The sequence below is a fragment of the Camelus ferus genome, chromosome 20 (genome assembly GCF_009834535.1).
Source record: "Camelus ferus isolate YT-003-E chromosome 20, BCGSAC_Cfer_1.0, whole genome shotgun sequence".
Classification (NCBI taxonomy): Eukaryota; Metazoa; Chordata; class Mammalia; order Artiodactyla; family Camelidae; genus Camelus; species Camelus ferus.
The window spans coordinates 672,250-733,197 of record NC_045715.1 but is presented as its reverse complement, the minus strand read 5'-3'; the positions used below and the strand labels follow the sequence as shown (position 1 = coordinate 733,197).

At 53.4% G+C, this 60,948-nt stretch overlaps 1 protein-coding gene across 11 annotated transcripts; it reads right to left on the bottom strand.

Moving 5' to 3' along the window:
• Nucleotides 1–608: 608 nt before the first annotated feature.
• On the bottom strand, nucleotides 609–57,368 carry DUSP22 (dual specificity phosphatase 22). 11 transcript variants are annotated; one of them, XM_032462370.1, is made up of 9 exons: nucleotides 57,204–57,308; nucleotides 47,274–47,307; nucleotides 44,330–44,477; nucleotides 39,786–39,868; nucleotides 21,818–21,867; nucleotides 13,430–13,612; nucleotides 11,390–11,561; nucleotides 10,900–10,972; nucleotides 609–10,182 (listed from the first exon to the last, which is right to left on the bottom strand). In XM_032462370.1, the coding sequence occupies exons 4-9, from the start codon at nucleotides 39,792–39,794 to the stop codon at nucleotides 9,992–9,994; spliced, it is 678 nt and encodes a 225-aa protein (XP_032318261.1). In that variant the 5' UTR covers nucleotides 39,795–39,868; nucleotides 44,330–44,477; nucleotides 47,274–47,307; nucleotides 57,204–57,308; the 3' UTR covers nucleotides 609–9,991. The 11 variants fall into 11 exon arrangements, with proteins under 11 accessions (XP_032318261.1, XP_032318262.1, XP_032318254.1 ...); XM_032462371.1 differs by having other exon boundaries at nucleotides 44,369–44,477; XM_032462363.1 differs by lacking the exon at nucleotides 44,330–44,477 and having other exon boundaries at nucleotides 57,204–57,368.
• Nucleotides 57,369–60,948: the final 3,580 nt, after the last annotated feature.

The following is a 60,948-nucleotide window of genomic DNA, read 5'->3' as shown; positions in this document are numbered from 1 at the left end:
ATCTAAATTAGGTCCCATCACCAAACAGGTGCATTGTGAGTTTGGCAATGGAGGAGGTATGTTCACAGAATTTTTATAAATCTGAGTCTCTGAAAGGCACTAGGAGAGATGGCAGTTTAAAGACATGCTGATGGGAATTCTGTGACAAGGAGAAAGGGGATGCTTCAGCCTCCGTTTACCTCCAGTGAGATGTAGGTTTTCCTACACAAGCCTCTTACCGGAAGGGTCTCACACAGGAGCAGGCAAAGATGCCAGGAAACAAAGCAGCTCTCCCATCCAGGGGTCTCAAAAATGACCACAGCAATCTTCAATTATCTTTGAAGAAAGGACCAGAAAAAAATGAAACGAACGTGTGAAAAGTCAGTTGACTTTTAAATTGTGTCTCTATAGAGAAAATGAAATGGAAATAATTGGCCAAGTCTCAGGAGTCAGTAAATGAGATAAAAACCAAATCAGAATGGCGGCAGGCACTGAGGGACAGGCCACAGGGAGACCAGCAGGCCTCAGGGCCGCGGCATTTCCTAAGGACCTGTGAGCACCGGTCGCACATGGCATGTGTGACACCAGAGTCCTCTGGAATGAAGCAGAAAAGAAACAATGCTGTGAAAGTGGATTTTTTTGTATTTTACATTTATTGACATGCCAATAAATAAATAAGAACAAAAACAAAATAATATCATGGTAAAAAAAAAAAAAAAGGAAAAAGCCATGGACGAATACTTTCAAACTGCAATAAAGTGTATTTGAAAAAATATGCCTCTATGTTGGTCTGTCACACTAATGCATAATTTCTGCAAATTTGTCAGTGATTTTGTCAAAACTGAACTTCTCTTTTTTTGTTTAAGTATAGTCAGTTTACAGTGTTATATCAATTTCTGGTTACAGCATAATGTTTCAGTCACACATATAAACTCGTTTTCATGTTTTTTCATTATAGGTCACTACAAGACATTGAACGTAGCTCCCCGTGCTGTATGAAGAAGCTTGTTGTTTATCTACTTTATGTGTAGTAGTTAGTGTCTGCAAACCTCAAACTCCCAGTTTATCCCTGCCCACTCCTCTTCCCTCTCTGGTCACCGTAAGACTGCTCTCTCTGTCTGAGAGTTTGTTTCTGTTTTGTACGTAAGTTCATTAGTGTCTTCTGTTTTCTTTTTTTAGATTCCACATATGAGTGATATCATGTGGCATTTTTCTTTCTCTTTATGGCTGACTTCACGTAGAACGACGATCTCCAGGTCCATCCATGGTGCTGCAAATGGCGTGACTTCATTCTTTTTCACAGCCGACTAGAAAACTGAACTTCTCTTTATGTCAGACTTGCCAGTCTACCTTCATTCATCATTGATCATAGACCAATTTGGCTTTAATTTTGAAAATTTCCTTTCATGTTAAGCAACATACATACAAATAGGAAAACTATTAAACAGAAGGGTAAGATTGGGAGAGGTTCATAGAAACCCCATTTCTCTTCAGATTCCACAAAGAGCATGTCTGTGCTTCTTTGGGACCAATTCTGGTGGCTCTCAAACGTCTGTGCAGCCAACAACTCGTCAAGGCAAGTAAACGTTCAAGTGGCCGCACGTGGTCACGCAGGAGCCAGGCTGAAGTCGCTGGCGGTCCCCTCCTTGGCTATTCTGAATCTACTCTACAGGCTGGAGGCCAAACTTCCCCACGGGGCTTGTGCGGCAAATCTTCGGAACTTGGAAGAAGAAGAAGACAGAACAAAGAGGGCGGATCCCCTCCCGCCAGCGCTGCTGATAACCGGGAGTTCTCCACATTCGCGTCCGTGGAGGATGCACTGCTAACTAAAGGCTGTGTAATAAAACCCTGCACGTATGAAGCTGGTGTTATTTATCAAAACTCTACAGCAGGCACAGCCTTAGACTCATACAGACCTAGAACTTAGACCTACAGAAGAATTTGGGTGCGGTGTATTTCAACATTGGAACGGTTCAGGGCGGCTGGCTCTTGGTGGTGGTAAAAAGCAGACCGACTTTCAGTTGTGTATCACTGAAAATAATCTTTAATAAATGCTCTGTGGCCAGTGTGTCTCCACATCTCCCGCACAGGGAACGGCGGACCCCTGTGAGGAGAACAGGCCTCCCCCATGTCCTGGGGCTGCACCCGGGGGAAGGGGTATGTCAGGTCTTGAGGGGCACCCAGTGACCCAGCGCCCGGAAGCCCCAGCACTGGGGGGCTCGTCCTGCAGGTGGCATGTTTGTGCAGAAGCACCTCTGCAGGGTCGCACTTCAGCACCTGGTCACCCTGCAGATCCCGTGAGCGCGGTGAGTACCACTGGCCACACTTCTGGGGCGCCCAGCCGCCCCCCAGGGCCCTGTGGCTGGGAGCAGGTAGTCCCTCTGCCCTGTGAGCCTGCTTCCCCTCGCTCACAGGTGTGACCACCAATAACCTTCACGCCCTGACTGTTTCTGCCTCTGAGAACTCGAACCGGCACCACCTGCCACTTCTTCAAGGTGACAATGAAACACGTTGTCAGGCACCTCGCTTGGCAGGTTGTCTTTGGGGGCTCCTGTGGGCTGTCCACCTGGGCTGGGATGCCTGTCCCCCCAACTCTGCCTCCTGCCTGTAGCCCAACCTGCATGGCCTGTCATCGCCAGGCCCGCCCTTGGCTGCCGCTGCACTTCCCTCCTAACGAGTGCACCCATCCTGCCTGCACCTCCGCCCCCCGCCCCACCGCCAACGTGCCGCAAGCTCCCACCTCGGCCCCACCCCCAGCACACTCTCCACCAGGCAGTGGTCTTCTTGGCCTGTGCTGGTGCTTCCATGTGCAGCATCTGGGCACAGAACACTACAGATTGACTGCCTTCTCCCCTCAATTCAACAGTCTCTGAAGACAGGGCTGCCAAGGCTAACTCCTCCGCTCCCTCTGGGCAGCCCTGGGGACCGTGGGGTGACAGGTGCCAGCTCTCCTCCCCTTCACGGACGGGCATGGTTCACAGCATAAGTCAGATGCTGCCTGACCCCGACGGCCGTCCCTTGGAGGGTGTCTTTTCTCTGGAGAGGCCACGGGAAAGTACAGATCAGGGGCACACGGGCAGGCGTGGATGCTTCTAGGTTGCTTTTTAAAGATGAAAGCAGTGAGTCACAGGCCAAGCTCCTGATGGCCTGCTTTTGGCGCAGAGTGTGTAGGAGAACCCAGGCTGCCTCTCAGACCGGCTGCGGCACTGGCGCCGACAGCCAGCTGCTTCTTGGAAGCGGTGGCACTTCCTCCATCCTATCACTGTGTGTCCTGCCCCCCAGTGCTGAGGGTCAGGGCTACCTGTAGGAGGGAGTCACGCTGCTGTGCCCCCCACAGCCCACAGTGTGCAGAACTCCCCGCTGGCCAGCTTTGCATCGGTTTGGGTGGACAGGACAGGACACAGAGTGGGAACTCCTCCCTGATGTGGCCTCCCGCCCTGCCCAAATCCGGCTGGGCCCTGCACCCCAGTCCTCAGCAGGCTCTCTCTGTAACCCTGTCTCCCCGACCTGCCGTCAGCCCCAGGGGTCGCAAGGAGGTCACCGCCTCTGCTCCAATGTCCACTTTGCCTCCCTCACCTCTGTCTTCGATGAGGGTCTCCATTGAGTGATCTGAGCTGAACGACAGCAAATCCCTGAGCTTCTTGCAAAAACCCCACTGGATCTCCTCAATGCATTCATCCACGGGGCATCAAGGGCAGAGCCCCACCGCTTAGGGTGCGGGTTCCAAGCCCCCCGGGCAGGGCCAATTCTGTGTTCCTGCAGAGGCCTCCAGAGCCCTGGGACCCTGTCCACCTCTCCAGGCTAAGTCAGGCCCGCCAGTGGAGGCAGAAGGCAGGCACAGGGGCCACGCTCGGGGCTCCGGCGGAAAGAAGAAACAGCTTTTCCTCGTGCCAGCCTGTGTTCCTCCCTGGCCTCCCCACGAGGCCCCTGACCTTCAGGAGAGAGCCCCAGCATGGCCCCTCCAGGCGTGCTGGCATTTTGAAGGGAGCGGTGGCCTGGTGCGGCTGGGCCAGGCTGCCTGGACTCCAGGCCTCATCGGCCACTTTCCGGCCTGAGACCAGGCAACACTCAAGTTCTCAAGAATTTGGCTTCTTTGTCTGGAAACTGGGGATAACAGTAAAACTTATCCCATGAGTTGTCGAAAGGATGTGGTTTCAAGGAAATGTCACACTCTGAGTGCTCAGTGACGGCTGACCTTCCTGAGGCTGACCGTCTTGTCACCTAGCCGGGGGCAGAAGGGCCTTCCTAGGCCACACGGCGACACCCGGGCAGCCGTGAGGTGGGCTGTGGCAGCAGCACCGAGCTCCCGGGGGGCACCGTCCAGCTCTGCTCACCCCTCTAGGGGGTTTCTTCCACGCCGGTCCGGAGAAGTTCCCCACATGAGTGGGCTGCCTCCTCGGGGACTTCCCCAAGGTATTCCAGAGAACTGGGATCAAAGCACACCGCAGCCAGGCCGCCTGGTCACCTCTGCCCTGACCTGTGCATCAGGACCGGCACCGCCGAGCTCCCGGCGGGCGGGCGATTCGGGAAGGGCGCGGCAGGGCAGAGCCCAGGCCCCTGTGCTGCGCGACCGTGAGTATTGAGGCAGGAGAGAGGCAGCCACCGCTGCAGGCCCCCTGAGATGCACCTGGCCTCTGGAGGTTCACGAGGGCCTCTGCGGACAGGGAGCACTGATCCTGCCTCACACCTCCTTACCACCACATCAGCGTGGCTTCACACAGACTGAGGAGGGCCGACCATCTGGCCCAGTACATGGCGAGGCTCTGCAGACTCCCTTCTGAGGAAGCTCCGCACCCCGTGGCCTCTCGCTGTGAAGGGCACACCCTTTGCAAAGCAGAAGATGACATTTCTCTGGTGCACACATGGAGGCCTTTTGATTTTTATTTTCCAAAAGGCTCCCCACTGGTGCCTTGGGGAAACCCAGAGCCTACTGAGAGGCAGGCCCGCTCACCAGAAAGCACGGTTCCTGTTTGTGCTGGTCTGGCCACGTCTGAGGTGAGCGGACGCTGGGGGGGGGGGGGCACACACATCAGTGTTCCATCACACGTGCCACTTGTCATGCGTGTGCGTCCCAGAGGCTGGGCGCTGAGCCCCCGTGAGCTGTGAGCCTCCCTGGGTCGAGCTGGGCAAATGCCCTTGGCGTGATCAGCATTGTTTCCAAAAACTGTCCCAAATTAGAAGGAATTGTTCACCCCCAGAATCAGTCCCCTCTACCCCTACAGTCTTCCCAAACAGGCCTTGGCATAAAGGATGTGCTCAGGTCCAATCCCATCCCATCTCCCCTACCAAACCTGCCCCCACACATGCAGCCGGACCACCTGGATCAGAACACGGGCGGCCCTGGGCTTCCAGTTACGAGAGCCCTTTAGATACCCTCTCTCACAGCCGAGCCCGAGGCTCCAGGAAAGTGAACTGCCTACTGCTAACTCTTCTGACCCACAATTTGTCCAGAGCCGAAGCAGCCCAGGCTTGCAGGTGTTCAGCCTGGACTGTGACTCTTCCCCCGGCAGACGGCCCCGACCAGCACTGCAGCCTCTAATCCACTGCTGCCCGACGTGGCTGAGGCCACGCTGCAGCCAGAACACTGACTCTGACACTGGCTGAAATAATCACGTCCTGCCGTTGCAGCCACAGTTCTCAAAATCTCACTGGGAGGAAAGCAAGAAAGCAAAGGGTCCGGGTGAAATGCGGCCGGTGTCCCCGGAGTCAAGCATCTGACAGCTGGTGGGCCCGGGGCCTAAGGAGGCCCCAGCAGACCCTCAGAAGGGACAGTGGACATTCTCAAGCCTCCAGCACAAGTCAAAGGCAGTTTTTTTTTCTCCGTTTCTCCTTGTCTCTGGGCCATAAAAAGGAAAGGGAAGAGGAACTTCCCTCTGAAGTCTTGGTGATTTCTTGTTAAGTACGTCTGTAAATACAAGCGTGTTGAAAGCACATTCTTGATAAAATTATTAATAACTCAGAGTCAGGATGGGAGGGGTCATCCAGTGTGGGATCACAGGATGTTGAGTCTCTGTGTGTTCCCCGTTTCCAAGACTAGGTGCTAGTGTGTAGGGCAGCCCGTGGTGACCAGCTCTGCCTTTCCTGGGCTCCCTGGCCACGCCGTCTAAGGAACCTGGGCTCACAGGATTCCTCAAAGGCTAAGGATTTCTCCAAAATAAAGCGAAAAAGCAACAAAAGACAGCTGTGCATGCGCGCGCGCGCGCGCACACACACACACACACACACAGGCACACCAACCACCAGAACTCGCAGGCTGTCTCCGTGCACCAGCAACAGGAAGCAGCCCCAGAAGTCAGGTGTGGGGTTCCCTGCTGAGATAGAAGCTGGAAAGAACCAGCACCTTTTACACAAAAAAGCCACCAGCGGGAACCAGACCCGGCGAAGCCGAAGGTTAACAAAGGTGCTCTGAGAAACGGAGTTAAGTCAGAAGCCGCTGGGCAGGGGCAGGCGGCCTGTGAGGACCAGCACAGGGACGTCAGGAGGGACTGGAGGCTGCAGACATGCCCCAGGTGGCACGCGGCCCACACCTCTCGGGACACCAGGTGTCAGCCCCACGTCCATAGCACAGGGCAGTGTCTCAGGACTGAACATGCTTTCCCTTTTTTTTTCAGCTTTATTGAGACATAACTGACATATAACATTGTGTACGTCACGGTGTACATCTGCTGGTTTCCAAAAATCTTGATAATGAGAGACAGACAGCCTGGTTAGGGGATAAAATCAGTCTTCACAAAGCAAATATTTTATCTTTCCCAATAAATTAAGAAGCTGGACATTTGAATTGAACATTAAGTGTCACAAGTCTGCTTCCTGGAAGTCGGTTATGGGTGTGAGGACAGACCTGAGCACCCTTTGTGCAAAGCAGGGTCCCACCAGGGGTGCACCTGTGGGGGTCTTGGGCCGGCAGCACCCTTCAGTCCCTCCTGGACAGGGAAGAGCCCACACCCTGCCACGGCGGGGGAGACCAGACTTGGGAGAGCCGCACCAGGAGCATCCCTCCTCCCCCAGCCTCCTCAGCCCCTTCCCCTCCACACCACAGTCCCCTTCCAGGCCCCCGTTTGTCACCTGGATGGCCGTGGTCATGGCCTCCTGACCAGCCCCTCATGGACCCCCCACTCCCCTCTGCACACCTGCCACTGTGCCAGTGCGCCCAGCACATTCAGGAGCCCCCTCCGTGTCTGCAGACCGGTTGCTCACAAGGCTCCACGCTCGGGACCAGACCTCTGAGCTGGTCAGCTCCAAGGCAGGTGTGAGGGGTCACCAGTCATCGGACAGCAGCACCAAGTGGACAGTGGACGCCTGGGCCTCTGTCTGTGTCTGCAGCCTTGTCTGCAGCCCCCATCACCGCCCACCCGCACCGGTTCCCGTCACACACAGTGACTGTGCGGCCTCTGCCTGGACTCCCCTCTGCCCATAGTGCCGCCCGCTCAGCACCCGTCTTCAGGCCTCCAATTCAGTACCACCTTCTCTGAGGTGCCTTCCCGAACACGATCTCCCTCCCCCAAACTGGAAAGGTATCTCCCCTCCCCACATGGCACAGAAGCACCTGCCCGGTGCTCACAGCCTGCTCTGCAACTGCCAGTTTTCCTAGCTGCCACCCCCACCAAGCTAGTCTTCTGAGAACCAGGGGTGGGTCTGTGTGTCCTGCCTGAGTCCCACAGCACCTGCTGGGACGAAAGAGCCTTCGTCAAGCGAACCAACAAGGGGCTGGATGACGGAGGCAGGGCAGGCCTCCCTCACGGTGGACCTGGGCTGGGCGGACCGGTGTTCGAAGAAAACCACAGAAGAGGCAGCCTGAGAAAACTGCCCGGAGCCATGGCCCCCTTACCCGACAAGGAGGGCCCTTGGGGCAGGGGGAGTCCACCGTCCCCATCTCCACGAGACCCAGACACCTGGTCTGGTCACAGGAACTGACCACCACCCCACAGTGGCCCAAAACCACCCCCACAGAGAGAGCGGGGGAAACAGGCAAACAGAGGCTCCAGCTTCATGGCCACGCATGCTGCAGTGGTGCTGGCCCTTCCCCAGAGGCCCTGGCGCTGGGGCCTCAAAACCTCTGCGTGCAGAGCCTGGGGCACCCGGCCTCTCCCTCTCACCCTGCCCACTGACTTGGGACCAGGAAACGCAGGTTCAAGCAAAGCATCGCTAACATCTTTAGTTTCTGGTATGTTTCTTGGGCTCTCTGAGCCTCAGGTGAATGAAATACTATCTTCTCTCCGGTCTACACCACTGCGGGGGACGGTCTATGGCCTGCAGAGCACCGGACAGCCACCTGGCGAGGGGCCTGTGCGCCGCCCAGGGGTCTTCCAAGGCTCGCCCTGGGCTGGGCTGCTGCTCAAGTCTGATCTTCACAGGAGGGGACTGGGGGGCATCTCAGGGCTTCCAGGTCCAGCACCTACACCTGGATTACCCATGCTTCACCCAGGCGGGCCTGTTGAGTCAGAACAAGCCTTTTAATGCTCCAAACGGATCTGAACTGTCATCCCACACTGGCCAGGGGCTGCTGGGCACAAGGGGTCCTCTTCACCCAACTCATCGCCCCGCCCCAGCCCCGACTCAGAACACAGGCCAAGCACACACCTCCGCCAATGAGCCCACCCTGTCAGCTCCCTGAGCTCAAGCCAAACCTAGCCTTTAAGTAAAAGCTGGGTTTCCTGCTCCCCTGCTGGACTGAGACGAGAAACGCTGAGAAGCTGACCTCTTCCCACCAGTCAGTGCCCTCAGGTCGAAGCCGAGCACGGAACCGGGAGGGGGCTCTGGACGCCGCATCCCCCGGGAACCCCGCCCGCGGGGATCCACGCTCTCCCGCAGGAAAGCAGATCACCACCCCACCCTCTGGAAAGCAGCGTCCCTGCCGCAGCAGCCCCCAGACGGCCTGGTGGCGTGGGGTCCCCACCCGGCTGAGGAGGAAGGCGGGCGGTGCGGCTCAACGTGAAGGCTGCCTTCACCAGCAGAAACGCGTGCGGGCGCCAAGGCCACACGGGGAACAAAACCGTAAGAAACACAGCCCGGGAGCCAGCTCTCCAGGAGCAGAGGGGGCACGGCAGGCCGCAGGGCTCAGGGCAAACAGGGAGCCGCAGCAGTGGGACCAGGTGAAGACAGGTCTCTCTTGCCAGAGACGGCACATGGCTGGCGACATGTTGTACTGGTTTGAGAGGAAAACAGGCAGGTTCACAAACCACTTCTGGACACTTAAACTCTGGGTTGCTTTTCTTCCTGGCAGCACCAGCCTAAACTCTGTGGCTCTGCAACATTTCAGAAACGCCAGGAACATTACAGTCTTCGGAGAAAGGCCCAGGACTTCAGAATCCCCGAGGCGGCTGTGAAGAAAGAACATTGCTGGCAACAAATGTAAAACGACACTTTAAGACACAGGAATACGTTTAGGGTCCACGCTGGACACACATATTTACGCGTTCAAGCTGATATCCTAGTACTTTTTCTGTTAACATGTTTGCACTCTCTCTCTCTCTCTCTCTTTTTTCGGTTTAAGGAAAAGTCACTTTTGAGGCAAACTGTCTTGGCTGCAGACGGGTAACTCCACGTGCAGGCCTCCCTTCTCCTGGCCCCGAGGAGGTCGCCTATGACACACTTTCTTTTTATTCAGGGACCCTTTTGTGGTGGAATTCGGAGAAACTGGGCTGCAACGTCTGTTTAGGGAGAGGCTGAGTGTGTGTCTTCACCTGCGTGGCTCCTCATGCTGAGACCACCTGAGTCAGCACAGAGGCCTGGACCGCGGGGCTGCTCACCACGCACAGGTCACGCCTGGCTGGTGACTCGGTCTGATGTCAGGTTTACCCACCAGGAGGCACCCCTGCAGCCCAAGTCAGAAACTCTGAGTAGCCCAGTGATGTGATCCTTTGCCCTCTGGCTTCAGAAGCAGTTGTGATGGAACAGTTCCAGCTGCGAGGCAGAACTGACTGGAATAATGAAAACACCTCGAAAACACTTAACGAGGTAGCTGAGAGCAGGTGTCGAATCCACAGCACACACAAAGGGGCCTGATAGGTGCTCAGGGACTTTTAAACGCATATTCAAGCGGAAACCGTGACGGTGCCCAGAACCGTTCCTTCTTCCAGCTCCGAGGTGCGTGCAGACCTCGCAGAGAGGCCCTGGCAGCAAGCGGCAGGCGGCGGGGAGGGGCGCAGCTGGACAGAGGCAGAGGGCGGACGTGGGGCTGCTCCCCATGCGGTGAAAGCACGGCTGGTGCGGAAGGACAACCACCAAGGGGCACTCAGGGTGTGAAAGGCCGAGAAGGGGCTGACTTGGGCGGGAGGGGTCGAGGCCGGGCTCACCACTGCCCCAACCTCCAAGGGTCCCAGAAACATCCTCAGGAGGCAGCCTGGGCCCCTGCCGCCCAGCACCAGCACCCTGGGCTCCAGGGAGGCCGCTGCCCCCCGAGCCCTCCCCACCGTCTGCTCACAGGCACGGGCTGCCCTGGCTAAATGGCTCTCCCAAGGCCAACTCCAAACACCCCCCCCGCCCTGTGGAACCTTGGGAAAAGCAGCGCAGCCAGTCCCACGGTGTGGGGTTTGTGATGGTTCCCGTAACGTGAACATTCAGAGTTCACACTCACACATGCACAGACATGCTCACATATGCATGTGCACACAGGTGTGCACACGCACCCCAGCTCGCCAGGACACGAGGGGCAGCAGCATCCAGGCAGCGCAGAAGCTGGGGGGGGGGGTTCTTGGGAGGGGCCTGATCCACCGGACACCCACTTCCAGTCCTTGGGCCAGGCCAGCAACCAGGGTGCCCAGCAGGACGGCACGGAGGGCGAGCGGGAGTGGCAGGAGCGAGGCTCAGGCTAGGTCTCTGTGGTGTGGCTGCTGTGGGGCAGAGGAGCCAGGGCCTGGAAGCTGCTCCAGCGCCTGGTGCCAGGCGGGGGCTCTGCACGCCCCTGCTCTTTATATTTACCCAGGATGCTTCTGGCTGCTTCTGCGTCCCGCAGAGGGTTCTCTCCATACTCCTCCCTCAGCCACTGCCGGAACTGGAGAAGGTGGAAAAAAAAACCGAGATGCCACAAAGCTGCACCCCAGGACCCCCACCTACTACCTGACGGGCAGGTTCTGCCACTGTAAATGGGAGCATATGCGTGCTGAGGCTGCCAGCCAGGGGCAAGGAGGAAGAATGACTGCTTCTCCCAGGTCTGGGCTTGAGAACATAAAAGCAAGCACACTGAGAAGGTGCTCGACCCAAAGGGAGAGAAACAGATGCCCATGTGAGGCTGAGGAAGGAGGCGAAGGGCAGTGAACAAGAGGCCAGTGGTGGCTGCAGTGGGGATGAGGGCGACCTGCCCCAGATGACCTCTAGGCCTCTCCGACCTCCAGGAGTCTAGCGTGTGCGCAAAGACCGAGGAATCTTCCCAGGGCCGCCGCCGCCGCCGCCGGCCCCCAAGCGTAGTTACCTGGTGGACTTGGTGCTTCTCGAACTCCTGGAGCTGCCTCTGGAAGCCCAGGTTGGGGTTGGCGCAGGACCTCCCTGCACGCACGGTGTGGAGGGCGTCTTCCCAGCCAAAGTCGGTGACTGTCATGATGTACGCGACCACCAGGGTCACACTTCGGGAGACGCCAGCCAGGCTGCAGGGCCGAAAGCCGCAGGGCAAGGGAGGGTCAGTGACTCTGTGGACTTGTTTAGGAGCCCTCCTGTCTTGGATCATGGGTGGACAGCAAGCCAGTACGTTACCAGGAAATCACCCAGACACACACCGGCTTCTCTCTACTTTGGGATGCTAGAATCTCAGGCATTCTTTTTCTGTGTGAGCCTCATTTTTTATTGGTTTTCTACTGGCTCTGGCTCCAGACACTCTGCTTCATGATCCCCTATTTTTCCTGAGCCCCTCTTCAGATGCTCCCCACTCCGCTGGGCAGTACCATCACTAAAGCCCGTCAAGGAAGCACGGGGGTCTGAGAATAAACCCGGTTACAAACTGCAGCCGTCTAGAAGGTGTCACCCTTTAGGTCTGGTTTCTCAGCTACACAAGGGCCAAGCCTACAACTTAGAAGTTCGTTGAGCGTTCTGTGCTCTGCACACCCCTCGGCAGGGCACCGGAGCCGGCAGTCCACGTGCTCTGGGGGGCGGGGGGACGCTCTGCAGGCGGTAACGGGCAGTTTCTCCAGCAGGCTGAGGACGGGGACCGATTTTAAATGCACATGCAAATGAAGGCGGTCACAGAGGGGTTGTGCTGCGTCAGACTTGGAGTGTGCAGCAACGGTTTACGATGGGGAAGTGTAAGCGAGTGTCTCATTTTTAGAAAGGCCTATGTTCAGATTTACACAACTCTACGAAATACGAATTCCTAGAATATCAGGCCTGCACACAGTCAAATATAAATAATAGTAATAGTAAAAATAAAAGAACCGCTCTCAAGTAGCGGTTCTGCCCTCAGGCTTTGTGTCAGAAATATCGAGAGAGCTTGTTTTAAAAAGGCATCCTCTTGGGCTGCACCTGGGGAGATGCTAACGCCAGGCACTGCACCCAGGACCCCTGGAATGGCTCCGACGGCAGCGTGAAGTGCTGTGAAGCAAACGCGAGTGAGTGTCACAAAACCTGCACTTTGTGTTCATTACATGTCCTGCTCTTCCTAAAAGTAAAATGAGGAACCACACTATGCCAAGCAGCCGTCGAACTGCCCAGTGCCCTCTCCCCTGCTGCGGGATGCTGGTCTCAGAACCGACCGTGGCTCTCGTGAGGCTCCTCTGGGCACCACCAAGGGGACCCCCGGCCCCTCGTCCGGGCGGTGGCTGTCCTGGGAGACAGCGCCTGCATCTGCCAAGAGCTCTCCCTGCAGGAGCCGCTCTTTAGGGGAATTCAGAAGAGTGTTGCGCCCTCAGTAAACTCATTCAAGAGCTCGAACCTCATTCAAGAGGCAGCAGCCCTCTGCTCCAGAACGCTGGCTGCTGGTTCCCTGGACCTGTTACCCCTGCGAAGACTAGCTTATGTTACCCTTATTAGCTATGTTATCAGTACAAGCGCTGGTGGTAATAAAATGAGAGCTGACCTGCCCTGGGTGCCTGCTGTGTGCCAGGCAGGTGCAGCTACGTGTGCTGGAACAGCTTTCCCGGCACAACATGTGTGTGCACAGGTGTGTGCACACGGCCCACACAACGCGTAGCTGAATGTAGGCGGACGGCTGCATGTAACTGCTTAATTCTAAGAGTCTAGTCGGTTCTCTTCAAAGTACAAGGCAAACACACACAAAAGCCCCAGTCTGTCAAGGGAGAAGAAATGGTCATTCTGGTGTGACAGGAATGCAATGCTGAACACCCGCCCATGTATGCAATCAAAGCTCCAGAAGGAAACAGTGTGGTGAAAGCCACTGAGGTTCAGAGCTGAGTGTATGTTCCCTGGAAAGGGGGTTTCTGCTGCCCAGTCTGTCCCTGCGGAAACCCAACTGAGAAAATGAAAATCCTGAGTGAAAAGAAAAAAGAATGAGACAGTGACTAACAGCCAGCAGGGTCGGGGGGTGTGTGTCCGCGGTTCGGGGAGATGCAGGAGCCCTTCGCACACGGAGAGGGACTGCTCAGCTGCTGCTGCTGGCCAGAGGTGCACGTACCAGTGTACGAGGCAGCCCTCGCCCCCGAGCCGGCACTCATGGATGAATTTAATACTTTCTCTGAAATGTCTTGTCCTGGGGGAGGAAAAAGAGAGAAGTGACATCTCTCTACTTTACTCAACATACGATGAAAAGAAAAGTCCACCTGAGGTTTCTTGAAAAGGTCTCCAAGCCCCACGGCATCAAACCCTGGTCAGCGCCTGGGCTGGAGCTGCCTCGGCTGTGGGTCCGAGGAGGGCAGCCCCCACCGCTGAGTGCGGCGGGAGTTCTCTGCAAGGAGTTCCCGAGACACACAGCTGCCGCTGACTTGTTGGGGGTGGGCCCCGCCCCAGGGTCCGTCTGGGCCCCTGAACGCTCACTGCACACAGAGACCCCAAACAGCCACCCCGTGAGGGAGGCGCCCACCCAGTGCAGGTTCCCCGAGCCCTAAAGCCAGTCTGCCTGACCATCCAAAAACCTCATCTTCTCCCCAGCCTGCTCCCCCTCGCGGAGGTGGGTCCTGTCTGCTCCTGCCCCAGTGCTGGGAGGTGGGAACTGCAGCTCCGACCCTGCCCGGCCTCACTGGCTGAGTGGCCCCAGGAACCTCACTCAGCCTCCCTTGGCCTCACTTACGAAGCAGGAGTGATGCCTTACAGGCTGAGATGAAGGAACAAAGGCCAACATGCTTTGCAAACTCTGAAGGGCTGCACGAGGACGGCTCTGCGCTCTCTCCTTCTGACCCTGAGCTTTTCAACCATTCACGCCCAGCTGTGTGCGCCAGCCTGTTCCGGACGGGTCGGGGGGTGAAGTACGAACTACAGACTACGTGCTCTTCCAGGTCTCCTGCCTCTGAATGGCTTATAAAGAGCAAAACACCTCAAGCTGACCACGGACCAAGTTCACAACACCTACTGAGGACTGACTGTTTAGCAGGAGCTCTGCTGAACTGCAAGGGATTCAGAGGTGAGTAAAGTGTGGTTCCAGCTGCACTAACCAGGTCTGAGTCTCATGAGGGCAAACGAAGCCAACAAGAGTGGGAGCAGGTGGGGCACAACCAGCTGGGCGGGTGCCTGGCTGGACCAGGGCAGCCGGCACAGAGGACACTGAGTGGCAGCCATCGCCCACAGGCTCCAGGCTCTTGCCTGAAACCTGACTGCCCAGCAGGGCGAGGTGTGCTTCTGCTAACGTTCCCAGGAACAAGCACTCTCAGACGTGAACCCACCGAGTGACTCAGGGCATCGCGACTCTACCCCCAAAGCCCGCTTGGTGTAAAACAGGTGAGGAAAGATTCCTGCTGGAACCCTGAAACCTGAAGACCTCAGAGCAGGGCTGTGAAGCAGAAGCCACGGGGGCCGGGCCGCGAGGCAGGCAGGGGTGCAGGGTGGGCCCCGGGGCCACGCACCGCAGCGGGGGTGAAGGCTGGGGGCTGGGAGCGTCCACCCTGCCTCCCAAGTGACACCAGCCATGGCGCCGGCGGCGAGCTCCCTGGTGACGGACGTGCTGACGCCGGGCAGATGCCTTCCATCACAGCGATGCTGCCTGGGTGGCAGAGCGCCCCGTCCCATCTTCCCTCCCGTCCAGCCACGGGGCAGGCGGTGGGGTGGGGCTCCCGGAAACTTCCCCTTCGTGGTAACTGGAAGGTGACTCCGCCCCAGGTTTCCTGCCAGGGAGGCTGAGGAGTGGGCTCACACCCGTAAGTGTGTCCCCCGCCCTGCGACCACAGGGGGTGGAGGGTGGCGGGATGGGGTTGGAAGGAGGGCTCCCAGGAGCTGCTGCCCAGGCCTGAAGCACCCACGAGGCTTCTTGTAAATCACTCTCTTTATAACTTAAAACACTGTCAGTCAGATATTCTGCTACTTACAGAGGATACAAGCTACGTGGTATCGGGTGCAACAGCTTAACAGACGCTGAGCCACTGGATTGGCCGAGAAGCGGCTCCAGGCTGCCCGCCTGCCATCTGCCTCGTGGTTTATGCAGTGTGGCAGTCGTCTGCCTCCGCATAGAGGCAGACCGTGTAGACCAGACAGGCCAGACGGCCCTATAGGTCCAGGGCCAGTCCGCCCAGAACCCAGGCCCACCCCAACTGCAGGCTAGAAGCTGGCGGGTGCAGCTAGAGGGCACACACCTCTGTCCACTAGGCCGGCCACATTGGGGTACCCAAGAGTTTCCAAGAGGCCCTCCCCATGCCTGCAGCCCATGCTTTTGCCAGAACACCTTCCCAGAAAAGGAAGAGCAAATCCAGAAGTAAATGAACACACTGAGAAGGCCCCACCAGCTGGGCGGACTCACCGTTCGGGGACGTGTCGGTGCTGAGGGGTCTCCAACATTTTGCAAAGATGACAGCTGAGTGCCTTGACTGAAACCTCAGAGTGAGAACAGCGTCTTATGTCTGCCTTTTACACCTGCAGGTCCCGAACCACAAGCACTACGGAACCAGGATCATAAATACGGTGTAGGATGGGGTTCAGGAGTCAGAGTAAGAGACTGGGGGTGGGATGTGGTCAGCAGGGTGACATCCAAGGAACTGACAGCCAAGGAAGCCGGGAAGAGGTGCCCCTGGCCTTTCTGCACCAAGTGTCAAGTCCAGAAAAATCCAGATGACCCCTGTCAGCACAGTGTGGGGACAAGACTGCAGGGCCCCGCCCAGGAGGGCCGATGTCAACGAAGGGGCTGCTCAGAGCCCTGCCACGTACTTAGCTCACGAACATAACTGGCACGAGGCCAGGCCAGGAGGACATTCCTAGAAGTGCCGCTTCCAAGGAAAGCCAGGAGCAGGCGCACTCAGTGCTGCTGGGGTGGGTTATTTCCAGGGAAGCTCATGACATGAGCCTGAGCCCGGTCACCACACTTCCTCCTCCAGGGCGGGAAACACCCAGGGCTCCAGCCCGCATATTGCTCAACTCCTGACTGCGGAGCGCGTCCCACCACCAGCTATTTATTTCAGTGACACCGGTTCCCCATTCCTGAGCTTCGCTCTTCACCTTTACTTAGTTCCGTCGCAGGAGAGCCAGCTGGGCTCGTCCAGAAGCGAGCGCGCCTACACACTTGTGCTGCTGCCGGCAGCCGCAGGGAACTTGTGGGCTGGCGAGAGACGTCCTCAGGGCCCAGCTAACAGCCTGGCCACTGCCACCGTCCCTCCCTCCTCTGTGTCACTGACCAAGCGCCCCTATCCCTCCCTCTCATCCAGAGGCCGAGAGCAGTACCAGCCAGGTTTCCTTGACCTTCAGGAAGGGTGGTGGATAGATCTAGCAACACTGCACTGCACGATGCTCGCTTTTGAGGCTGAACAATTGCTTCTTACTGTGAGATCGCAAGACTTGGAGGCTGTGATCCCCCGTGGGATCTGAGGCAGCGCTGTCCTGCCGAGGAGGACCCTGCTTGTGGGAGACGTGGACGAGCACCTGGGGTGGCAGCTGGGCTGTAGAGACAGCATGAGCCACACGCTCCAGGCTGCTTCTCCCTCCCTGAGCAAAAACCCCTTAAGATTTTTTTTCTCCCAAAAAGCAATGTTTAAAAAGAGGTGAGAGGAGCGTCCTCCCTGGGCCCAGGTGCTAGAGGGCAGGCTCAGGTCAGAGGGCGGCTTCCTCCTGGGTGACCTGCCCCTCTCACCCCACCCAGAGAGAGGCGAGCAGCAAGGAAGCCTCCTCCCCCGGGCAGACTGCGCGTGGCCTTCAGCACGTTTGCGTTCCCTACACGCCGACATCTGGAGAGAAGCTGGGGGGAATGTGAGTGCTGCACTTGCATTTTGCCAGAAAAGGTCACTTTAAAAACAAACAAGCAAACAGTCCTCTCCGCCATCTACTGTAACGCATCTCACAAAGAACAGCCCCACACCAGCAATCATCGGCAACAGCGTCCAAGACTGAAACATATGTTTTTAAGTTGAGTAAGTGAAGTCTCACGGAAAACACAATACACCTTTTCCACATATTTCTGAGGGCTGCCAAGTCCCCAGGGGTCGTGCGTGTGTGCACACACCTGTGCAGCTCCGTCGGGAAGCAAGACCACAGCACTCCAAGGCCCACACAGCTCTGATCTTGCAAAACTGCTTCTTATAATGAAAAGGAGGAAAAATGTGACACAGAGAGAGAGAGAGTAAAGTACAGACACGAGCTACACCAGATGCACAGGCAGGAGGTGCAGCGAGCCAGGAGGCTCTGACGTCTCAGACACAAGCTCTCTGCATCGCTAGTGCCTCTTCCCCACAAAAACCTCAGGAAGCTTAGAACCTGCTTGACTCTCAAGACTTGTCGCAAGGCTCTGCTGTGAAGACGTCGGGCTGCCAGCTCCACAGCACAGGCCAGGCGGCTGGCTCCAGAGGGAACACAAGAAAGGTAGGTGTTTCCTTATGGTGTCCAAATGCGAATGCCAATTTACTAAATATTAAATGAGAATGGATAAAATAGGCCAGCCAATGGGTATCTCCAACCATTCACTCTCAAGACACATTAACAGCCCTTCCTTGAATAGGCGGAAACCAGAATCGAGTTTTTAGACTTTTAGTGTCCGTCATCAACACTCTGACTGCCTCACCTAACACTGCAGAAATCCTGAGAGAGAGATTTTGGACAGGAGAAGTGAGGCTAAAATGACTTGCCTGAGGAAGCACAGAGAGAAAGCAAAACCAAGTATTTCCAAAAGCCTCAGCTCACTCGACCGCCGCACGCCAGCCACTCGGAGGAGGCGTGTGCGTCTGCACAAGTCCTGGGATGTAAACTCTGATGGTGCGAGTCAGGCAGAAGCGCTGGCCCGGGTCTGAGGTTACCGCCACTGTGAGAGCTGGAACTTCCTGGCTTTGCGGAGCAGGGTGGTGGGGGACTGGGCTGAAATTCTAACGTGTTACTGTCGTCTCAAACCAGGTTTCTGCATTCTAATTCCTGGAAGATCAGAGAGGGGGTTTGTGAGGAGTACGGCCAAGACAGAAAGCTGACCTTTCTGGAGCGTCTGCTGGGACTGAAAGCAGTTCATCTCCAAAGGCCACAGGCCTCTTTGTACACATAATTAGCAAGAAGAATTCCTGGTGGCATAGGCCTTTGTGGGGAAAGAGTTAGGATATAAAGCTTTAAATTATATCCAAAGTTGGAAATAATTTTTAAAATCTGTAATGAAGTTTAAAAGAATAAGCAATACAGTTTTATAGAATTAATTCTGTCATTGAACATAGGAACGGCTAGGCACCAGGAAGTCACGGTGGCCGAAGGATTGCTAGTTCTCACTGGGCTACCCGAGCACCGGGAGGGCCCGTCTCCTGACCGTCTGCCTCGGTGGACGACACAGCCGCCGAGGGTGCGTCACCGGCAGGTGGTGAGCAAGGCTGTTCGCGGGGAGGTGGGTCTTAAGAACAGTCGAGTGTTCCGCTGGCCGATGTCGACAGTCACACCACATCGTGGACACCTGCTCACATTAAAAGGTGCACTGTGCTTCCATGAAGCGTCTGAACAGCCAGCAAGAACCCAAAGCTACTGCACAGGCTGCCTCCCAACACACGAAGACACTCAAGTTCCAAGCATAACCTCCCGATCTCCATATTACTTCAGTAAAGCAAGAAGCATTTACAGCATCACGGACATTTATGCAGCCAAAGCCTTACGCATATGTAAGCTTTGGTATTACTAACGGGTCAGAAATAAAAGGTTCCCCAAGAGACACACACGTGCCCGTGAACTCAGCTCCCAACGGCACAGTGCCATTTCTCCTGCCTTTCGATGAGCTGTGGTCTCGATTTCCTTTTCCAGGTGAAGCAGAGGTCTGCTGCTGCACGACTTCACTCCTTCTCCCCGGCACAGCCCACAGCCCCGTCACAGCTGCCCCAGGCTCAGACACTGCGACAACTGCCACTGGACCTGGCGCTCACCCCACACTCTCATCCCGATATAAGGAAAGGGTTACAAAGGCAAACCACACGTCTTAACAAGACCCCTGTACATATTTGGGACAGGAGAGAACTGGTTCGAATCTTAAGAGCTGGTCCTCTGGACCCAGGTTGACAGACGATATGAACTGACCCAGGAGATGTCAGAAGTCAGGCGAGCGGCTACGGCACCGTCCGCCCCACCCCTTCCCCGGGTCATGTCTGCCCAGCAGCTCACTGGGCCTCCAGAGCACCAAACCCATCTTTCCTGTAACTCTCAAGATGCATTAATATACTTTGAGTAAAATATACTCTTATTTTCAAAAGTGCTCAGAGGTCACAGAGAACACTTTCACATACATGATCTCATCTCTGAAAATCCTGAAGGCAGGCATTTTCAGATGAGAGAACTGAAGTTTGGACGGGTTAAAATGACTCGCCCAAGGCAGATGGAGCTGGTTTTGAATCTAAGATTTCTGACTCCGGGTCTGCTGCTCGCTGGCCGCACAGCACAGGACCACTCAGCAGTCAGTCTGCACGTGGTGGGTCAGGACCCTTGTCCTGGACGTCGAGGGGCCTGACTCCAGCAAAGCTGAGAAGTTCTGGGAGCAGCTCGAGCACAATGGCCACCTGCTCTGACCACCAACGCCTAGGAGGTGTTGGTCTGACTCTTCCAAAGAGTCACAATGCCAACCAGCTATTGACAAGTTCAACAGTATATCAGAATCTCGGTTTGAGATAAGAGCAAAGCAACCGCTCTAAAAATAGCCACCAAAACATGGGCAGAAGATTGCTGTGGTCTCGAGAGAAAGGCAGTGGCTTACTTCCTTCCGTGCACACCATGCCCTGCAACCACTTCTGTTTCTTGACACGACTGGTAACCAAGGAAGTGCTCTGACACTTCTCCTTCAGACCTAGGCTACCGCTGTCTTCCTAGGGCCCTACGAAATCTTCCCTTCACCATCCTCGGTCTCACAGATTGGCTTCTGTGACACACGGAGAGGCAGCGTGGGACACAGGCCTTGGGTGGGATGTACCTGCCCGCATCCAGCTCCTCCCCTCTTCCTGGGTCTGACTCTGCACCTCCTGCCTGCTCGCACCCCTTCTCCTCTCCACACAAATCCCTCTGACTGCAGCTGCCCCCCTTTTAAACAGGTGGATGTCTGTTACTGCAATAACAAGTTACTGCATAACCTGTGGTTTCTCTGCTTCCCAGCAGTGAAAAACCAAGGCTGGCTGCTATTCCAGCACTGGACAGGTTTCAGAGGGGCGGGACCCTTGGGATCCAGAGACTACGTGGTCTGCACTTCTCATACGTAGGACTTGTAGGCAGCAGAGCTTAAGAATCATGCCGATGGGTCCTGGGAAGCCTGTGGCCTCCCAACTTCACAAACATCGCAGCTTACAGGTTCCCTGGTGAGATGCAGAAACCAGTGATTCCAGAAGGGTTGTGGTGTCCGACCTGAACTGCACAAGCAGGTGAGCCTGAGAGCGGAGGCTGGGTCACTGGGTGCACAGCACAGCCAGGTTACTGACTTCTTGCCTCTCAGCCTGCACGGCTCGAAACCCAGGCTTCGAGAAAGCTCTCACCCACTCCACGTCATCCTGGGCACTTCTGGACCCGGGGAGTGCGACGTCATAGCTGCAACCTCGGAGGGTCTTCGGGCTCCCTCCCCCCACCCCCAGGCTCGCCCAAGCCTAATCCCACGGGTCTGGGATGACGGGGGTGGGGTCTGGAAACGAGAGCAAGCACGACTCTGGAGGGAGGACAGAGTGAAAGCAGCATCAGAGATGTGCTTGGCCGTGGGGGAGACAGCGCGGGGCTCCTTCAGCCAGAAAACCTAGTCTCTCAAAGAGACACTGGGTGGCCACTAGCCCCTGGAAGCTCTGGGCACTTGAAGTGCAGCTGTCCAAGTGGAAATGGGAAGTACTCAATTATTTTGCTTTTTTAAGTGTAAAAAGCATACCAGATTTTGAAGGCTTAGTATGAATAAAAGGATGTAAAATATCTTTTTTTTTAATATTGAGCACACGCTAAATTGATAGTATTTTGGATATATTGGGTTAAATAAAACATATGATTAAAATTATCATCACCTGTTTCTTTCTAACTTATTCAGTGTGGTTCCTAGGAAATTTAAAATCACACACGTGTGACTTGCATTTGTGGCTCATATTCCATTTCCATGGGACAAGACACGGCAGCTTCTAGGGAGAGGGCGAGCAAGCTGAAGGTCTGGTTTGAGGCACCCTTCACGAGATAAGCCTCCTTTGACGCACACCCGACGGGCAGTGCTGTCTGGGGAAGGACCGGCAAACAGGGAGCACAGACCTCTGTGGGCCTCCCGCCTCCCCGCAGGCATCAAGGTCCCATCGGCTCTGATGCCTTCACAGTCCTTTATTTGCTTTTAATATGCCCAAATAATACAGGGGGGGAAAAAGCAACTTACAGGTTTTGAGATGGTGAATCCGCTGCTGGAATGCACAGGTATTTAACCCCCTGTAGAACGATAAAAAATAAAATAAAACAATGATACTCAGTGAAGAAAAACATTTAAAGGAACTATTTACTCAGGTCAAAATAAAAAGTAAAAAGGAGAAGTTTTCCACTCATCTTTTGTTGCCAAGGAACTGGGGAAAACTCTTTAATTAAGGTTCCTGGTTATTTTCCATGACCATGCACACAAACATTCATACTCTAGTTTGCAAACAGCTTGGAGGTTAGAGTGTATCAAAAAAGCAAAACAATTGAGTACTTCCCATTAAGTGTCCACAAGTTCCAAGACTGTTATCTCAGATGCTTGTTCACAAATTCTACTTTTTAACTCTATTGCATTTAAGATCCTGACTGGTCAGAGAGGAAACGCTGACAGTAGAAACAGTAACATGATGACAGGTTATGGGACAGTCGGAGGGTTGGGGGGGTTACAACGTCACTGATGCGGGACAGGGGCCTCACACACAGGAAACAATGTGATTTATTTTGCTTGCTGTTCAGAAGAGTAAAAGTTTGCATACCAAACTAATACTTTTTTTTTTTAAAGAATGACCCAATTTCAAAAAAAATGATCTTCATATAGTTTGCTGTAAAATCTATAAAAATGTTTATGTAAATTCATACTACAAAAATCATGGTAAGTTTGAGTTTTATTAAAACCTTGGTTGCTTCTTCTTTGGAGGGATTTAAAGTATAGTGCAAAAGGTCTTCCATGTTAAGTAAAAATATAAAATCTAGATAGGTCTCAGTGACCTCTGCAAAAGAATATGGTTTCACTAAGACTTAAATGAACCACTTTTAAAACTTCCTCTCTTGGTAGCCTAACCTAATAGAACCTGGCCACCATGTCATAGATAATTAATGAAGGACACATACCAGAAGCTAGAAAAATAACTGACCTAAGAGAGAAAACGAAGGAGAGAAATGTAGGATCGTGGTACAGACAGCCAAGAGTCCCTCAGCAGTCAAAGTCGAAACAACTTGTCTTGCAGAATTATTTGCAACTTTTCCACAGCAGGTCATTAACGTTCTACTGTCAGGGCAGGTGGTCAGAAACCCCTGTGCAGCATCTGCTTGTGCAGTGTGCTGTGAGGAACGGCGTGGTCCTTCCCCACGACGGAAATCCCACTTTTCAACACAGAAGCTACGTTAAACCAGGTTTCTCAACCTCCTCTGCTGCTGGGTGTAGACTCAGGCCTGGTTTCATCATCTGACACACCTACGAGAGGCGGATTTGAAAACAGGACATGGAAGAGTCAGACAGGTAAAGAGCACCTGTGTGGCAGGTGCAGGTGGCGGACGTGGTGGGAGATCAGGTGGCAGCTGTGTGCTGCGGTCTGGGTGCTGCTCCTGGAGCTTCAGCTGGAAGCCTGTTTCCCCAGCTCCTCCGAGGAGACCACAAGCTCTCAGCTGTCTCTTCACAAAACACCTTCCCGCTGGAGCGGCTCAGAGTGGAATCTGCTGTCCGCATCTAAGACCCAAGCGACACGATTCCCCTTCCTTCCCCACGGAGAGGTCAAAGGAGAGTTTCCTGCTTAATTCACGTGTGTGTATTTTGAGTTTTGGGTCCACCATTACATCCTGCACCACAGGCTCTTCTGAGTCTTGACAAAGATGGGTCCTACTGCCGCTCGCCCGCGCAGGGCCACACAGGCCCAGGTGTGGAGGGCGGCTGCTGGCAGGAGGCCGTGGAGCAGCAGAGCTGCCCACCCAGCCTCACTCCGCCGCCGCTGCCTGCGCTGCCTTGGCCGGCTTCCAGGGACGCTGCTGGGCGCAGAGTCCCAGCTGCCTGAGGTTCCAAAGCACCTCCAAGCCAGGCAGGCTTCAGAGCCCAGGTTTAAAGGGAAAGAAAGCGTAAAAGGAAACAACACTGTGAAAAGCTGTCTCACTCCGTCCGTCCTGTGCCTGGTGTGGACACGTGCTGCCCCTCATGTGTCCATGGGGAAATGACTCAACTGCCTTTCCCATCTACTCGCGAGTGAGAGTCGGCCAGGGATCAGGCCCAGAGGCTTGGGAAACGCCTTCCGCCCACACACGTCCCCCGCTTTCCCTTGCCCCGTCCTTCCAGGGACCGGGAGGGAGGCTCTCGGGTTCCACTCTCCCTTCCACGCGGGCTGTCGGCGAGAGCAGCGCCAGACGACAGGGTGAAAACGCCTGCTCGCGCTGACGGAGCCCACATAACCGAACGCCAGCCCGGCCCGCAGGTCGGGAGGAAGGAAACACAAAGAAATGGAGGACAGCCAGAGGGGCGGCTCTCAGTCCTTACGAGCGTCTCCCAGGAACACAGGCCCCGGCAGGAAGCCCCTGCCTTTGTGGTGCCTGATGCACAGAAGCAAACCGGGAGCAGTGCCCGGGGTGTCCCGGTGTCCATGCCCCCAGGGGGCCAGGAGGGAACTGCCGGCCACGTAGGGTCCTCACCCTCCTGAGCTGTGCTGGCGGCAGCAGCTACAGCTTCCCGTCCGTGAGGCATCTAAGGAAGAGCCGAGGGCCTCGCATCCGCACCTCCGCGGATCCCCTACCCAAAGGCAGGCACAGGAAACGTAACAGAGCAACAGCAAAAACCACCTTCCCTGGAGCGATGCCGGGCAGACAGCAGGCACTCACTAATGTCTGCTGAGTGACGAGAACTAGGTGACATCGACCGACACGAAGGCCACACCAGACAAACACTGCAAAGTGCCCATGCCTCATTCTGGTGACCATAGAACGAGAGAGCTGGGCTGGCAGCCACGCCACGCGAGGCACACGGCACACGGCACGCGTGCTCTGACAGCAGCCTCCCACCTGTCTCCTCCAACGGGACGCAGCCAGGAAGCAGCTCACCAGAGAATGACAATAAGGAACTATGCAAATTCAGTAAAGAAAGGAGTCAAAACTGTCAAAAAGGTTCAGTTGCTCACCACCCAAGAACATCTATTTATCTTAGCTTAGTCATTAACAAACACGAAAATGCTTCCCTCCCGGAGGCCACAGACGGCAGAACATGAGGGACCTGAAAAGGGGCTCCAGACGCCTGCACACTCGTACAGTTCAGCCAGTTACTAATTCAGAAAGCAGCGAGAGGGCCTCAATGCTGCGAGGAGGCCAGACAGGCTTATAGTTGCCCTAGTGTCACAGGGCTGGGCTCTGCCAATGTTCTAGCCTGACGGGGAACGGACTGTTCACCTACTTGGACCCCAACAAGGGCCGTTCACCGCTGGAGTTCGTACAGGCAGAGACGAGGGACAAGGTATGTTTAGCTAAATTATGGAAAGTTTAGCAAAAAAGAAAGAAAGAACATCTCATTAGAGGAAAAAACCCTAGAACAAGCTGAAAACTTCGTAAGCAATAAAAACACCAGCAGTATCTCCACTGCTGTAGAACTTCCTGTGTGGCATTCCTCCTTCATACTCCCTCTAACATGAAAAGTCCCTCAGACTGGTTACCTCCCTTGAACTAAAATTCTCACTAAGTAAATAAAAATTCAGTATTTCCATGATATTTTAGAAAAGTGACTAGTGGAAAAGTCACTAGGAAGCATTTAGGAAGCAATAAATGTCAAGTTACAGATTTTCAGTTTACAGAGCTGGCCCAAGCAGGCGCTGAAGCCCAAAAGCAAGCTCGTCAAGACGGTCGAGATTTCTAGGAGAGGCAAAGGAACGGCGACTGACGGCTTTGGGCTGCCTGACATTCTGCATGGCCTCCCGCGTCCTGTGCTGATGAGCCGGGGACTGGGGGTGGGGAGAGAGGCAGATGCTCACGCAGTAATCACAATGCCAAGTGACGCATCGATGAGTGTGATGTGTGCAGGGAAAACGTCAGGGAAACACAGGAAAGAAGTGAGAGCGGGCCGAGGCCCCCCAGGGGAAGCTCTGCGATGGAGGTCTGTACCAGGTTCTGAAAGAAGCCATCGGCACTTCTTGGCTGAGAAGAAGGTGTATTCCAGAGGTTTTTCTTGAAGAAAGGTTAAAGCTTTCTAAGTGCATGCTCTCAAAAGCTGTAATATTTTTCAGTTTTCTGTTTCAACAAGCATAGCAACCACCAAAAGTACAGTTTCTGCCTTTCTTTGGGCCTGAAACCAGATCACACTCAAATGATGCGACGGCAAGTACTTGAAAAGCAGGGCCAAGATTCTGATTTCAGGACCAGTAAAAGGCTCAAACTCTCGTTTGTTTCAAGTACAATTTCTAAAATTCCGTGCTCTTTTCTTTCTGAAACAGCACAAGTAAGAGTCTTCTGAAGAACTCAGATGACATGCTGCTTTCCAGAGAGAGCCCTTCAGAGTCTGTCTGCTCTCTCCCAGTGCAGCCAGCGAAGACCAGCCAGAAAATCACCCCACCTTCTGCAGGGCAGGAGAGGGAGTCCCCTGGGGGGCCTGAATTGGAAAATGCAAGCAACAGCGACACAGTTAGGAACCCTGGTTTGTCACCTATCCCACTCAGGGCCCGGAGCAACCAAGGTGCGCAGGAGGGCCCCCCGCAGAGACGGCGCTGGTGCTTTGACAAGCACGTCTCGGGGCCCCGGGCCTGTGCTGACCGGGCTCTGCAGCCCCGCACGCCCCTCACTGCCTGACGTCACACGCCCACCCACGGGCTGAGAAAGGACGGCCAGGACCCCGAGAAGAGCTAACGTCACCACATTCCCAACAAACTCGGACTCCAGAAAAGAAACATAAAATTAAAAAAACTAAATTTGAACTGTCTGATCAGAAGCAAGATCAGTTTATACACTAAGAAGAAAAAGTCTTTCCCACTTGAGAAAGTCACTCTCTCCACGACCTCTTTGTCATAAAATAGACATAACATAAAATTTACCATTTTAACCATTTTTAAGTATACAGTTCACTGGCATTAAATATATTTACACTTTCATCTTCGAGAATGGAAACTAGGTCCTCATTAGACACTAACTCCCACCTTCCCCAGCGCCTGGCAACCTCCATTCTACCTTCTGTCCCTGAATTTGACAACTTCCACACTTTCATACAAACCTAAAGGTAGGTAAACTCTGAAAAAATTAGTCTGGCCACACTTTTGAAGGTCACAGACCCAACAGATGGCAATGGCTGACTTGAAACTGCTTTGGGACGAACGTGCCGGCATGACCACCTCACCCCCCGGCAGGAGACCCCCCTGCGCCGCGTCTCACCCCAGAGAAAGCGAGTGAAGGTGTCCAAGTAGTTACGAACGTGGCACACGCACTGTAATTACTGTTTCTCCTCAGTTTAAGAGCTGCCACACAGCCAGTAACATTTCCAAGGGGAAAAAGCACGAAACAGGAGTATGTCCACAGAGAAATCACATCTGGAAAAACGCATGTGTGGCTGTGGACTCAGAACCGGAAATCAGCATGAAACACAAAAGCAGGCAGGTTCAGGGGTGAGGGTCTGCCAGCTCTCTTTCGCACCATAACAAAATCTCCAAGAACGACTGTGAGAAGTCACGGGGGAGAAACACAGCGCTTCGGCTGAGCCACGCAAAACCCGTCAGGTCTGAACTCTAAAGTGCAGATGCATTTTCTTAACGTGCCCATTTGCCGCTGATTCTTCCTGCACCCGCTAAATTTAGGAGACACTGCCACAAATAACAACTTCCAAGAACTCTGCGGTGCTCGATGGGGTGGGGAGGGTGCGACGGTCAGAGTGCAGGGACAAGATTGAGCCCTTGGTTTGATTTTGTGAGAAAAAAATGCAAATGAGAGCCCACTAGCACCTGCTGGCTTCTTTCAGGTTAGTCAAAAAATGACATCCATCTGACTTGTCAGGTCAGCAGGTGGAGAACCCAAATGCTTATTTTGGCTCAAGCTACTTTTGCCAAAGTGGGCACAGTCAGCATGCCGGCCTTCTCGGGCCACGCGGCGGCAGCCAGGCACCACCCGCTCCAGCCCACCGCCCACTCCCCCTCCTTCCATTTCCACTGCCTGGGGGCCGGCTGCGTGCCTGACATGGCTCACAAACACTGGCCGGTTGCAGCGATCTCCCCAAACCAGGCAGTTCCACAGCGCGGCCTGGCGCGCATCTATGCTGCACCACACGTGCCCAGAAACCACCGTCCTGAGGAACCAGCGTAGGTGGGCACCTCAGGAGCACCGCACAGATCCCAGCTCGTGAGAGGTACAAAGGCAGACTTTTATCTGATCGTGCCTCTCGGCTACTGAAACCCGTCCCATCTGCAGAGTAAAGAAGACCCTCTCTGAAGTCCTTCGGCTCCCCTCCCCAGCTCCCCGAGCCCCAGCTGCCCTGGCTGCCTGCGTCTCCCTCAAAGCCCTGCACCCTCCTGCCCAGCCCGCCCCGGGGCGCTCTTCCCCTCTTCAGGAGTCCTCTGGCGACGCCGGCTGCTCCTCTGACTGCCCCACAGACCCGGCACCGGGGCCCCAGCACAGGGGACACAAGTGCTGGTGAACGGCCAGCCTCTCCCGTGGGCCCCAAGGCCTTCCATGCTGCGGGGACCCGTCTTAGTCATCTTTCCTCAGCATCTCAGCACCTCTCTTCAGAGACTAGCGATGAATGGTCGCTACGTGAAGGAAGGGAGACCCACTTCTAGAATCTTGAGTTCCAGCGTGCCCAAGAGCACCGTGCCCAGCCGGCAGAGGCCCCCATGGTTCGGCAGGCCAGGCCGAGCGGTCTTAAACGGCAACACCTCCGCTTGCAGTTCACTCCATGCTCTAAACCGTCTCAGCAGGATGCCATGCTGGTCTCACTAGCAGTGGAAAATTACCACTAAGGTGGAGGTAGGCCAGATGCTCAGAAGTTTTCAGGACTGCCTGAATTGGGGACTCAGTGGCTCCAGGCTTCAGGCCCAGCACAGGCTCCTGGCATGTGCAGCCCAGCTGTGCTCCCTGTCACCTGCCGTGAGACAGAGGTGAACAGACTGAAGCCCCTGTCCACCTGCATGGTGCCTGCAGCCCCTTTCACAGCAGAGTGCTGCCTCGAACCTTTAGGGCCAAGAGCCGAACCTATTCACCACCTGGCCCTTGACAGGTGTGCTGAGCCCTGGTCGGACAGCGACGCTTCACAGTCGGTCTGATGGCCTGGAGCTCGCCAGCACATCACACGTCACGCTTCTCTCCATGTGTCGGAGATGTCTGAGACAGCCTGGGACTGCTGGGCTCCAGACCAGGCCTCGTGCCCAGCTCCCTTCCTCACCCCGAAGAGAGAGGGACGAGGGAATTTCCCTCTTTCACAGGACTTTTTTAAACAAGGAGATTAGATGCGATCTGTGAAACACTGAGCAGCTGGAGGGGCTGATAAAGGGCCAGCGCAGACCAGGCTGCGTGGGCGCCCGGAGGGCCACGCTCCCACCTAGTCTGCCACTCGCCTGGGCCCCGCCCTCACCCTCCGGGCAGGAAGGGGCCGCTCACTTCGTAAATCCAGCTCCCAGCTCCCCTCTCGAAGAGCGCAGCATTGTCTGGCATGATACGGTGGCCCCTTCTGCAGGTTACTGAGCAGGTGAGCCTCAGACTCTCTTGCTTACAGTGGAGTGAGACCCCTGCAGGGCTTGGGCACCTGAGAAGCTCTCTCTGAGCAGCGTGCCCGGTTCCTCAGGACCCGACGCCGCATCCTCCACGCGGGACCAGACCGAACACTGACTCAGAGCTGGACGCTTCTTCCTGGGAAGCTGGCCAGTCCTGCATGGGTGGGATCGGGGTCGGGTCAGGGTCAGGACACACAAAGGCGGGATGTGGTAAAGGCCAGTACGTGAGCCGCACAAGAAGGGCACGAGCTGAGGGCAGCAGGAAAGCGCGGGGGCTGGAGTGGAGGGAGCAGACAGAGGCTGTGAAGGAAGCGTGTCCTCCACGGGCCAGGTGAGTGGCTGGTCAGAGATCGCACCGGATGTGTCTGGCTCATAGGTCACTTATGAACCATGGTCTGGGTGCCAACCCCCATATATGACAGGAGAGGGGCGTTTTCCTCGCTCTGCTCTGCTTGTGGGCTGGTCAGGGTCCCGCGCCTCCCTTGGAGGGGCAACACTTCACCAAGCCCTTCCTCCCCCACAGCTGCTGCTGAACGCAAGCCGAGGGCTATTTTTATTTTGACAGCTGCATCCTCTGGCAAGAGGCACAGAAGGAAGAGCCCATGTGGGGAGGTCAGCGGTCCCTCGCTCTGGGGGGGGTGCCTGGTGGCGCAGTCCCCACGGCACCACTGGGGACGCAGCAGCAGGACCGGCTCCCATCAGAGCTGCCGGGAAGCCCTGGGCTCAGAAGCACCAGGGAGATGACGCAAACCTTTGGGAACGTTGTTCCTGCTCCGCCAGCCAGGGCTCAGGGGCTCTGCCATGCGGTCTGAACTAACAGTCTCTTGGGGCAGATCTGGGAGTGTCTTCCCCTGGAGGCTGTGGGGCTGGTCTCTTGGACAACGGCTTTCACCGAACAGGGAAATTCCAGTCGGACCAGCCCCACCACCACCAGGCCCCGACGAGTACCATTCAGGAGGGCCTCTAACTGCCCTGGTCGGGAACAGTTTCCAAGACCAGAGGGTTCAAGCCAAGGTCTGGGCTCCACTCTGTGTCCGAGATGCTCCGAGTGACCACGCCACGGTGGGGAAGCTGTCCCTCTGCAGCCGTTTAGATGACGAGGGGGCGGCCTCTCCTTCCCCTGCTCTGCATGCACAACCTTCCCTTAACTGGAAAACGTCTAGGAAGCAAACACCACGTCCACAGTTGGCCCTAAGAAGGAGGCTCCCTCTCAGACTCCAGGTGCGTCTGCCTCCTCACCTCTGCCAGGGGCTGCAGCAGCCATGGCCCGGCCCCGACCTTCACCTCCCTCCACTCGATTCCCCCTGGAAGAGAGGGCAGAGCTGGCCGGAGGTGCCCTGCTCAGTCATGAGTGTTGGAACACCTGTGCTGGCCATGGCGAAGACTGAAAGGAGAGAAAGGGGCTCTCAATCCAGACCTGGGGCCGGACACCCACCTCTGCCCCGGCTCACACAGAGATGTCCCAGGGGTCAGACCCGAGGGGGAAGCACCTCCGGGGATGTGGGCCCGACCTCAGCTGTGCCACGGCCCCACCCCCAGCTTGTGAAGTCAGGTTGGGGCGCTCCCTTGCAGGTGTGGCAGGCACGGGGTCCACCTGCAGCGCCTACCAGGTACTGAATTATTAGGAGCACCTAAAAATGGCAAATTTGCAGTAAACCAGGCTACATTTAAATGGCTAAATTTTCTTGTGGCTAAAAACAACAACAGTGCCAGTAGAGTCGTTTAACTCTGCTTTAGGTTTTAACCAACTAACCACCTTTAGCTTCTCATTCAAATTGGCGACTGCAGACTCCAAGGCCATTCACCCAAGGAGCCTGCAACCCCTCCAGTGCCCGTGGGCCAGACACCCGTCACCAGTGGGGTCCCTGCTGGCCTATAGCCACACACTGTGCCGTCCTGACCTGGGACCAGAAACACATCTACTCTTCCTTGTGGTTCCTGCAAACAAGTCTCCTCTTCCCTTTTAAACTCCTCAGCAAAACTGCATCCCCTGCGGAAGCCTTCCCGGTTTGCTCCTATGCCTCTCCCCGCTTCCAGGATCCACAGGACCCAACACACTCATGCACAAGAGCCTCCTCGTTCAGGGCTGATGGCCAGAGGACTGCACGGACCCCGAGCCCCTCCCCTCCAACTCTTCTGCATCCTGCGGTGCCGCTGCAGGACCTCTCTGTGGAAGTGACTCTTCCGATTACAGAAAAAAAAACCCAGTTCAGTCCCTAACAACTTCTGCCCAGGATTACTGCAAGAGCTCCCCAGCAGTCTCCTCGGTGCCCCCTCCCTCACTCCAGCCCATCCCCCAGTCGGCACCCTGGAAAAGGACCCTGAGCGTGTCACCTGGCTGTTCGTGAACCTTTGCTGAGTCTCTGCTTCACACAAGGGCAAGCTCAGACTCCCCGCCTTGGCGAGCGGGGCCTAGTCTTCCCTGAGCCTCCTCGCCCAGCCCGGCTCCCTGCAGACCTGCTCTGCAGAGCCTCACCCGGCGGGGCTCGCCCTGCGCTGTGTACGCCCGGTGCCTCTGACACCCCACGCCCCCTCTTCCGCTCCAGCTGCCCTTCTGTGCCACCACTCCCCAGCAACCCCTGCTATCCTTCAGGGTCACTCCACGGGGCCGACTCCTCGGCAAGGCCTGGCTGACCCCACGGGGCTGGCCACTTTCTCCTGGGCGCCCCCGGGCCTCCCGCCCCGCCACGCATTCACGGCTCTGAACCGCTGCAAGGGTCTCCGTGCCTGCCTCTTCCAGAGCTGGGCTACCTCTTGCTTCTCTTTGTGTTTTGTCCCCAGTCCCTCCTGCAAGGTGGGCACTCAATTACCATCTGCTGAGTCTGAAGGAATAACTCCCAACTTAGCCAAAAGGAGAACTGAAGACGGCACCACCCTCACCCCGCGATGCTGACCACCCTCTTCACTCTACACCCAGCCCCATCCACATGTCCTGCGGCCCAGGGCTTATTTCCCCGTTCCCAACAGCCCGGAAGGGCTGGTCCTACGTGAGACAACCCCCTCCACACACACACACACACACACGCTGCACCAGACATGCCTCCCTGCTCCTCTCCACAGAACCTCCCCGCCCCCGGCCCACGGGCAGGGGGATCCTATCCAAACAGGCATGTGCTTCAGCACTTACGGCACTGTTGTTACAGAGTCAGTGCGCACTGCCCCTCCAGCTGGAGCAGAGGGGCCAGGCCACGTGCCACAAGCTTCTCCCGGGATCTTGGCTTGGAGACCCTGGCAGGTCTTGCCACTGGCTTGCTCCCCGTGGAGGACTGAGAGGGGCCGGACTGGGAAAGCCCGCCCAGGAGCAGCGCTCAGCACGTGTGCGCAGCGCTTCACCACGCGGGGGGGGGGGGGTGTCCGGAGAAGAGGGGCGAGGTGGGGCTCAGCAGGAGATGCTCCAGAACTGGGGCCTGGCTTTGAGGAGAAGCCCAGGAAGGAGAGTGCTCTGGAAAAGTCTTCACCTGCACGGAGAGGCTGGTCGGTAAGCGTGAGGACCAGAGAGACATGCAGGGAGCTCTCGAGGGCCAGGCCACAGGGAGCCTGACACAGGGCTCCTCCACCTAGAGACAAAGAGCGACTGCCTTCTCCTCTGGGCCCAGTGCAGTCCTGGAGGGTCTCAGGCTCTCTGTCCAGCCGTGCTGGAGTCTGGCTTCAGAGCCAGGTGGAGCTGCCGTCTTTGTATTTGACTGCCCACACAGGGAACTCACACGCAGCTGGATTCAAGAAAGAGCAATTACTAGACAGTTTTCGATACCTACCATAATCATTTCTATTTGAGTCATTTCTATTTAAGTCTGGGGTTGGCTTCAAACAAATTTACCTCAACGCATGAAAGCTGCAAGCCTTGGGTACAGTAGGTGCCACTGATACTCGGGTTGCGTCAAAGACTTTACTAGAGAGGTGGAAACAACTGTCAACCCGAAAACTGCTCCAGGTCAAACAATAATTTGTTTTCAAAGGCCCCGGATCTCATGAGCAGTCATGACAGCGTGGACTTTTCTGTAAGGCCAGTGCGGCAACTGAACTCGCCCTCACTGGAAACAGGGGCCAATCCCAGCAGGAGTCCCACCTACCGCTTCAAGCTGCAGCTGGGATCTGTGAACCCCAGAGAAGGATACAAACTCATTCAACGGAAACAGCCCAGCAGAAGTAGAACGTAACTGATACTGAGTATGCGCACAGCTGGAAAGTGTTCAAGGGCTGCCTTCTCCCTCGAAGGTTACGATGACTGACAGAGGTGCTCTGTGCCCACTGACCAGTGGCCGACATCACACGTCCAACATACGTCCACGGGCACCGGACTCATCGCAGCCAAGCCTGAGCACCCAAATGCAACCTGCCCGTCACTTCCACAGACGCCGAGCGCGGCCACCTGCCCGCCCCCTCTCCCTACCTTCTTCATTCAAGAAGATACTATGAAGATGCTCCCACTGTAGAAGATAAATAGAGAAAAAAGTGAAACTCCTCCTTCCCGCCCCCTCCCCGCATCCTCCTCCTCTTCCCCGCTCAGGAGTCTGGCATGGCCCTTTCGGACCCTCACCCTGTGCGTTATGCACTCAGACATGTGCACACAGAGACGCACAGCTGACGTGCGACTTCACAAACACGGGATCACACTGCGGATATCACTCTACAACTCGCTTCTTTTGCTGAGCGATTCTCCTTCTCCTGTGCACACATCTGACCCTTCCTCTTCTTTCTGAACCGCTGCAGGGAATTTCTCAATATGGATGTATCACAACTGACCAGTACCCTTCTGCTGAATGTGTGGGTTGGCTCAATTTTTTGCATTCCAAACACAGCAGCAGTGAACATCCTTGCCCACACTTGTGTGTGTGGGACAATTATCTTCCTTGTGCCAGGGGAAATGTGGCTGAGAGCTCCTGTGACTTAAAGGTCACAGACAGAAGGGGCCCCGGGGTCCTGAGAGCAGAGCACCGGCACGTCTCCAGATGGCAGAAAGGCAGGACCAGGGGTGACATGCCCCAGGTCTGCCTGCAAAGCCTCCAGAGGAGGACACAGGTAAGAAGCGTCTCCCTCTTGAGGCAGGACACAATCCCGGGGCCTTGAAGGTTCTCTCAGCCTCTCGTGATCTGGCTAGAATTTCCCTGAAATCTGAGACCACGTCTCAGCTAACTCTGCCTCCACCTCAAGTGTGCTGCCTTGGCTGCGCAAGTCTTCTTCTAACTGATCACCCACTGTCTGTGTCCTAGGTCATGCTGTCCTCCTTGCAGGACCAAGCTTCTACTGCAGATCAAAGGGCCACTGGGAGATCAAAAGGTCACGTGGTTGCAGTAACTTAGCAGGAGGTAATTCTGAACTAGAGGCCACGTCCACTCTGCAGGGCAGGACCCCTGCACCTTGCTGAAGGGGAGACGCCCAGGGCGGCTGTGCTGCATTAGCCAGACCTCTGGCCTCACAAGTCACTGGTGATCAGTACATCGCTCTTGACGCTGCTTTTCTTTCAGGCCGTGAAGGGAGCCACAAGTGACCCAGGACGTGACTTCTCAGTTGGGAGTGGAGCGGAAATGTTCTGGGCCACGGGGTCAACAGCAGGCTCCCAAAGGGGCCCCGAGAACCAGACCCAGGCTGAGCGCTGGAGACACCAAAGAGCTCCAAAGTGGCGCCTGCCTGCCGTGGCCTGAGACCAGCTCAGGAGCCTGGACAGAGGCAGTGAGGCTGCAGACCATCGAGCAGAGGTCAGACGCCCACTGGATGACCCCCCAGAGTCTGTCACAGAGCACACACAATTCACGACCCAGCAAAGAGCACAAACCACGTGTTACAGAAAAAGGGAAGGAGTCCTGAGGTTGGTGGGTACAGCGAGTGTCCTTGTCAGAAGAAGAGCTGGGCTGAGCTTTGAAGGAGGCTGGACCTGGGTGGGCAAGAGGAGGGAGGAAGACAGAAGTGGACAGAGAAGCACAGTTTCTTAAACTTCAGGCGCTGTTTCACACTTTGGGTTTGGCTTCTCTGACATCTGGGAAGCCAACAAAACTTCTGAGGGTGAGAAATGGGGTGGGTCACCAGATAGACACGCAGCAGTGGACCGAGGTCCTTCCAGGAGCCTCTCGGTCTCAGCAGACCGGACCTGTCCTGGGGTATTCACCGGCATGTCTGTCTGTGCAGACACACAGACAACAGTAAGAACCAGCACCAGGAGCAGCAGACACCTACACATAAAACTAACAAAACTGAACTTGGAGCCTGGATGCCTTAAAAAAGACCTTTAGTGTTTAAGAAAATAGAAACTGAATCAGCAGAATAAATAATGACCTACGAAAACACCCTTTTCTTAAAAATAAAAGCAAAAGCTTAAAAAGTTCTAATGTGAAAGTCACAACTTAAAATGGGGAGAAGACCCAAGCCAGACTCGAGCTCAGACACCTGCCTGCACACACACGATACCCTGATCCGAGTGTATGTGTATCAACTCTTTTCTTCTATTTAATCCTGAAACATAAATCACTTAAAAGTCAAATTCCCTGTGTGGCTGGCCCAGTGAAGGAATGAGAATACTTTTTAAAGCATTTTTGTTAATAGTGAAAAGCAGTTTTGTTTCTTGCAGGTACTCTGGTTAAATGCCCAACAACGGTACACATGAAAAATGAAACAAACTCTGAAATTTTTACATTAGAAAGATAGAGTTCTGTTTATTTTTTCAGGGGAAGGGAGAAATCTTTCGTTGCTCAATATGACTACAAACAACACAGGGTTTCTGATTTGAAAAAGCACCACCTTTGTGACAGGAGTTTTCACCACAGGCTCAAATCTGGAGCAACCAGTAGGCGCCGAAGACACAGATCACAAATGGGGAAACACCTTCAGCAGACTCATGTGATGCCCCCGCCCAGTCCTCACCGTGGCATCAGAGGGAGGAGCTTTTCCCCCTCAAATGTTGTAATTATAGATTTGGGCTAAATTCCTATTTGAAATGCATGCATGTGCAAAGGTTTCTCCCCCAGGCTCTGCCACTTGCTAGCAGGTGATGAGAGGGAACCACCGGGTCTGGCTGTGCCGCCCAGCTGGCTGGGTCCCCAGGGTTCCTGGGGTCACGTGGGGCTGGTGTGACCTCGTGGAGTCGGGGCCCCCCTAAAAGTCAGGTCTTGGTTCTCTGCCACCTCCTCCTGGCTGGAACGGCTCCAACCAGATTTTCCAAATTCCCAGTTATCTCCAAAGACCTGGCACTGCAGATTGTCCAGACCCACCTGGCAGAGGAGGAAGCCCTGTTCCCTGAGTGATTCCTGCCCTGAGCCTAAGCCCTTCTCCCACTGGACTATAATTACTATCAACATGTACAAAATAGCCAGAACAGGTACCTTGTTTACACACTGAGGGCTTCTTCCTGGCAGACACAGGGATGCATTCACTTTAAGGCCAGCACCTGTCCCAGGGCCTGGCCTGTGGGAGGAGCTCAAAAATGAGTGAATCATCAACTCCCTGCCTTCAGATGGGAGAGCTGTCTGGACAGGGGGCTTGACGGTGCAAGGAAGGCATTCACAGCAAATAAATCAAAATAAAAGCATTGCTAATTAAAAGTAAAGATGAGCAAGACCCATGCTGATGATGGCACGGTGGGGCAGGGATTTTGATACACTGTCAGATACAAACGGCACCTTTCCAAAGTGGATGTGCCAACATCTACCGATACTGCTACCAAATCAGAAGCATCAGTCATGCGAGGAAAGGACCAAGGCAGTGAAGCATGCTGGGAAAATCTCTGCCTTGGAAGGGAGATCTAGGTTTCCATCAAAACCAGCTGTGGGATCGTGGGAGTCCCCTCGTGTCTCTGAGGTTCAGCTTCCTGGCCACACAGTGATGGGGGTAGGTGGGTGAACTGCAGGACGCTGTGCAGCTGGGATTTCTACATCAAACAAAGAGCAGCAGGCGTGGAAATGGGGCCAGAGCTCCTCGGGATCTCAGGTGCTAGTTTAGGGCTGACTTGGTGAGTACGAAGGCTCCTATGTTTCTGCAAAGTCCCTAAGACTCTTTATTCTGGAAGATCTAACCCTCAGATACTCTTCTGAAGAGACAGCAGTTGGAGGCTTGGGCCTGTTTCCCTCCACCGACACCTTGCCCCAGGGTTCAGAGGATAAACAGACCTTGTTTCATCCACCAAAGAAGAACCTGTGGTGTCTTGCACAGCAGCAGGGCTCACAGAACTCCCACACGGATGTGACAGGACTGAATCCTTTCAGTTTGAGACAGTAACTGCCTCCCCACTTCCAGCCCAGCCCAGCCCAGCCCAGCCCAGCCCAGTGCTGCCCGGATAAAGCGAGGGGCCAGTCGATAAATGTGCATGGCTTCGAAGATCTCAGAGAGGGAAGGAGGTCCCAGCTCTTTCCTCTCCCATCCCTTAGCCCCCCACCCTTCATGAGGGGCCCCTCATCAGGCTGGTTGCTCAGCCCTGTACATGATCTACCCTCTCACCTTCATCCCAACCCCATTTCCCTCCAAGGACCAGGGCCAGCATAACATGGAGCTGCTGAAAGATAAAATCCATCCATTAATTCCCTACCAACTCCAAACAAATAACTTCCCTGAGTCATCTCAGGCTGACTGAAATTAAGGCTTCTAGAACTGAATTTGAAATTTAAGAGAGACACCTGCCTTTACGCAGCAGGCAGAGGGCTCAACAAAGGTCCGCAGCTACTGGGGCTCTGGTGAGCTCCCTCTGCTCCGATCACTTACGGTGAACGTGCCAGTTCACATAACTTTTCGTGCCTCAGTTTCCTCCGCTCATGTAATCAGAGAAAACCTACTGCTTTAATTTTTAAGTAAGAATATATTCCTGAATTAGTTGTAAAGTTAAAAATAAATTATGAGGGGCAATGTTAAGCTACGTCATGCTACAGAACGGTGGTCTAACCCTTAATATATGTGAGATCACAGGAAAGTACTTATTATTAAGCAAGATAATAATAGCACACAAAGACTGAAGCAGAATGTCGCCAAGTAAATGCAGTCCCTTGGGGAATAAAAAGGGACATGCGGCGCGTCACTGATGGGGGGACATGGTTTGCCCAGAGTCCTGAGGTTTTTACTCAAGCAGTGGCCTCCTTACACTGGGTCACAACTGCATCTGTTTTAGTCTCCAGACCTCGTTGCCCACGTGTAAAACAGCAGGGTGGGACAGACAAGAGCTGGGGCTCTGTCATTCCTGACACCTGAAGGTTTTGTGTAAGGGCCACGCTCCCATGTGACAGGTGCTGCCCTGCGTGGGGCGTAATGTGGTGAGGCAGCCCGGAGGGCGAAGGTGGGAGGACGTCTATGCAATGCTTTAAAATAAAGGAACCTCCAGCCTCACCTTGTGATTCAAGAGGAAGTCAGTCATGACCAGTTTGTGTCTGACTTCTGGTCTAGGCCGTAGCTCGGCTACATGTTAAATACAAACCACTGCTGATGGATGAAAAATGGAGTAGCTATTTTCAAGGGAACTGTTAGGCTCCCAAAAAATGATGTTTTGTTGTTGTTGTTTTCAACAAAATCATGCTGCAGCACAAGTTACAGAACCTTAACAAAAAATCATGAGCTGAAACAACAGAGGGAAGTAGAAGCTCAAAAACCTGGAGGCAGGAGTAGGGTCTGCTCACCCCCGTGGTCCTCTGCGGTTTGATGTCGGTAGAATCACTGTTATCCTGTGTTCTCACTCGCTTTACACTAGCTAAAATGCAGCAGCCCTAATGGTCATGTAAAACAGACAAATTTGAAATAAAAATACATTACCCACTTTTGTATAATATGAATTTAATTGAAAACTGCTTGAACTAGGATTATTGCTTTCAGAACAAGCCACCCCTCCATCTCACACAGCTCACCCTAAAATAGAAAAGCATACACATCACAACCACACTCACATTATTTTCTAAAAAGAGGTAACTTGGGGTCTGTCAAGGCTAATAAACAGAGTCACAGGTTTTGCTCCCAGCCAACAGCTCAAATCATCCATTAGGGTAAAACTGCAGATGTGCTTGGAATCAGTGAACAGGCAGACACACCCTGTTTACTTTAAACCCTAGACACACAAGCTTCTGCACTGACAGTCTCTGCACCAGAGCAACCCTGGAAAACCTCCAGGGACAACTGACCCTCCATTGCCTTTTATTCCCAAATGCAAATGGCAGATAATTGAGCTTAAATGGGAGGGAAAGTCAGGAAATGTGCAGCCTGATTTCTTCTGGATTCTAAAACAGAAGGTAATTTAGAAAGGAATGAAAATGGGTTTTAAGTTGCCATAAAATCCAGAGGGAGACGCAGCCCCAGCTCACCTTTGGCATTTAGCCAGGAAAGCAAGTGAGCAACACAACAGGAGCAGTCAGAACAGGAAGGCGCCCTTCTGCCGAGCCGTGGACCAGGCAAAGGCACGCAGAGCCAGCAGTCCGGGAGCACACTGGCGTTAGCGGAGCACAGCGGCTTCACCCACGCCAAACACACCCAGGAACACAAGCGCAGACACGTGCAGCCGCCCTCCCTCACCTCCAACATCGGCCTGGCGCTGTCGTGCACAGACAAAATGTGTGTCACCTTGTTCCTGCTCAGCTGCTCTGCATCTCTGGCATCTGTCACAGAAGAAAGAAGAGGGCATTTTAATATATTCTGCAAGGGAATTACTCCTAAAGGTTATAGCCAGAAAAAGACACAAAATGACTTGCATATTTCTTTCTTAAAACATCGTAACTGACTATACCAGAATAATCTAGATCTAGGGAATTCAGGGTTGTTGCTTTTACGTATTCTGCAGACAACTAAGTTTATTTCTGACTGGCACATCTTTTGATACAAAGTAGTCATGTATCCAGATGACTAAACATTACAGTCGATTGTTGCTGTTTAAAGGAAGCACAGCTGTGAAATCATTTTGTAGTTGACACTTGTCAAGCTGCAGACCCTTAAGTTAGTCTTTCTTGTGAAACATGTAACAAGAAAGATGTTTAAAATGTTTTTTAAAATTACTTCTTAATGATTACTAATCTAGGTTGAAATTAAATACAAAAACAACTTACTATATAAGATATAGGAACCAGCCAGAGATGATTCAACCCTAATGTCAAACAGCAGGGAACGGGTCCAGCTGCAGATGTGGTTTTTAACATCTAAATTCACTTTATGGCAAAACCAAAAATGGCACATTGTCTGGAAATTCCAAACAAAATGGTCCATAAGTTATCAGTTGGCTATTGAATTATATGCATTTGCAACTAAGGAGACACCAAAATTTCATCCCCTTCCAGTGCTCCTACCTGTAGAAGAAAGACTGAATGAACTGGGAGGCCAAGTCGGAACCCTTCTGCTAACCTACAAAACAGGGGTCTAGCAAAAAACAAGGGGGTAGACTCCCCCTCTGTCCCTGTCCTGGCCTGGGACAAGCTTTTTAAAATGATACAGAGTAAAACGGACTGAAAAAGCAAATGATTAGTTACGATGTTTCTGGAGAATATTAACAACATGGAAAAAGCTCAGGATACAGTAGGAAGCATGGGGCCAGGGGAGCTGGTACCCAACTACAAATACAGTGTAAACTCAATTCATAAAAACGAATGAAGATAAACACACATAGTGGGGAAAACTGCTACGAGGAATTAGCCCAAAGAGTGATAATCTTGAGATGGAATTACAAATGTTTTTAACTGTTTTCTTCTTTATACTTTGTGTGTGTGTATTCAACACAAGCAGTTATGGACATTTAACACGCCCATGAGCTGACTGCCCAGGGTCTCGTTAAAAAGGCAGATTCCTGGGCTCCAACTTGGCCCAAGGTCTGCGGCAGGCTCGGGAGTCTGCACTTCTAACGGGCCTTGATGATCAAGCAGAAACGAAGCATCACTGCTCTAAATACTCTGCAGTAAGCATGTAACCAACACGTTGGAAGTCAGGAAAAAAGTCTTCGAAAGTCATCACCACAACCTAACTTTAGAATATTTTCATCGTCCTATAAATATACTTCTGTAACACAGATTAAGGTAAACAACAACAAACATGTGGTTTGGGAATAAAATTAAACGTTTCTGAATACAATAATCCTTGATGCCACAAATGAGAAAACTGGCTGCTGGGCTCCAAAGAAAACAGAAGCGACTCCTGGAGGTGCTTCTGCTCGGTCCTCCCTCCTACTTCATTGTAGCTCCACCCACATACATGCGGCACTTTGGGGTCACTCTTTCCCACAAGCGCAGGCTCTGCCCACCCACATTTAAGTGCATAAATGCTCAGCTAGAGCTACCGCAGGATGACGTTCATTCTTCAGGCTGACAAGTGATGGATGCACGGCTGCCTGCAGCCACGGGCACCGTGGTAACGAGTGTGAATGCTGCTGAAAAACTGGCCGTGGGCTCATCAGCTGGCCCACAGGCATGTGCATAAGCCTGGAGTTTCATGCCAGCTCTCCCGGAAATCTCAGGAGAACTTAGTCCTTTGTTGCTCAAACTGGGGTCTGCCAGGCAGCAGCATGGCCCCGTGTGGGAGTGAGCTGGAAAGGCAGACTCCCAGGCCCAAGGCAACCCACACGATCAGAATCTGCACTTGAATAAGAGCCCCAGAGGCCTGGGCACACTGCACACACGGAGCCCCAGAGGGCCTCTGGTGACTGACCTTTGACCTGGTGCCAACAGTGCCCCTGCCCCAATGCAGCAGGTTGGTGCCATTTCTAAGCCAGAGCACAACTCACAGCCTCTTGCAATCACAAATGCAACACGTCAGTACTAATAAAACCAGTGGGAAGATTTAGCTTGGAATTCACATGGAAAAAAGTCTAGAGGGAGACACACTGACCACGGTTACCTCGAGGTGTGGACTTTGGGGAAGTTTACACTCTCTCAGCATATTTCTATCATGTTTGGGTTTTTTAACTTTTATTTTATTTTAACTGATGAACCCACATTAGTTTTATAATCAGGAAAAACAAAATTTTGAAAATGCTGTTGACAAAATTCATCATAAATTGCATTAACAAGAAACACAGTCAACCATGTTCTTCCCTATTTCCATCAGCATCTCTCCCAGCCCCAGACTCCTGCCCAGTCTTGATGCCAGCCTGCTTACCCTCACATGGCTTCTGAAGAAGCAAATGTCACCTTCACATAGCAGGAACGCTGAAACAGAAACCGACCCAGCTGACCCTTCTCCTGTGCTGCGGCACGCTCCCCGTCCAGCTCAGAGAAGGTCCCACCCACTGCTGGTAGGACTGGCACCTGAGGTAGCAGGTGCCTTCCTGGAAGAAGCCGTCCTCAAGAGGGCAGAGTGACAGCCACCTGCTTCCTTAGGATCTTACACCGACACAGAAGACGAAAGGGATGACCAGCTGTAAGATGTGGGAAACGCCAGAGTGGCCATGAAAAGTAAGCTGGTCAGGCAGGACTGTCTCTGAGTAAAGTGAACAAAAACATATTGCAGAAAGCACTGAAAACCAGCAACATCAACCAAGCGCTCTAGAGAAACAGGTATTTGGCAGGAAAGAACTCCCTAGGGGGTGCCTTCCGAAACTCTGATTCATGGCCTCTAGAGCACAGCCGTGCAGGACGAGGACAGGAGGGAGGAAGGTCTCTGTTTTAAAGGGAGCCACTGCCTCTGCTCTGGCCATCGACCCCCGGCACTGTTCGGAGTCACTTTTGAACAACTTTCACTCCCAAGCTGAGATCCGCCGAGCGACGAGCAGGAGATTCCAGTCTGTTTTGTAGTTACACTTCCCACTGCAAAGTTAATTCAGCAGCTTCCAGACTTACAGATTATTATTCATTACAGTAACTTCTAGAGTTATAAATTTGCTGCTAGTGGGTTCAACCTTTCAGTAGACACATTTCCAACCTGGGGTGAGGGCCAAAATGGGGCAGTTCCTGCCTGTCCCCTCCTTTACCAAGTTTGGTGCTGCCCTTGAGCAAGTGTTTCTGTGCCTCACTGTTCTCATCTGTAAAGTGGGAGAACGGTCAGATCGTCACCTCGGAGTGTTGCTGGAAGTACTAAATGATAAAAATTGCTTCGAACAGCGCCTGGCTGGCTCATAGTGTGTGTTATTGTTACCGCCATCATTCCTAACACCATCTGGACCAGATTCAGGCCCACGGCTGAGGTACGGGCCTCAGTCTCCACTAACTCGGAATGCTTCCAAAAGCACACTGACTTCAAAGACATCTGAACCGCTGCTCGCAGCCCTGCCGGCTCTCCGAGGCTGAGCTGGCACAGGCCACCACAGGCACACTACACTCACCACCCTGGCCTTGCCTGCGCAACTGGGAACCACGGCCAGTCTCGGGGCAGACACAGGACAAAAGCTCTGAGGCCTCAAGCGTGTGCACACGTGCATCGCCGCACACACAGCGCCCGAGCCGGCTTTCCCTCTTCTGGGATTCCGCGGACATCCTCAAACACAAGGGCTCCCTCTGTCAGCTCACACTCACTTTATAAAATTGAAGTGTGGTTGATTTACAGTGTTGTACTAGTTTCGGGTGTGCAGCATGGCGATTCGGTGTTTTTACAGACTATACTCTCCTTAGAGTTATTACAGAATAGTGGCTGCATCCCCCGTGCTGCACAGTAAGGCCTCGCTGCTTATTCACGTGACACACAGCAGTTGTGTCTCTCAGTCCCACACCCCTGTCTTGTCCCTCCTCCCTTCTCTCTTCCCACTGGTAACTGCTATTTTGTTCTCTATATTGGTCAGTCTGTTTCTGTTTCGTTATATTCACTAGTCTGTTTTACTTTTTTAGATTTCACATATAAATGATAACATAGCAGCATCATTTGCAGTAGCCAAGGTATGGAAGCAACCCGAGTGTCCATCAACATGGACGGATGAAGATGTGGGACACACACACACACACACACACACACACACACACACACACTGAATCAGCCACAAAAAAGAAGGAAATTCTGCCATTTGCAACAATGAGGATGGACCTGGAGGGCATTACGCTCAGTGAAATTAGTCAGACAGAGAACGACATAAGTGCACATCCACTCCTGCAGTGTGTGAGGAAGCGGCCACCCCACCCCCTCCCCGGAAAGAGCTGCCCTTCCACTCCCACCTCCCCTCCTGGCGCCAGGGCAGAGGCAGCTGCAGGCACCTCAGCTGAGGGGCTCTTGTCAAAGACTGGGCTCCAGAAGCTGGGTTTGTCTGTGGGTTTTTCTCTAGGTGGAGAGATCACCAGGTGTTGGGAGACCGTTTGTGATTCACTGCAAAGTTAAAAAGGAAAAAAGGAAGTTGCAGAGCGACATGTAAAGGATCGCCTTGGAAGGAAGAAGGCAGGGAAGGCAGGAGGAAGGAAGAAAGGATGGAGGGAGGGAGGCAGGAGGGAGGAGGGAGGAGACAGGGCAGGAGACCATGGGCTGCGGCGCAGTGCCAGTCCACACTGTGTGAAAATCAAAGATCGCTCAGAATGCCAAACAATTTTTCATTAATTTTTCTTTGTACATGTCTATATTGGTTGCTGTGTTATAATAAGCATGTATTCTTTGTAGTTTAAAAAGAGAAGAAAATGACTAAATGAGACATTGTGGAAGCACACTTTCCTCCCCACTTTCCAGAAGTCAGCACCCTCTTACCTCGGGCTCCCACGCTGACTGAGGCTGACCAGTGCCTGCCACACATCTGTCCCCTTCTCACAACAGCCCAAAGTAGGTACATGGTTCCCATTTCCCGGGGGGGGGGGGAGGCGAGGAGGGCCTGACGCTGGCGGACCCATCGAGTACCAGGCACAAGCTGGTGTGTCAGCCTCATGCGGGCTGGCCTCTCACGTCCAGGCTGTGTCACCATCTGGCTCATGGGCTGCAGGGTGACCGGACTCCAAGGTGGGCCTGCCCCTTGGCTTCTCTCCATCTGCAGGACCCGATCCTCGGACCCTGAATCACAAGAGGACCAGGACGCACACGCACATCAGACTCCCCGCGAAGGGCCCCACGCCTCAGGCACTTCCAGCACGTTGTGGGGTGAGTGAGTTAACTCACAGGCATCTGCACACACACAAGGCCTCCTTCCAGCTTGTCTATGCACTGCACCGTCGTTCTCGTTTTAGAAAACCTTGCACCTCGTGTTTAATGCATGTTCGGTGAATTAACGAGTGAGTAAAACATGACCACATACTAGTGTCAGAAAAACTGAGGCCAACAACTAGACATCAGCTGCCAGAACCAGGAGTGGCCTGCGCGGCTGTGGGCGGGGCTCACCCCTGGGCGGCCTGCGCGGCGGGGGCCCAGGAACTGGGGGCTGCTATCCCACTGTGCACACATTTAGAAAACTGGCACAGATTTTAGCACAAAGAGCCTTCGGTCTCCCTTAGAGTCACGTGAGCGTCCTTCTAGAAGAAAGCGACCTTCTGTGGGTAAAGGTAAAAACTCTGAGAAACTGCTGGCAGAAGTATTGAATCTGATCGGTATTCATTACAATTTGTGGTCTGTAAAATCATTCACCTAGCAATGCTACTTTCAAGAATTCGTCCTAAATCCTGTTTGTTCTCAAACATAAAGACATTCCCCTCTCCTCAGGAAAGCTGCTAATAACTCACTAAACAACCACAAAGGTATTAATGATTCCAGCACAATTCGCCTTGCCTACCGAAAGCACTTGCTGCCTTTTCAGAACTACGAAGCTAATTTAGGAGCTCCAGGACTATTTTTAACATGCTCTAGCAGCAAGTAGCAGCTGGCAGCTCACTGTGCTGGATTCTCTTTGAAGCCAACTAGCTGCCCCAGGAGCCCAAGGGGAAGAAGAGGAAATGGATGTCACGCAGAGAAGCCATAAAGATTGTCTTAACAATTAATTTGAACCTGAACTCACAAGTTTAGGTAACAACCAGAAAACAAACAGGAGGTGTTCTGGCTTGTCTGGCGAGGGAGGCGTTGTGACGCGTTGGGCCTCTCTGACCCGCACGGCAGACGTGCTTCTGCACGTGTCCTGGGCCCCGTCCGCGGGCAAAGCACAAGGGAACCGGGCTCTGACTCGCACTCAAGACACCTCGTGGTGGGACCAGCCCCGTCCTGCAACCTGCACTCTGCTCCGTGGGTCTCTGCTCACTTCTGCAACTAGATTCTTTTGAGACAAATGAGCTAAAAATAAAGTCAATAGCTGACAGCATATCAACAAATACTGAACAAGCTGCAGGGAAATGCATAAGAGGAAAAGGAACACAGGATAAGAATAATCTGCTAGAGACGAGGCTGCCACTTGCTTTCCTCAGGTGCTCAAAAAGTAGGTTTCTGAAATGTATTAATAACTAGAAAACAAAAGTGATAAAAGATGTTAAACAAGTTACATGGCTGCCAAATGTGCCTTTTAGCATCTTCTTTTGATAATAAAGCTCCAGCAAACATGCATAGTTAAAATGGAGGTCAGCGGTCAAGGTGGAACCTGCGGGGCTCCACACCACTCAGCCAGCAGCCACTGGCCAAGGGTCGGGGCCCGAGGGCGAGGCCACAGAAAGGCGCCCAGGCATAAGTGGTGGCCTCACCCAGACCAGACTTCATATGAGCTGAATCTACACCTCGACTCCACCGTGTATGAGAGCCTCAAACTGGTCTGTAAAAAATGAGATCACCACTGGTGGAAGCCACCCACGAGCCCGTCCACAGATGATGGACAAACGCAATGTGGTCTAGACACACAGTGGAGTATCACTCCGCCTTCAACAGGAAGGAAGTCCTGACACCTGCTACAACATGGGTGAACTCTGAGGATATAGTGCTCAGTGAAATAAGCCAGTCACAGACGGACTAATGCTCACACAAGGCCCCTAGGGCAGTCAGACTCTCAGACAGAAAGCAGGGTGGTGGTTTCCAGGGGCTGGGGAGTTAGTGTCCAGTAGAGACAGGGATTCAGGTAGGAAAAATGAAGGAGTTCTGCAGACAGACAGCAGTGACGGCTGCACAATAGTGTGAATGTACTTAATGCCACCGACCTGCACGATGAAAAATGGCTAAAATGGCATATTTTATAGTTTGTGTATTTCACCGCAATAATAAACGAAGAGAACTTACCTTTGAAGTTGCCGATATACAGGCCAGGCAGGATCTAGGGGAGACACAGACCAGACGCGCGTGTTACAGACCTGAGGCTGATGGCATCTGGCACAGAGGCGGGCCCGCACCAACGGTGGGAGCACAGCCCCGGCCTGTGCACAGCACTCCCCCCGCCTGCACCTCCCCAGATGGACAGCTCGGCTGCCAAGGCACCCTTGTCTCCAGGGTTCGCCTGCCCACGGCCACTAGGTAGCTGCTCAGGTAGCCCGTGGGTGGCTGCCTGTTGGTGCCATCAGCTCACACAACGTAAGAGACCAGGGTCCCCACCAGCCTCCACGGACACCACACAGCCTCCCTCACCTCCAGCCCCGAAGTGCTCATTCTATTTATTTACTTATTTTTTACATCTTTTTTGAAGTGCTCATTCTGAGTCCAGCCCCCAAACCAAGTGCCTCTGCCCCTCCTGCCTGCCTATCCCCCAACTGCTCCTCTTCCCACTGCACCCTCCACATCCCCACTTCTGCCACTGAGGCCTCTGCGCACACTGCTGACAGCCAGGCAGCCCCATCCTGGGCTCCCCATCCCCGGGGCCCAGTTCTGACTCACACCCTGGGGAGGCCTGTCCTGAGCCCCCACTTCAGCCCCCACCGCCCTCTGTGCTCCCCTCACAGCGATGTTGTCACGGGCATTACCAGGTGGGGGGCCTGTCCCCTCTGCCAGGCTGGAGACCCCAGGGCTTGGCCTGTGATTACCACTCAGTCAAGAGCTGCTGAATGAAGGAACCAACTGTTCAAGTTAATAAGAATATCTATTTGCTCCAAAACATCTACTTCGTCTAAAGCATGGTTCTCAAACCAGATTATGCATTAGAATCACCAGAATCTGTTAAAAATTCAGATTTCTGGACAACCCCCCCAGCCCCAGGCCCCATATGAAATGATTCCGTACATCTGAGATGAGAACAGGGGACTGTGACTTTCACAAGCACCCTGACTTTGCAAAATACAAAGCTAATTCTTATCCTGCCGATATTTTGTATGGAAATTGAAATCCAAATATGGACACTGCTTTGGAAGCCACCCGCCTGAGGTGATTTCCAGTGCATATGGCATACTGAGCCTGGTGACACTTCACTGCAGCCCCCAGTGCCCTGGGGACACCCCCTCAGCCCCATCTGCGTCTCGCTCCCCAGTGGTGCCCACTTCTGCTAAGAAAGCTGAAAGCAGCAGGTAGTGATGTCCTTCACATGCGTGGACTCCTTGAGCATCTTCCTGACAACCAACTGCCTGCTAAAAACTGATGGCATGTATGCAAGTCCCTGCAGGGGGTCTCCTGGGGCACAGCAGTCCTGGGTCCAGGGTCAGCCTCTGTGTGAGGGGCCATAAAACTGATCGACCAAACTGGGACACTTGTGAGAGTGAAAAGAAGGACTATTAATAATCACTCCAGGACAATCAGCAAAACCCAGAAGTGACCTGGGCATGGGGATGTGTGACCACTCAGGCTGACTCAATACCCAGAGGCACAATTAGCTCTGAGAGGGCCCCAGGGCACTGAGAGGTCAGTTACATCCGTGTCTGAAGTCACAGCACTGACGCTGAGGGTTAGAGTGGACCTAGCAAATGTGAAACAGTATCTTAGAGGGAAAACCAGCACCACCGCCAAGGAGCTGAAACCCTTGACAGGTCTTTCCTGAGACAGAGCCAGTCTTCGGGATTCTCTTGGGAGGAACGGTGGAGGAGACAGTTCGTCATTCCTGCTCTGAAACGTAAGAACAACGCAAGCCCCCCCCCCCCCCCCCCCCCGGAGAAGCTCAGACTGCTGTCCTCCGGCAGCGCCTGCCTGCAGAGCTTTGTCCCGTGGTGTCTCCTGGTCTCCAAGGCCTCTCCTACCTTGATAGGACGTGACATTAGGGGCTCCAGGGCAAAATCACCACTCAGCTCCTTCGGCTGATGGGGACAAGGACTTCCTCCCCGACCGAACTTCGAGCCTTCCCCACCAGGCCTGTCCTTGGCTTGCCAGATTCAGCGAAGAATCCCGCCGAGCCAGCGGTCAAGTATCCACCCTCTCTCGGTATCAGTCCACCTCCTTTTCCTCCACCCTTGGCATCTAATCAAGTTCTATCAGTGACTTTCCATCCACTCCCTGACCTGCTTCTGTTGTACTGGGAGTGGAGTTCCATCTCTCACTTGCAATGGTCTGGAATAAAATCTTCCCTGCCATTTGTAACATGGCAAAATTAACACTGACCACAAAGGCCTTCCAATTCATACAGTCGACAGTTCCAATGGACTACAACATTGTCACAGAGCATGTCTGCTTCCCCAAAGGCACAGAATATATTACAGTGGCTGAATGGTTTACTGAGTCCCTGTCACACACAGGCACCTCCTGGGCACTCAGGACACAGGTGTGACCGAGAGACACGGCCCTGCCAACGTCCTACCTCCCTTGCCCAGGGAATGGGGAGGTGCCTTAACCACTCTGGGGTCCCCAAGGACTTCCAGGAGGCAGTGACACTCAGGGAACCTGGCAGCCAAGAGAAGCGGGCCAGGAGAGAGGGAAGGACAGGCAGGGGAAGCCAGGCCCTAGAAAGACACCAGTATCTCCTGGCGAGACTGTGAAGGAGGTGGAGATGGCAGGTGCACAAAAGACGGGCAGCCGCTGCCAGTGTCCAGGGCTCCAGGTTAAGTGTCACTAAGATGCTCAGGTGTGGGGAGCTGTTAGACAGAAGCAGATGTTTTCATGTGTTTTATTCACTGTATCTTGGAAATATCCTGGTCAAAATAAAGGAATGCCTTCCTGACTGTGCTCACCCCTGAAGGGGACACGGGGGCTGGGAGATCTGGCGAGGACCCCACTCTGCATCTCTGCACTTTTCCGTATTGTGCACATGCATGACTTCAATTTAGCTTTGTTAGAAAGTCAAAGAGGTTATTTGGGGAAAAGATTACGGCCCATTTTGTGTTTCTTCTTTACACTTCTACCATCTCTTCTAAACATGAACAGATACATCTTATATTACTTTTAAATAAAACAAGGGCACGAGATTAGCTCAGCTCTGTCCTCTACTACTCCAGAACCATGACTTTATGATTCCTAAATCCACCCTCCGGGACTCACCCCCAGTGAGGCTTCCACTCCCTGCTCCACTACCTGAAACAGACCCGCACAATCAATTCCTCCTGTCCCCTGGTGGTGTCACCCAGAATGAAACCATGGAGCCCACTCCCTGCAGGGCACCCCTCCGCTCTGCTCCCATCACAGTCTCTGCCCCTCAGCTGTGGGGCCAAGGACCCCCGTCCAGAAGCTCAGTGCACACGGGGGCCGGCACCCCAGCCGCTGAACTCAACTCTGGGTCTATCAGGTTAATTCTCTAAAGTCATATTCTCATTGGGTCATTTTCTAAACCAAAGTGTTTAGTGGCAAACCCCTTCCTAAACAAAAGAAGGCTGAAACGGAAAATGAATGGAGAATCTCAGCATGGCTTCCTACCTCTAGAGGGCCTCCCCCTCTTCTTCCATCTCCAGCCAAGCCAGACAACCTCTATTTCCCCAACATCCTCTTTCACTGCCCCCAATATCCTCTGTGAGCAGGGAGGAGATCCTCAATGCTTGGGGTCCCTCATCCCTTGGGTATGCTCAAGAATTATAAACCTTGTAGCTGACCATTATTCTGTTGGTTTCCTAGCCTCTGAAGCCCTTTCCTGTGTTTCGGGGTCCCCATGCCCCTCTGTGGAGTCATGGTGGGAAGCAGAGCCCAGCCGGTACCACACAAACAGCAATCACCAGGTTCCCACCCTCACTGGCCTGCCGGCTCCGGCAGGGACAGGACGTGGGCCTGAAGTCTCCACGGCTGCTCCAGACTGGGCTCCAGAGACCGCCCAGAGTGCCCTCTCTTGCAGCAGGTGAAGCAGGGCTGAAGGAACACGCAGGGACCACTGGCAGCAGCAGCCCATCCTGGGGCGGCCCCAGAAACGCTCTCACCAGAAGTTCTAGGACGTGCTCCTGGCAGAGCAGCCTGAATCAGGTTCTCCAGCCGTCCTGGTCCACTGACCTATTCTACCTAAAACTCACACTTGGATCCTGTGCTGACAACCAGGAACCCTGATGTAGGCCTTTCAACGCAGAAAAATGCACAAATGCAAATGAACTGCACAGCCCTTCAAGGAAGTCACAGCCTAGCAAAGCCCTACCCACCTGCAGGAGCAGCCGCATTGGCACTCCAGGAGCCGGCTCCTCCTCCTCTGGACACCACTCCTGCTCAGTCAGCACTCACTTCCACTCCTCCACGGGTCCCCAGTTAGTCTGCTCCTCTGGGAATCTGCACTAGTGCCTTTGTTAAGCATCTTAGCACACCCTCTTCGGTGTACGGCAACAGCCTCCTAGAGTTCTCCCTGCCTCCAGACTTATCCTTCCAAAAGAACGCTCAACCTGCCTCCCAGGTGCAAAGCTGATCTTGTGACCTCAGATTAAAATCTTCTTAAGGCTCCAAGTAGCTATCAGAAATTCAACACCTCAGCAAGAGAGACTGGCAAGGATGGAGGCTGCTTTGTCTTGGCCTCTGCCCCAGGCCTCACACTCTCCCCAGCCCTCCTCATGGCCAAGGCGATGATGTGGACATGCAGGCCAGGCCCCCAAATCCAGTACCCAGCTTTTATGGAGAACAGCCCAATTTCCAACTACTGTGAACTAAGTTTAAAAAAAAAAAAAAAAAAAAAAAGAACCTTAAATATTGTGATAAATAAAACACATCTGCAGGCTGACTGACCCACAGACATCTAGTGTATGACCTCTAACCGCTGCCTGAGCCGTATTTGTATGTTTTCTCCAAAATTGAGAGGTTCTCCCTTGGTTGGTGGATACTTAAGTAAATCTTTCTTCAGTGAATGAGGGAACAAACAGACAGTGTGCACCAGGTGCGAGGGGGCCAAGCAAGGAAAAGAGAGTGACGGAGACCCACGGTGGGTGAGGCCTGGGAGATCGGGCTTTGCCCTCTTCCGCTCTGGGAAGGTTCTGTTCGGGGCCAGGGACACCACGCCGATGGCTCTGCGGCTGGAGTTAAAGGGCAGTGACACCCAGATGGGACCCCAGGGAAGAATGCTGGCAAAGACAAGGTCTGAACTTAGTAAAACTGTGAGATGCACATCTTATATGCATTTAAATATTTTAATTATAAAGAGAGGACAGAGTTGTATCACTAAACTTTTAACTCCATTTTTCAGACCAGGAGACCAAGTTACAGTTTCAAGGACTGGAAACAGAAAGCAAATTGCTCAACCCCAGTTCCTGTGGTTTCTTCCGTATGGAATTACAAAGCAAGATTGGGAAGGCTGGAGGCCTGGCCATTGGCAAGAAGAAGTGCATCTTTGTTTTCAAGGAGACTAAAAAGCCCACAAACACTTACACTTCTACACCAGTCAGCCTCATAATTCAAGGTCCAAACTCAAAAAATCTGGCCTGTTGACCTCCCTGATGTTACTGTTGCTGGTAACCCTAAGCACAGAGAAAGAGAACGTGAAATGAAATGAAATGAAATGAAATGAGATAAAATAAAATAAGTTTCCAGCAGGGAGCTGTTTCATGGAGGAGGCCAGGGAAGGGCAGAATGTTCATCTGGGACAGAGTGGCTGGCGGGTGGAGAGTCTGAGCTCAAGCCAGAAGCAAGAACACGGCGGGAGGGAAGCCACCAGGACGCAGTGAGAAGCAAGGATACATCAAGGAAAAAGCGTGCAAATGCAACTTGGGAATGTTCTATGGTTCTAAAAAAGCAAGCAGAGAACTGGTCCTGACCATCTTTGGGCCTTGAAACCACTGCTCCCTCCGCTGAGGACGTTCCTGCCCACCGTCCACCTGGGTGGCTGCTGTGGCCCCAATAGCCAGGCATAGAGATAGGCTCTGAAGACACAGTCACTGAATAAACGGTGACGAAACAGCACACACCACAAAGGAGAATGCTCCGACACTCTGCTGGTCAAAAACGATTCTTGTTTTCTGCAACAAGACTGTCTGGGAGAGATAATGAGGCCGATTCCTTCTGCAGAAACCCTCTGTGATCATCGTAAGTTTTCCCCATGGTGGACGGCCCCTCTTGACGGTGCCCTCACACCCGCACCGCACCCACACTGACCACAGATAAATGGACAAAGTCAAGTCCTTAGCCACAAACAGCACTTGGGCACAAAACAACACTGCTTCTAAGACAGGAGATGTTCTGAGTTTATTTTTTAAACATTTCCCTTAGTACTGCAGGAAGCTATGGAATCTGAGAGCACCACCCAAACAGATGTAAGATAAAATTCCTGATTAAGTAGCAGCACAGGGTCATAGGGTGGAGGATCTTAACTCTTCGCGGGTCAGAGAGGACTTTCTGGGTTTCAAAGCCAGCGGCGAGGGGAGACTTCGGTGGATTCCCTGAAGGTTTACATGTCACAGACTTTCTTAATGCCATCTGGCCATGGACTTAACCACTTTGCATTTATGAAAGGAAGAATCTGAGGATACTCTTGTGTGCACTTAGAGCATTGCCTTAAGCATCTGTTTCTTTAGCATGAAATAAAACTGCACTATTGAGAATGGAAAACGTTCAGGAGGTGGTGTAGAGAAGACAGAAACCACCAGCACGACACCATCTGTCCATCAGCCCCAGAGCCGCAGCTGCACCGCCGAAGTCCTCGGGGGCTCACCTCCAGGAGAGGACACTCCTGCAGGCTGCCCGGGACCAAGCTGGGTGGCAGGGTCTTCCTGTCTTTCACGTTTATTTCCCACTACGAGATCTGGCACAGCGCCTTGACAACAGCAGGTACTCAGTAACCCAATGTGATTAACTGCTGAACGGACAGATGAACGAATGATCTGTCCTGGCATGAACTGGCACTCTAGCTCAAAGACAAGACTTGTACTATCTTCAGGACCCAGAGGAACTGGGTTCTGCCACCTTCTAGCGTCAGGACTTTGGCCATGCTGCATACTCTGTCTGAGTCTCCACCTCCTACCCCGCACAAAGAGTAAGACAGACTGACCCGAGGCTGGGCTTTTGTGAACTGCAGCACATGACACTAGGCTCCAAAAACAATAGATCATGACTGCTGTGTTCTCTTCTCTGTTTCCTAATCATCTCCAATCGGCCAGAATCCAGGAGCCTCTTCCCATCCACTCTCCACGCAGCATGCTGTGTGCACCTGAGACGGACACGGTGTTCTGCCACAGGAGACTGGGACGAACTGATGAGAAGATTCTCCGTGAGGACATAAAACATATTTTTTTAAACTGCTAAATTCAAACCAGGAAGAACAGAATCTGCATTTAGTTCATAAGCTGTCTTTTGCCAAGGATGACCGACTTCTGTGACTGGAAAGAAGTCCTGTCCCGGTCACCTCAGGGCACACACCCTGCAAATGAAGTGTTCATGTTTATCTATAAACGTTCTTAGGAAAGGATTTCTATGGCTAGCACCTTATACTAATTCCACTAACTCTGCAAATCAACCATTCATTCTTTTACAGATGAGGAAACTATGAAGCCTAGTTCCACATCACACACTAATAAATGAACTAATTAAGGCTTTTAATTTCTAGCTTCTAGCAATCTACTCTGCCACTAAATGACCTTGTAACTTTGAGCAATTCTTCAGATCTAAGCCTAAAAGTCGTTATTCCAGTAGGATTCTTGGCCTCAAAGGAAGGCCACTTCTGGGCCAGGCCATCACGTCTACTCACCCGACTTTCAATAACCTGCCATCTCTCCTCTGGAGCCTCCACTCCTCGCCACCTTGTGTTCCTTCTCTCTCTCAGACTCCGTCTCTGTCTGTCTCTCTCTCTCACTCACCGTAAAATACACACACACACACACACACAAATCCCGTGTTGTGTAATACAGTAGGCATTAACCACAGTGGATATTCAGTACTTAAAATGTGGCTAATCCCAAATGAGATGTGATTTCAGTATAAAATACATACCAGACTTTGAAGACTTAGTACAAAAAAATATATATATAAATCACTCTATGAGTACTTTTATCTGTTGGTTAAATGTTGAAAAGACGATATTCTCAATATATTTCAGTTAATTAAAATATATTATTAAAATTAACTTTTTTCACTTTTTAAATTGGCCACTAGACAATTTTAAATTGCATATACAGCTCACATTGTATTTCTATGGGGCAACTGCTGGTCCACACCAACGGTTCTGTGAAAGACCTTCAGCACTGACCCCTCCCCGTGCCCCCTCAGCCAGGACAGCACCTGGCTCATAGTAGGTACACAATAAATACTTGTTGACTTTAACTCTGGATGCTTCTCCATATCTACATCAGAGATAGTGGCTATATTTACAATACAAGATGGTTATGGTAACAATACCATTGAGAAATGTACTACTTTCTTTGAAAGGTAAAAATCATGCTATGAATATGGTTGCTTTTGCTGAAAAGCCTGAAATTCAGTTTGAACACTCAGGCAATGATTTGTATTCCTAAACATGTTCTTTGAGTTATAATGGAAAGATACTACAAATTAAATGCTGAAAAGAGGTGGAGAGTGAACAGCTCAAGTGGAAAAAATTGTACAAAGAACCAAAGGAAAGCTGAGGTATGACCACAATTGATGGCAAGGCCCACAAACTCGTGGAAGCCCCTTTTTTGTTCTGTTTTCATTTAAGAAGCAGGTCAGGGTACTGACGGATTCTAGTGCTAATGGGAACATAATGCAAGTATTTACCCAAAAGGGAGATGGTCTCTTTCCAAATCTGATCACGGCTCCCCACTCTTTCCCCTCAAAGAAGCCCTCGCACACAAGGAATACAATCCCTGCTGCCAGAAAACCTCAGGCACGCAGGCCCAAATCACAGACCCGTCCCTTCACAAGCTGTCTCAGGACACAGCGAAATACAGTGGGCAGGTGAGGAGTCAAGCAGGCACACCGGTTACCTCTGCTGCCTGGACCCTAACACGCCGGCTGGAAGAACCACACCACTGCTGGCCCCAGTGCTGAGACACATGAGGTTCATACCCACCCAACAGGAGGGCTGAACACGGGCGGAGGTGTGGGTGAGTGGCACACATGGGGGAAGAGAAACGGGAGGCCAGAAACTAATCTCTGACCCAAGACCACTGCAAAGACCTGTGAAGAGGCACTGTTTTTACTGAGGGCTTTTTAAGAAAAGTTTTTTCTTTTCTTTAAACCAGCAGTACCAGATCATTAAATCCTTAACCCTGTGTCTAACAGGAATACACCCCAAGCAAGAGCTGGAATCTGGTACCTTCCACTGACTCGAAAGGCACACACCATCCCACCGCCTAGGAAGAAGGGTCGGGGGCACCGGAACGCAGAGGGCGGGGGCCCGGCAGAGACAGAGGAATAGAGCGACCGGATTTTCTGGAACGCAGAGTCCGCACAGCAGCCAGCCCACAGGTCGCCCCGCTGAGGACGCCCGGGAGCCGGGGAACATCAGCTGTGAACCTGCTCTCTCACCGCCCCCGCCCCAGGTAATCAGAAGCACCTCCGGACTTAGGCCTCAGTCAATTTTTCTGTGCACAAGAAAAAGTTATCTGCGCACACGGAAAAAAAAAAAAAAAGATCTGGGAAGAGGAAATTACGGATGAGAAAACACTGAACTACTCCAGTTTAGTAATGACGTGGTGGTGATGCTGCGAGAGCCGAATGTCGGGGTGAAGGGGAGGGGGAAGACGGAGAAACCGCAACCTCCTGAAGCTCGGCCCAAGTTGCGGCAGAACAAGCGCCGGCGCTTTAGAGGGGCAGGGCTCGTTCTCACCGCAGCGCGGCGCGCCCGGAAGCGGCGGGGCCCGGGGCCTGGAGACCCTGGCGCGAGGCCGGGGGGGGGGGGGGGGGCGCAGACGGGGACGCCGCGCGGGGCGCCCCCGCCAGCAAAGCGCAGCGCACGGAGGCTGAGAAGCCAGGCCCAGGGGCACGACTGAGACACGTTACCTTGTTCATCCCATTCCCCATGACGGCCGCGCGGCTCTAGCACCCGGGCGCGGCGGCGGGCGGACTGAGGGCATGTTGGGGCGGGCGGGGAACGGGCGGGGCGGGCGGGGCGGGCCGTCGGGCTGGCAGCATACGCGACAGTAACTGGGACGCCCAGGCCCTCTGTCTGCGCGGCTCCTGACGCGTCCCCCGCCCCCTCCCGAACTTCCCAGCCCTGCAGAGGCACCGGCGCCCCTGCGGGAAGTGGTCTCGCTGTGCCCCTCCCGAGGGAGCCCGGGCGCCCGCCCCGCCGGGCCTGGGACTTGTGAGACACGGCTCCCGGGGCCGCGCCGGGGGCTCGGGGGATACGGCTCCTCGGCACCGGGGTCCAGAGCGCACGCGCGCCCAGGCCCAGCCCCAGCTGCCCGCAGCCGCGATGCGCGGTCGGAGACGGGCCGGGCGGGGCCAGGGATCGCGCAGGCGCAGCCCCTGCCCAGTGGGGCGTGTCCGCTCCCCAGGGATCAGGGTCACCAAAACTCCCGCAGGCCTTTCCCCGGGGCGCCTCAGGGCCCTTTTACCAGCAGTTGCCGCCCTGCCTTGACTGCCTGGGTGAATCAGGTGCTAATTGAGCCTTGGTCGTGGCGGCTTCCCTGCCTGGGTTTTCTGAGTGCGACCGATTTAGGCCCGGTGGGGGGATTCCTACGGCCCTGCCCCACCCACGAAGACCGAGAAGGCTCACCCCGTGGAGAAAGGTGGGCTCGGTGACTCATCTCTGGGATGACCTAACCCCCCTACCCTGGCGGAGCTGATGTCTGGATCTCAGACCACATACCCTGGCTTGGGACGTCTAGTGTGTCCCCTCTTCACGTTGTAAGCTGGCTCTAGTAGGTGCATGGGTGTGTTGATACAACTGCTTCTGGAAAGCCCCTGTCCTTGCTAAGCAACAAAGTAACGTCTGCACTGTGATTCAGTGGAGTGGAATACTTTCTAACCTACCAGAACTGTGTAAATATTCTGTCACCCTTTCTAAACTCCTAGCTTCTTCCCTGCGGACAGAACCCTTGAACTAGGGGTTTCTCTGTTTCTTCTATATATCCTCAGCAATGCCCTGCACATAGTGGGCGCTTGATAACTATTTGTTAAATAAACAAATGCATCATCCCAATACAGCTGGGCTCGCCCCTGATGACTTCATTGTATCTGCTCCTCCTTCCTCCCAGAGTTACAGCCACACCCGCATTCTGTGTGTTCCTGGGACCTGCCACCCTGGTTGCTTGATCACTTGATCACGCACTTGAGTCTTTGCATGGGCTGTGCTCTCTACCCAACCAGCTCAATCCCAAGCTTTCACAAAACTGGCTCTTCTCTTTGAGGTCTCAGCCCACATACCACCTCCTCAAAGAGGCTTTTCCTGACCACCCAGTCTAAAGGAGATCCTCCAGGCACGATCGTATTACCCCCCATTTTTTCTTCATAGCACTTAACTTGAATGGACATTATCATATTTATCAGCTTACTTTTTACTGTCTCACTGGAAAGCAACCTACAGGACCTTGTCTGTCTTATTCACTGCTACAGCCACATGGCCAAGGACAGTGCCTGGCACAAAACAGGTGTTCAGTAAATACTTGTGGAATAAATTAACGAATTCCAGAGCGCTGAGAAAACAGTAGTGAGGTTCTGAGGAATACTGATATTTTGAAAAGAACTTGCAGACTCCTTCTGTTCCTTCCAACCACCTTCACGTCCTCTTTTCCCTCCTGCTTCCCAGTCACCTGGACCAACCAACTCCTCCTCCTCTGCTCCGCACTGTCATCACCTTTACTGCCTTCCTGCTTATGACACAGCATGGTTAGTGGACTGCCTAGGGACTCCCAAGACCAACCTCTGTTTCTAAGTCTCAGAGTGACATTGGGCAAGATGACCAACTTTTCTGAACCACTCTTCTCCTCCTTGAAATGAGATCATGGACTGTGAATCTTCGAAACTCCTGTCCCACCATCAGTGAGTGACTTTTATTTCCCTCCTCTCCTTGTGCTGTTGTTGCTTCCAGTAGTCAGACGAACTGTGGAAAAGCGACCAACTCGTAAGTTAGTATTTGCCTGTGCATGACGGATACATATTCAGTTTTTCTGCTGCCATCCATTTGGAACATTTCCTTTCTTTTATTCATTTCTTATAAACTTAATTTTCTAGCTGAGATCGTCTGCTTAACAATCTCTCCTGAACTCAGACCAGCCATAGCCGTCTCCTGAGTCAAGCTCGGCACTGTGGCCTGCACACAGTAAGGCCCTACGAGAACCACGTGCCCAGAGCTCATTTCAAATTCTGCTTGTTGCTTAAATGAGGAAAGGTGAGACTATTAGCACCAGAAGTCAGAAGAGTCAGATTTAAATTTTTTTCGTGTGTGTGTGCACACGCACCAGGGAAACTCCCCTTGAGAGGCTCTATCTTCCTCCCCTCCTCCCACCCCGTCCTTGAACCTAACCGCACCTCTCTGCATCATGACACAAAAATTACGTCTGTCGTGTCTTGCCTTCTATGACTAAAGGAAAGGAAAAGAGGAAGCCTGGCCCATTTTGACGGGTCCTGGTTTTCTCTTTTCACGTCCACAGCACCACCTCAGGGGTGTTTCCGGTTCTGCTCGTGCTGGACAGGGGCCTGCTTGCTCCCAAGCTCCTTCCCGTCTTCCTTCTTTTTCCTTTATAGCTTCCTCCCTTATAGAAAGGGAGGAAGAAGACGCCTGGACAAGGCTGGCGTGCTTCCCTTGTGTTCCCTCTTACTCGCAGAATTGCTGAGCATCATAAGCTGGTGGGATTTCACTCCGTGTGAGATCTTGACTCCCAAGACTTTCCTTCCTGCTGTTTTCCCGTTTCTCAGCACAGCCAACACCACAAAATCTGGCAGCAGCTGCCAAACAAACAAAGCTTTCACACGTGCAGAGTGAGGCACGGTCGCTAGCCACGTGGGCCAGCTGGGACCACGCACGTGTGGTTGAGGGTGGCCAGTTAGTGCTGTGCTTGACGAGCAGTACCTGTGGCCTTTAGGGTGGGCGTGTGTGAAAGCCCGCGAGAAGTGCCGCCATTTGAGCCGGTGAGGTCATTGGGGGTGTCACTCACAATTCAGGGAACTGAGAGAAACCTCAGCCCAAGCGGGATTAGTTAAGTGATCTTCCTCAACCTTTTGGACATACTGTCATGCAGAGTGTCTCAGCTTCAGAACTGCTGACACCTGGGGCTAGACGTATGTGTCTGTTTACCAAGCTGCGAGGCCGTCCTGTGCGTTGCAGGGTGTTTGCAGTGCCCCTGGCTTCCGCTGCTCCACGCCGGTGGCACCTCAGTCGTGACAGTCACAGGTGCCTCCAGCCTTCAGACAGCGAGCAAGTGACCTCTTGCCGCTGTCACTCGGGCAGTGGGGCCACAGGGGTGCGGTCTTTCAGGGTGCCACTCTCTGCCTCTGCCTCTCTCGCTGATGACCAGTTACAGCCGCACAAGTACGTGGTGCTGGCCTCCGCAGAATTCCCAGGCCACACTGTCCCGTGAGAACAAACAAAGAACACGAGGCCCAGATGAAGAGCTAATCTAGCCAAAGTGTGACTGAAAGAAAAAGAGAGCTAGAAACCAACGAATTGTGAAAAGAAGAAAAAAGGCGGCGTCTGTAACTACTGAAGCAAGAGCACAAGACGTTTTCTCTGCTTCTCCAGAACTGTCCAGAAAGAGAGTGGAGTCCCGCTGCCTGCCTGGGGCCTGACCATGAGGACGTGCCC

Bases quoted from the DNA above. Each gene is read 5' to 3' on its own strand.
- DUSP22 (XM_032462362.1), bottom strand. From the start codon at position 56,706: ATGTTCCCCGGCTCCCGGGCGTCCTCAGCGGGGCGACCTGTGGGCTGG. The intron at 13,613-21,817 runs GTAAGTTGCTTT...TTCCTCCCCCAG, and splicing joins GATTCACCATCTCAAAACCT to GACAAGACATTTCAGAGAAA. The intron at 10,973-11,389 runs GTAACTACGCTT...CACCTTCTCCAG, and splicing joins AGAAGCACCAAGTCCACCAG to TTCCGGCAGTGGCTGAGGGA.